Source organism: Rutilus rutilus (genome assembly GCF_951802725.1).
Source record: "Rutilus rutilus genome assembly, chromosome: 4".
Taxonomy (NCBI): Eukaryota; Metazoa; Chordata; class Actinopteri; order Cypriniformes; family Leuciscidae; genus Rutilus; species Rutilus rutilus.
In genome coordinates this window covers 29204352-29276440 of record NC_140212.1, presented here as the reverse complement: position 1 = coordinate 29276440, position 72089 = coordinate 29204352, and the positions used below count along the sequence as shown (strand labels likewise).

Sequence of the window (72089 nt, the reverse complement as noted above, 5' to 3'; positions counted from 1 at the left end):
GCAACAATTCGCTCTAAAAGTTTGGCAAGAAAGGGAAGATTGGAAATGGGACGAAAATTATTTAGGTTGTCAACGTTGGTGTGTTTTTTTTTTTTTGTACAGGGGTCAGAGCAGTTGTTTTAAATGTTGCTGGCACCACACCAGTGCACAGAGAATAATTTATAACACTCAGTACAGCAGGACATAAAATAGCAAGGCATGATTGGAACAGACAGGTTGGTACAGGATCAACTATGGAAGTGGCAGCTTTCATTTTTGAAACCTCATTACAAAGAGAATGAAAGTCCAATGTGGAAACATTTGAGAGAAGGGTACCGGAAAATTCAGAAGTGATTGAGGGAGGAAGAGATGAAGGCAGAGCAGAGATAATACATTTACGAATGTTATCAATCTTAGAGCTGAAAAAAATCAATAAACTTATTACAGAGGTGAGTTGAAGCTGGAACAGTTGAATAACTGTTACCTGTTACATTTGAGTAGTTTGTTAATAGAATTAAACAATTGTCTTGGGTTATTCTGATTGTTGTCAATTATCTGTGCAAAATAAGCAGACCTGGGGTGCGTTTCCCGAAAGCATCGTTGGCCAACTATGGTCGCAAGTTCCGTCGTTACCAATAGAGTTCAATGGACATTGCGATGCACTTGCGACCATAGTTGGCCAACGATGCTTTCGGGAAACGCACTCCTGGCCGATGCAATTTGAGTCTTATATTCAAGTAAGTGTTCCTTCCAGGCCTGGTGATAGACAGTCAAGCCAGACATACGCCACCTACGCTCCATTCTACTACACGACGCCTTCATAGCACGCAGATTCTCATTATACCAGGGAGAAGATCGACCGAAGAAAATAAGTCCAGGCCAGATGAGAGAACAGAATTTAACATGAGAACTTTGTCCTCCAACGCATCAGATGGAGAAAACCCACTTAACCCTCTGGGCTTCTTCGGGCAAAAATGCCAGAAAAAGTTAACGTTTTGAATTTTTACATTTTTTGGCTTAATCAGACGGGTATGAAACTTGGTGTCTTTTGTTATATTACCTATGTGAACACAGAAAAAAATCAAGGAGATGATTCAGATATGTTAAAGGGTCGTAAAAAAAAAAGTCACTCTTAGCTTCCTTCGGGCAAAAATGACCGACCATAGGAAATGAATGGGAAATAGGAAAACTCAGAGAAACTTTTGATCGTACAAACTACAGATCAGCCACTGAGCAGAAAAAAAGTGTACAGCAATGAAGGGGTGACACTCTAAATAAAAAAAATGATAAAAGGTGGAGAAATCATATCTATAAGCCTCTCTATGTATTTCTATAGGGAGCTATTGGCAGCCTACTGGCGTTACATGGCATTGCACTGCACTTCTCATTTAGCGCCACTAAATGGCGCTCTTCTCATGTCAAATATTTTTTTTCTCTTGATCTACACTCCATTCTAATGGAAAATGTTGTATTTATTGAAAACAAATTAATAAAATTATATAAAAAAATATATATTAATTATATATTAATTCTAATGGAAAAATAGCTAAAAAAAAATATAATTAATGCAAAGTATCATAAAAATCTTTAAAAATTCTAAATAAAGATAAAAAAATATTATTGAACAAAAATACATTTCATTGGAAAATTAAATTATAAGGCTTCGTCCCTTTTTGCCCGAAAGGAAGCAGAGAGTGTAGTATTAATGAGGAAGCCCAGAAGAACCAATAAAATCAGAGGGTTCAATCGATCTCCATTTGCGATAGTTAATAATGCGAGAAGAGGTAGTGTTTATGTCAGGCAGTTCCATATAAAAAAAATAAAAATAGACAGATGATCAGACAGCCCTAAGTCAGAGGTGTACAACTGGGACACAAATGAACCATTTAAAATCACCATGTCAAGAGTGTGGCCTTTATTATGTGTAGGACAGTCCACGAGCTGGTTCAAATTAAAGCACTCCAATAAAGATAAAAACTATTTTGTTGTTGTTGAATCTTTTATGTCCATATGGATGTTAAAGTCCCCCAAAATTAAAGTTCTCTCAAATTTGAGGCATAGCAAGGACAACATATCTGCAAATTCAGATAAAAAGTATTTATCTTAGGTGGCCTGTAGACTGTAGCTATGGCAGTGGAAGTGGGGGCAGATACACTCAAAACAAGGCATTCAAAGGAGTTAAACTGTGGAACATCCACAGGACTCATGTTGAGTTGGTGATTATATAGCACAATAATAATACCCCCACCTCTGCCAGAGGATCTTGGGAGATCAAATAAACCATATCCAGCAGGAGTAAGTTCATTAAAAAGAAAACCATTGGACTCTTTGTGCCAGGTTTCTGTTAAACACACAAGATCCAATTTTCGTTCTGTAATAATGTCAGATAATATCACAGCCTTGTTATTGACAGATCGTGCGTTGAAAAGCACAGAATTTAACAGACGAGGAGCGGATGAAACCAGAGAAACCACCTCGCGCTTAAGAACCGACAAGTTGTTGAAATTAAAAATAGATTATATAAAAAATGTGATGAAACAATAATCACAAAATGTACACATTTTCATGTTTTCTTGTCTACATTACATGTCAACTTTTCAACATTTTTTTTCAAACCAAAGATGAACTATATATTAGAAATAGTGCTGGTTGATGCTGACCTCTTGGCTGGCCGGGTTGGTGATGATGGTTGCTGTGTAAGGGCTGGTGGTGACTGGTGGCAGGCACAGGTGAGGCTGCCTGTGTTACACTGGGCCCTGGTAGCTGTGAATCCTCTCTGAAAAAACACAAAAACAAATAAGTTAGGACTTGCATTATCAATTTGGCCAAAACATATCGATTCATCACTACAAGAGATAATGTTATTCAAATTGTGAATTGAGGTGAATAAATATTACATTAGTTATCAAAAGGAGACCACCAAGAACAGCCTACATGCCTACAACGTTACTATTTGTAAGTGTACCCCAGTTTTACACAAGAAAATAACTTTTACATAAAGTAAACACTTTGCTAAAGGCGCAGTCAATTTGTCAAAGTTCAGATACACAAAGCAGCACAGCGCAGCTTATTTTAGCCAAGATGATCACAGTTAGCCTAGCCCAAAGTGCACCATGCGAACAATGTTTTTAAAAAATAAATACGCTTACCTGTCTTCAACTGGATCTCTTCTGTGATCATAATCCTCATCTTCATAAGAAGAAAATCCATCAGGCTCGGAAACTCACCTTTCATCCTTGTCGCTTCTCTCCAAAGCCGCCGCAAGTACGTTTTTCAATGTCAATGTCTCCGCCATTATCTCTCCTCGTCTTCTTCTTACTTTTCCTCTTCTTTATATATGTTTTTGCCATGTTTTTTCCGCTGACTTTTTTACTCTTTCTCGCTCCATGTCAGCTTGGTATTTTCCTCACTGTGAGGAGATGGGAGGGTACTTAGGGATTTCAACCGCATCTATTGGTTGGTTTCACACAAAATGCAGACAGGCAAGCTAGCCCACCAATCACGTGAACGGTCATCTTGTCTTCCCTCTTGCTCTCTATATGAGTCACGTACAATCTCGCGAGAATAAGGTCGTTGAAGCTGAGAATCTATCGATTACGGCAAAATCAGAACCATTTATGTGTGCTGCACAATTGCGGAGATATTAATAGAAACATTTAGTAAACATCTTGTTGACGCGCCTGCGCGTCATCCGACCTCAGGGTGTTAATAGTGTACTCTGTTGGGACTGAGTTAAAAGGAAGGATTGAAAAAAAAAACATAAGTTACATTCACATTTTTACCAACTCAAAGGCCTTGTGGTTAGAGTGTCCAACCTGAGATTGAGAGGTTGTGCCCTGCCGAGTCATAATAAAGACTGTTAAAAATGGTAACCAATGCCTCCCTGCTTGGCAGTCAGCAAGTGTTGTATTGGGGGCAACATATCCAGGAAGGTGTACATACAGTGGGTACGGAAAGTATTCAGACCCCCTTAAATTTTTCACTCTTTGTTATATTGCAGCCATGTGCTAAAATCATTTAAGTTTTTTTTTTTTCCTCATTATTGTACACACAGCACCCCATATTGACAGAAAAACACAGAATTGTTGACATTTTTGCACATTTATTAAAAAAGAAAAACTGAAATATCACATGGTCCTAAGTATTCAGACCCTTTGCTCAGTATTTAGTAGAAGCACCCTTTTGATCTAATACAGCCATGAGTCTTTTTGGGAAAGATGCAACAAGTTTTTCACACCTGGATTTGGGTATCCTCTGCCATTCCTCCTTGCAGATCCTCTCCAGTTCTGTCAGGTTGGATGGTAAACGTTGGTGGACAGCCATTTTCAGGTCTCTCCAGAGATGCTCAATTGGGTTTAAGTCAGGGCTCTGGCTGGGCCATTCAAGAACAGTCACGGAGTTGTTGTGAAGCCACTCCTTCGTTATTTTAGCTGTATTCTTAGGGTCATTGTCTTGTTGGAAGGTGAACCTTCGGCCCAGTCTGAGGTCCAGAGCACTCTGGAGAAGGTTTCCGTCCAGGATATCCCTGTACTTGGCCGCATTCATCTTTCCCTCGATTGCAACCAGTTGTCCTGTCCCTGCAGCTGAAAAACACCCCCACAGCATGATGCTGCCACCACCATGCTTCACTGTTGAGACTGTATTGGACAGGTGATGAGCAGTGCCTGGTTTTCTCCACACATACCGCTTAGAATTAAGGCCAAAAAGTTCTATCTTGGTCTCATCAGACCAGAGAATCTTATTTATCACCATCTTGGAGTCCTTCAGGTGTGCTTTCATGTGTCTTGCACTGAGGAGAGGCTTCCATCGGGCCACTCTGCCATAAAGCCCCAACTGGTTGATGGCTGCAGTGATGGTTGACTTACTACAACTTTCTCCCATCTCCCGACTGCATCTCTGGAGCTCAGGCACAGTGATCTTTGGGTTCTTCTTTACCTCTCTCACCAAGGCTCTTCTCCCCCGATAGCTCAGTTTGGCCGGACGGCCAGCTCTAGGAAGGGTTCTGGTCGTCCCAAATGTCTTCCATTTAAGGATTATGGAGGCCACTGTGCTCTTAGGAACCTTAACATTTTTGGGGCGCCTGACTCACCTGTACTTTTCTTTGTTTTTCTAACCCATTCTAGCAGCAAGCATCAAGTGCCATATATCATTTTAAACAGGAGAACCTAAAGTTTCCAGCTAGCTCATTTAAAGTCCCAGTTTTACATTTCTTTTGTCAGAGAATTTATGAAATTAACAGGATTTTAAGAAAAACGGCAGCAAAAAATGTGGTGTTTTCAGTGTGAACTCAAACAGAACTTCCTGAAGTTTTGTTTTTTTCTTTTAGAAAGTTAGACTTGGTTGTTTTAGACTTCCAGATGAAATTTTGTCTACATGTAACAATCCCTCAGCAAGTTATAGCCATTTATTATAATATTATTCTAGGCGTTTTTGAGTAAAAACAGGTGTATTACATTTACTGACAATGTAGATGTGTCCAAATAAGTTCAGGAAGTAAAGTAAATAGAAAAGTTGTTATATTACAACAGAACACTGAAGCAAACATTTTTCTTCAGAAAATTATATTATAATTTGAACATGAACAACAAATGCAAACAATATAACAAGTAGTGACAACTGTGCAATATAAATACTAACAATACAATATACAGAGTGTAAATGAACAAATGGTTCAAATAATCTTCACAAACTAAATACAAAAAGAAATAAACAGTGCAAATGAAGAAATGGTTCATTGAGGGTAATATACTGAGTGCTAATGAACAAATAGTGCAAATAATCTTCACAAACTAAATACAAATAGATAAATAAACAGTGCAAATGATTCAAACAATCTTCTGAATCGGAAGGTTCCACCAGGTCTAACGACTCGTTTAAAAAAATCAATTCTAACACATCCTCCGATTTGTATTGCTGTTTTTTTTTTTACATACTCATGCTCTTTCGTGTTTTATGCTCTTTCATGTTTTGCGCTCTTTCGTGTTGGTCAAAAACTTTGCATCTGTTAGTTTTCATGCGTAGTTTTCAATGCATTGCGTTTGTTAAAAATGTATAAAGAAACGTGATTGGTTGTTAAAATCACCAATCACTATGTTTGTTGGTTGAGTTGATGACCGTTTGGACGAATCTGGCATGGGGGTGGGACTAAGCATCAACAATCGTTCCTGTTTGGCTCAGAGAAAGAAACCACATGTGTTTCCTTGACGAATCACTGCTGCAGATTTTGATGACGCAATCACCGGCACTACGCAGCCTATGAATGACCAATAGAGACAACCGGGATAACACGGGAAAGCTGTGAATCTCATCTTTACAGTGCATTTTAAAGCATACAGATTGGATTAGCGACTCAAAAGTTATTAAACATTTTAGAACAATAGTTATTTTATGCCGCGGCCGGCCGTATCGGTCTTTAAGGGTTAAGTGCAGCAGAATTTTTTTTGTAACCTTGGCCAGATCTGTGCCTTGCCACAATTCTGTCTCTGAGCTCTTCAGGCAGTTCCTTTGACCTCATGATTCTCATTTGCTCTGACATGCACTGTGAGCTGTAAGGTCTTATATAGACAGGTGTGTGGCTTTCCTAATCAAGTCCAATCAGTATAATCAAACACAGCTGGACTCAAATGAAGGTGTAGAACCATCTCAAGGATGATCAGAAGAAATGGACAGCACCTGAGTTAAATATATGAGTGTCACAGCAAAGGGTCTGAATACTTAGGACATTGTGATATTTCAGTTTTTCTTTTTTAATAAATGTGCAAAAATGTCAACAATTCTGTGTTTTTCTGTCAATGTGGGGTGCTGTGTGTACAATAATGAGGAAAAAAATGAACTTAAATGATTTTAGCAAATGGCTGCAATATAACAAAGAGTGAAAAATGTAAGGGGGTCTGAATACTTTCCGTACCCACTGTATACATCACGGTCCAGAATCAGGAAATCGGCTCTCGGCTCACCGCAAGACTACTTACTTTTTTATTCACATTTGCAATTGCACTGTTCTGTGCAAGTGAAACCCAGTCTAAAACATTTGCATCTTCCACGGCACTCTGATTTGCAGCCACCAGAGGTGGGACAAAGTCATTGTTATGCAAGTCACAAGTAAGTCTCAAGTCTTTGCCCTCGAGTCCCGAGTCAAGTCGAGTCAAAGATGAGGCAAGTCCCGAGTCGAGTCAAAAGTCAAAGCCAACAAGTCTCAAGTCGAGTCCAAAGTCCTACCATTTTAGTTTCGAGTCATTTCAAGTCCTCTTACCACAGAAATAAAATGTATACAAATCATGTACGTCTGTAAGATTTGTATTTATTTAAACCTCTTTTTATACTTTGATTTATAATCAAATACAGTAAAAAACAGAAAATTTAATTTTCACAAAAAATGCTTGTATTTCAACAGCATATTGCACTAGAACAATGCACAGCATGCAGCTTCAGTCCTGTATTGTATTAACCTCATATTGCAAAACAGTTTAACTTTCAAATAGACATGGGTCGTTTTAGCCTAAACCTTTTTAAACATGTCATCAATAAAATCCTCACTCCTCAAAATTATCACTTCTGAAAAACTGGACCAACCTGATAATATAATTGGAATGCGTGTTGCAGTGCGTATGCGGTGCAAGACCAGCACGTGCAATAGTGCTTTCACATATGCTGCGTTTGCAGTGCGTGATCCGCGGCTGTACCACAAATACATACTCACTATTTGTATTTCAAATCCAGAATTATTAGCATCTTTTATTTAAAAAAAATAATTGTCAGCATTGCGATTCTCTTTGTACACACGTATACACTCTTTAATAGACGTATTCACGTTTAAATACAATTTAAACAACGTATTATTTAATGCATTACTCTTATATAATTATATATTAAGTTGCTCAAACAAGTGGTAAAATATTTAACCATGTACTTACATTAAAATCGCATAGCCTACATTTTAAATTAAAACTTAAAATTGACAAAAACAGCAGACTCATACTCTTTCTTTTGCATAATTTAAATCTTTATACAATAAATCTCGCATGTCACAAAGAACTTGTTTTTCCACCTCCACGAATGAGACGAGTGTTATGTTGCCTTGTTGAAATATGTATTTTCCCTTGATTTAGGCTACCCCGGTCTTACGTCTCAGCATTGCGATTCTCTTTGTACACATATACACTCTTTAATAGACGTATGCACGTTTAAACACAATTTAAACAACGTAGGCCTATTATTCAATGCATTACTTCTACTTATATTAAGTTCCTAAAGCAAGTGGTCAAATATTTAACCATGTAGGCTACTTATATAAAAAACAGCCGACTCTCATGCCTTTTATTTTATATTTAAATTAATACAAAAAATCTTGCATGTCACAAGGAACATGTTTTTCCACCTCCACGAATGAGACGAGATTTGTTCATTATGTCGCCTTGTTGAGGTAAATTGTAGTTTTCCTTGCTTTACCCTGGTCTTAAAGTGAAAATAGTATTTAATTAAATACATTTATGGTGAGATTACTACATTTTATTTAATTAATCGCGTTTATGGTGAAATTACTAAATTTTTAGGTCAATCTGTGTTCATGTTGACCACGAAACATGCGCTGTCACTTTAATTCAGCGCGTGCAGCACATGTGCAGCACAGCAGAAATAGACTCGGTGCGGAAACGATCGCGGCACTGCTGTATACGCACCGCACCTGGAACGGATCGACGGACTGCAACCGCGTGCAGTGTGAAAGCTCTAACCTGTTAACATGGGTACGGAAAAAAATACGCACCCGCTGGCGCATACGCACTGCAAACGGAGTATGTGTGAATGTGAAACGGGCGCAGTGTTGCCAGATTGGGACGGTGATTTCCAGCCCAAAAGCTCACCAAAACCCGCCCACTACAAGAAAAAACCGCCCAAAATTTTACTGCCGCCAAAATAATATGATATAAATTCATTACCATGTCATTCAAGGTTGATAAGCACAATTTTTATCTCCTTAAAACAAAATAACAATGATAAAAAAAAAAAAAATTCCAGGAAAACAGATCAAAACAGGGCAATAATAAAGGAGAATTAGCCAATATGACTAAAATGTCCAGATGGACACTGTCAAAACGGCAATCAAGAAATGAACCGATTACTTTAACCCTCGGAAGTAGCCTACACATTGCAGAACATAACGCAGAATTTAGCAGTCAAACTCATTCATCGTTGATTCAAACCTTTTTCAGCAGCTGTCAGGGTCGAGTATAGTGCAATCTGGACGGTGTAAACGTTGCCGATGTCTCTGGTAAGGTTAGGTTAGTGTGCACATGGCCATGGACATATTTCACGTCCCATATTTCATTTCATTTCAAGTCATTCAACTGTGCTCTCCTCAGAGTTATTCACCATCTATCTCCCACCAGGTGTACGTTTTTAGAGTTGCTCACTATCTTACTCTTTACTGTGTAGATAAAACTTACTGTTTAGTAGGCTAAATCACTTTGGCATTAGCGATCACTGAATATACAGCAATCGCATCTGCCTGCTGATCGCTGATTGGCTAAAACTGCGTGCTCGTCGGTGATGTCAACACTAACGCCAGCTGACTCTGCATGGGCGCGCGTGTGTGTACAGTAATGTCATGATGACTGATTTTATGGACTACATGCACACTTTAGTTTAGTTTTTTAATCAATTAGACTTTAAAATGTAGATGTTTGAAAACCGCCGAACTGACCCCAAACCAGCCCAAATTTTGTCCACCCGCCCAAACCCTTTTTTACCCGCACAATCAAATTCAAAACCGCCCAATTGGGCGGGAACCCGCCCAATCTGGCAACACTGAACGGGCGTTAGATGCTGTCGAATCAAAACAACGTGGGACTACAGTGATTGGATGTCGTGCAGGCAGCGCGCGCGCTCTCTGCATGCATACAGGTGGTGCACATTTTTTTCACAGATGCAGATAAACTGAGAGCGGCGCGGCCGTGTGGACATTTTCCCCCCCAGTTTTCATGGGAAGTAGCAAGTCTTCTCGAGTCAAAAGGCGCAAGTCCAAGTGAAGTCACGAGTCATTGATGTTAAAGTCCAAGTCGAGTTGCAAGTCTTTGTACATTTTGTCGAGTCGAGTCTGAAGTCATCAAATTCATGACTCGAGTCTGACTCGAGTCCAAGTCACATGACTCGAGTCCACACCTCTGGCAGCCACACTTGGCTAGTTGTTCACAACTTTGTGCAACTGGTGCATTTGCTGTCCAGAAGACCCCCCATTGTTCACCAAGCTTTTTCTACCCCAGTCTGGCTGACACTGGGTTGCTTGGCCCCATATGCAGCCTGCCTGATATGCAGCACGTTTAGTGTGTTGAAGCAGAGCTGCTCTTGTTGGAGGAATGGCTTCATATGGCCTCTGATTTCGGGCAAACATGTCAAGTCTAGCCTCATCTACACTAACAGCTGTGCTTGATCGATCATACAGCAGGATCACAAACTTCTCAAGGATCTCCAGGTCACTATCAGAACAGGAGGGTATTGACTTAGTTTGCTGAAGATGAGAGTGGCCTCAGGGAAAATGTCCCAGGTTTGCCAGGCAGTCTTTTTGCCTTTGTTGCGAAAGGCTGATACAGCATCACAATCCTTAAAGGCGTGAAAGAATAGAATGCCTTTGGTCTTAACCGGCCCAATAACATGGTACAGGTCATGAACACCAATCCACCGTAGGCTCACACCATGCCCAAAATTCAACCCACAGCTGCTGGAGACCAAGATCCTGGAGGGATGGGAAGATGCTCAATGCTATAACAAGAATATCAGTGTCATTGGCTTTGATCATTTGATGTTGGTACAGGTTGCACATATCTGCGAGACGGAAGGCGGAAGGACCATCAGAATTGAGACTGGTTTCAACAATATAGGTGACCAGTCCAGAAAGAGCCATAGGAAAGATGGCTGGTTGAACCGTTTCACTCTGTGACTCTTTCTCAGGCCTTCTGAGGTGGAGTTTCTCTCTGTTGTAAAGATGAATGAGACACAAATTATGGTATTTCAGCTCCTGTGCAATGGCATCAGCACCACTTAGTTGAGACAATAATTTAGCATCATTCAGTGTTTGTGCACATTCATGTAGTCTGTCATTCAGGTGCATTGTCATTACCTGACGTAGGTCAGATTCAGGAGATATGTTATCACAAAGAAAGCAAACCTGATCATCTAGACTTTTCTGTACCATGGTTCTGCGACGCTTTGTTTGGCCTTCATCTGTCTCACTACATTGAGCATCGGATTGTTGCTTCTGGGCACGAAGTAACTTTGTGTTGTTGAACCGAAGTCAACAATTGTAGTGATACTTCGCTTGGTTCCTTCTCAAAGTAGCTTCTATACCACCACCTTCATCCAGTCGTTCCAGGTCCAGAGTCATTGGCATTTTGTTCATCTTGTGAAAGAGTGGAATGTTGGTGGCAATCATTTTATAGCCATCATGTTGAGAAACCCGAACCTGGCCCGAACCCGCGGGTCCCGTCGGGTTTGTCGGGCCGGCCCGACCCGTTGAGAACTCTACCCAGCAGGATATCAAACTCCTCTGCTGTCATCCGCAGCAGCTTCCTGCATTTTATCAGAAAAAAAGGGTCCTACATAGAGTTCTATAATTAATTAACGAAAACAAGCTTTACAATTATCACACAGAAACAAAGCTCAAACATTTGCTTGATAAGCAGCACATTGCAAAATTATGTAATTTCCTCCAACTCTCTTTGCAGAACACACAATCCCTGCTCCCCACGTCTCGCCAACCATTTCCTACTCCATAATCTTTTTTTCTTTTTCTTCTTTTCGCTGCAAATCAGCGCACAGACTATTTGAATCACAAGCTTCTTGCGGGCTACCGTTTTTAATAACAATTGAATTTTATGTCTCACGCACGTGTGATCTTGTGTTATTTCCTTATCACTTCCTGTGTGTGTTTGTTTGTGTAACGTAGTTTGCGGACCAGACAGAAGTTGTCGCGATTCTTTCTTTTGTAAAGACGTGCAGTGTGACATGCAGTGTGAAACCCCCTGTCGCCAATCCATCGTGCAGTGTGCACACAGCAGTGACTGAATGTTACCCCAGACAGTCATACAGTGTGAAAAGAACAGTGACCCTACTACTTTGAAAATCGTGCAGTGTGAACTCGGCATAACTTGCAATTCAGGGCTCGACATTTTATTTGAAAGGGGAAAAGTGAAAGAGAATTGTACTTGCCCGACCGTACAAGAAGCTTAAAACTTTAGTGATAAAAAATAAATAGGAAAGCATAGAAACGCGAGAATGATTCTTATTTTATTAGCTACATTCGGTGTAAAGAGCGATTGATAATGGATAGTGTACTTCTGGTAACAATGTCGCACTGTTGACACTTTCTTTCGTGGAGAAATCGAAACAAATGAGCGTAACAGCACACACAAGAAACTCACAGAAGAAATATACTGAGGTATACATTCAAAATGTTTAGTTTTTATTTATTTATAACATGATATAGCAAGTTATTTAACATAAAACGACCAAGGAAACTTGTTTGCTGAATATCATCACGATTGCAAATGTTACTTTAATTTTATAGTTCAATAAACAAATAGCCTTTTTAATATTAAGTTACTTACATTTTGGACACATTATTAACTGTTTTAGTTCTATTTCATGGACAAAAATAGTTCCAAAGGGAAACAACACTCAGCACAGTGGTTTGTTACTGAATGATTGTGATTCAGCGTTTTGAACGAATCGTTTAAATGAATGACTCGATGACTCACTTTATTAAGATGGTCACTTGCCGCCACCTACTGGTGGTTTAGATTAATGTTTAAAAGTATCATTGCATTTTTTATTGTATATTCAAAAAATTATTTAAACATTAATCTCATAACATTAGGCTATGTATTGCAGTTGTAATTTTGCAGTGTAAATTATTTAATTTGATTGCTAACAGCCCCGTTTTATTATTATAACTGAATTCATTGATCAAATGTAAGAATTTGACATGAAAGATGATGCATACATTTAATAAGTAAAAAAATGTAATAAATAAAAATCGGCCTTTATAAAGATAAATAACACCCTGGGGTAAATATCACAAATATGCAGATTTAAGTAGCCTATGTAAAAGCTGATGAGAAAATTGCTTCAGAATAATTTATACCACCAAAAATCATCCCGGAATAAATTACTGTTATTTTACATTCAATATCTGTAGGCCTACATGAATACTGTTAGACCTGAAAATCTTAAAGCTGTGTTTATTTAATCTGTTTCATCTTTGTTCTATTAAATTTGTTTTTGGCCATTGCTTGTAATTAAGTTTATGTGTTCTTATTTTATTATTGAGTGTTTGCTTTTCTTTAACAACATTTGGACTTTATAGTTAGACTATAGTTAAGTATTTGGCTATAGTAGTTTTCCTGTCGTATCGAAAATGTCACTGGTAGGCAGAGCATATAATGCTATATATATAACATTATTTTAGTGATAGTGTAATGTAATATGGTATTATTGAAACTGATTCAACAGAGGTTTTATTTTTATTTTTATGTGTATATATTTTTGTACATTTCTGTGCACTTGTGATTTAAGCGTGTGAACAGGACTTTTATTTTGAGCTTTCGATATGACGTCATATTTCTGCGCCGTACTCCTGCATCTGTTGTGATTCGGCTGATCAGAGGTTTGTGTTTTTTAGCGTTTAAGGTGTTTAAATCGAAATCAACTGTTCAATCTATGTGTTTTACAAGCGACGTAAGTGAATTAATTATTATTAAATGTAACCTCTTACTGCTTTATCTAACATTTTTTTTGCTGTTAATAAAGCGCATCCACACATGAGTATTAGAAAAGGTGCGTCTCATTTTTTTTAGATTAGATTAGATTAGATTCAACTTTATTGTCATTACACAAGTACAGGTACAAGGCAACGAAATGATATTTCGCTCCTAATATCGTGAATCAGTTTATCATAAGCGCGAATTCAGTCACTGGCGAGTAATGATGAGAGAAATTGAGCTTTTCAAAACTGCGAGTCAACTTGAGTCAAATGTCCTTCCTAAAATTAACCATTTTTTTCATACTGTAACCATAACTATGAATTTTGGTGTAAGATCATACAAAAATAACCTGGTTTTGCTACTGCAGTTGCAATTAAACGATAAATAGTATACACGTATACTATAGTAACTACAAAATTAACAAAAAAATAATTTGTGGTTTTACTACACTATGTTTACTGACTCATTTATGCTGTGGGGAAAATAATTAAGCATGGTTTTGTAATTAAAAAAAAGGAATTATTTTCTTAATTAAAAAAAAACATAAAAAATGTTTCTATTGTCACTGTTCTAAAATCAAACACATTGTGATATTGTAAAAATCATTACACAAGTGTAAATTCTCTGATTGCTGGATCTCTCAAGACGATGGCACACTTTTGGGTTTTGAACGGTCACATCACAGCTTTATTCTTTTCTTGTGAATATATTTTATAGTTTATGTAAAACCTTTTCAATGAAAGAAACAAGTAATGTTTTGAAAGCAGGATTGTTACTGGGACCAGTTTATGTTGAATGTACAGAATTTGAACATCTGCTTGTGTTGGGCATGTTTACATTGTTTACATTGCTTGTGTTTACATTGCTTGTGTTGGGCATGTTTACACCTTACAGGTTGTAGGCATTGTTACTTTGCACTTCATGTTTATTTGTTTTGCTGGTCAAAAACAAGCAACATGTTAAATGTTGTGTTCATACATGTTTTTTAAAGGCCTAATAATCTCTGTAGATCTGTAGATGATTTGTACAATGCTTATTTACAAACATAAAATAGCAACTTTTCCAATTGAAATCCATTTTTAACTTTAAACTGCACAACTTCTATATTTTTTTTGTACTGTAGTAAATTGTTTTGAATCATTTTGTAGCGTGAGAAAATGTTATTACACATACTAGTTTATACTCTCTTTCAGATGCTGTAATAAAGTCTGTATCATAGAATAGTAACTTGTCATTCTGTTTTTTTTTTTGTAGATGTTTGTTGAATAGCCTAACTGTTCAAATGTAATACAAGGTACTTTAAAACCATGGTTCAACTTTTGTAATACAACCATTGAACCATAGTTAATTTGTGGTACATGAACCATGGGGCAAATTCCAACCGAAGGGCAGAGCACTTGTATGGGATCAATATCCCGTCTAAAGTATTGCAGCCACGGATCAAAAAATAATAAGCGTGAATAAAACATTTAAAAACACATGTAAAAATATATTGCACAAACTGAAAAAAAGAATGCAAAATGATCAGAATAGCAAACAACGTGGTCACGGATCAAAGTTTAAAGGTGCCATGTGTAAAAATTGAGGTAAAAATATCCAAAAAATGAGCTACACGCATCAAAAGAATGAGAAGAAATAAGGGCGATGATGTCAGTAAAAAAATGTCAAGTTATAGTGCTGCAGAGATATCAACCTAAATTAGCATTAGCATTACTAGCCACGGCCCGACAGGTGTCGTAATACCAGTTTCGGCCATGGGAGGCGGTATGCGGGCAACATAACCACCAGCCAAACATGCAATACACGAATAACTCGCACGGCTTGTGGGCGTACTTGAACCTGATGTCAATCGTGTGGAAAGTAGCCTACAGCCCCAGTACTACATTCAAATAAAATCTGATAAAAAAGGAACAGAACCAGAGTAAACATTGGCACTGCTTTCCATCGCTGGAGACAACTAATGGACATGAGAGGTTTGACTCCGAACTTGCTACATTTCTTTTGGATTGGTAAGTAAAGATGCTGTTAGTATTTCGTTATAAGTTTGTTTTATATGTTTGTGTAGATTTTCGGGAAGTTATAACATAGAAATGTATCGAAGGCTGTTCGATAAACGTATATAACGTTCATAAATACGGTATTGTAATATAGTACACATAGCACAATCTCTATTGCTCTTTTTTTCTTGCCAACTACGTGACCTATATTATGTATATTAAATGGCTTTCCTGAGGTAAATCTGACATAATTGTCTCCAGCTGTGTTATTGACCTCTTCACGCTGATAAAAAACACTGATTGGTCGATATTATGTATGAGGAATACATTTTGGTAAGTTGTAGCCTAACGTTACTGTATCTTGCAGTGTTCGTGTTTTTTTTACTATTATTAGCTAGTAGAGATGTTCGGTTTACGTGCGCTAGAGATCTGTCGTGTAACATTTACAAGCGCCAAAACGGTATTTATTGTTTGAATTGCGTGATAAAATTGACAGAATCTGAGAGCTGAGATTTTTTTTTATATCATAACTAACCTGCTCTGTCTAGTCTGTCGGTATCCGTGTCCTCTTTGCTTCGCGATTTTTCTGTGCGTGAGAAAATTGATGTGTGGGGTGAGAGCGTGTGAAAAGTGTTTGCGCGTGTCTCACGGTTAATGCGTGAGAGTTGGAAGCTCTGGTTACGTTGGCGCTAGCTTGGTCAACATCAGCGAATGCTGTCTGTCAAATTAATGTAATTCAAACTAACAATAAAAATGTAATATGAACAAAACGAATATGAACATATTCACTGGTAAAGGTGAAGGGGAGTAGCTTGAAGAAATTCATACTCTAGAGTAGACCAACTCACTTTCTGGAGGTATACTGCCCCCATCTGGTATGGAATGTGGAGTATGAATTTATTTATTTTTACACAAGGTACCTTTAATAAGCGTGAATCAAGAAATAACAAACATGAATAAAAACTTTAAACGCATTAAAAGTTATTTTGCACAAAACTTAAACCTATGATCATGCTTTCTTAAAAAGTATGTTTTCCTTGTTTTTATTACTCTGTACTTTGTGCTCTCTTGCATTTTCTGCTCATATTTTACTCTTTTGTACGCTTGTGCTGTTTTTCTCTTTTCTCTTCTTTCTATGTTCTGCGCTTTCACAAATGTTGCAGTTCGAGTTTCATGTAAATTAGGGCGGGCTTAAGCGTCACCATTGGTCCACTAGTTCTAGATTGACAGCTACTCCTCTAGCCAATCAATCGAAGAGGGGAGTCGACGTCACACCAATGCGACTCGTGGCTACTGATGCTTACTTATACAGGGGAAGACGACAGTTTAATTTAACTTTACAAAGACTTTCAAGCAGTAAAGCTATCTGAACTCTGGACATAAATAATTAAATTTATATTTTTTGAGATGCATGAGAATGTTAATGTGCACACTGGTAATTGGTGTTAAACAATATTACTTGGCTCATGATGTCAATATGCTAAGGCTGCTGTAAGTAAAACATCCTGCAGTTATGAAACGCTACAATTCTTTGCAAAAACTAAGTTAAAAACGGCCATTGTCTGAAGACTTTAGGACTTTGACCTGTCACCGCTACGCATTGCCTACCTTTTTTATTAACTACGCCAAATTTGACAAAAGATTATTGAAAATGATTGTGTTACAGAGAAGATATACAGAAACCAATTGTATTTAATATAGTGATTTATTACATACTTGTGTTTATTTACATTACTTTAGGATTAATGTTTTAAATATAGCATCAAATTTGAATACAGCAACATCTCCATCAGGGATAGGTAACGTTGTTTTTGGAGTGCCGCTGTCCTGCAGAGTTTAGCGTTAACTCCGATAAAAACCTCACCTGTCTGTAGTATTAATTTTCCTAAAGACGATGATTAGCTGGTTCAGGTGTGTTTGATTAGGGTTGGAGGAGCTAAACTCTGCACCCAGGACCGACATTGCCCATCCTTGTTATTGATTAAATATGAAAGTAAAACAGCCAGTAGGTGGTGGCAAGTTACTGTTTTTACGAGCGAGTTATTCGTTCAAACTTCTCGTTCAAATCGGCAATTCTCTGATGAAACACTGTTGTGTTGCTCGGAGAAGATCGACGCTCGCGGTGCCAGGTCCAGAGGTAAGTGCATTAGAGGTGAATGATGGATCATCAGACAGGCACAACTGTAACAGGTCGTCGTTAGGATGACGAATTTAACGATAACATATTGCCAGGTAGACGTATCTACCGGTAACAGGTTGAGTTGCAGGCACACATGCAGTTTAAAGGTGTCCTGCCACGGAAAGATTTTTGCCAGCTGAGTTGATGGTCGTCTTCCCCTGTATAAGTAAGCATCAGCAGCCACGAATCGCATTGGTGTGACATCGACTCCCCTTTTCAATTGATTGGCTAGAGGAGTAGCTGTCAATCTAGAACTAGTGGACCAATGGTGACGCTCAAGCCCGCCCTAATTTACATGAAACTCGAACTGCAACATTTGTGAAAGCGCAGAACATAGAAAGACGAGAGAAGAGAAAAACAGCACAAGCGTACAAAAGAGTAAAATATGAGCAGAAAATGCAAGAGAGCACAAAGTACAGAGTAATAAAAGTAAGGAAAACATACTTTTTAAGAAAGCATGATCATAGGTTTAAGTTTTGTGCAAAATAACTTTTAATGCGTTTAAAGTTTTTATTCATGTTTGTTATTTCTTGATTCACGCTTATTATATTTTGATCCGTGACCACGTTGTTTGCTATTCTGATCATTTTGCATAATTTTTTTCAGTTTGTGCAATATATTTTTACATGTGTTTTACATGTGTTTATTATTTTTTGATCCGTGGCTGCAATACTGTAGACGGGATATTGATCCCATACACTTGAAGTGGGGACCTTGTCATAATGAAGCCGTTTTGAACTCACTAAGCGAAGGGAGCAAAGAAAGACCACGTCATTTCCTCATTAGCTTCACATGTAATGTTACCACCTACCACGACAAAGCTAGGCAACGACGACAGGAATATCTTATTCCACCCTTGGACACATGACCATAAACGATTAAATTACTTAATTATGGTGCGTTCAAGTCCTCCTGGGAAGTTCGTACGTATGAGGTGGGAAGTCTTGTTTACGACGGTGCGTGCGTTCAAGTCACTTTCGTCAGAGTGAGATGGCAGAGTACTTTCTCTTAATTAATTACACAAAAATACAGTTAGGTTCTTAAACTCTTGTTCTAGAAAATGAACAAAAAAAATGTGCATCAGGTGTACTTTGTTTTTAATTAATTTATGAAGCCACTGCCAACTTTATCATTACATGTTGCATTATTATATTATAATGCCATCATATTCTGTGCAGGCAATTAGCTTACTTCGCTGTAAATAGAAAAGCCTGACAATATCACTGCTAAATACCTTTAAGTATTGTGGTATTCCACCATGTTTCTCAGTGACACGCCCACAACTCGTAAAGATCGGGGCTTAGAGAAAATCCCGAGCTCCCCACTGGTATTTACCACATTGTGGTGGCGTTCGACTCGTAAGTATGACCTATACGAGATGACTTGAACGCACCATTACTTACTTGAAGTGATATCGCATGTTCGCTTCGCTAACGGACTTGTGGAAGGGCCCTTCATGAATGGATTCTGTGGTTCACTTTCATTTGGAACTTGCCTACAAATGGTGTCCCCTTTCCAAAAGTGCCCTTCAAGGGTGCAACAACCTTGTTTGGAATTCAGCCATGGTATTTAAAGCCACGTAATTTCACTGTTTTACTACACTATTACTATAGTAGAACCATGGTGTCAAAAACACAAACCCACTGTAAATGTTTTCATGAGAGTATAATCTAGTATATAGGCTAATATACACATTTTTAAATACCAAATATAAATCATAACTATCAAATTTCTGTATATTTTGTATTCATTATTAAGTTGTAGCACTAGATTTGAGTTCTAATCAGGTGATTTAAGTCCATTGACTCTCATTCTGTCTGACTCTCTTACCAGTGAACTGAACTACTGAACTAGAGCTGATTGAGACACACAAGTTTTATTTTTGTTTCTTTTAATTATTCTCATCTTAAACAGGACAGATTGTCCAGACACAGAAAAAACTCCTGGTGAAGCGACTGAGATCCACGTGACACAATTATAAAGATGGCGTTTATTAAAGAGGAGAGTGAAGACATGAAGATTGAAGAAGCATTCAGTGTGAAACAAGAAGAAAATGAGGAACAAACAGGTTGGTTTCATTCTCAAAGCTCGCATTAGATGCTACAGATAATATTTATTGAAGAATGTCATATGAGTATCCTAATTTATTTTTGCATGGAGCGGGTCCCTCATATGGGCAGACATGTTGAGATCACATGATCCTAAAAGACAAATAACCTTCTAATGCTGCCTTCAAGAGCAACTGAGAAGATCCTACTTCCACGCTGCATTTTTGTGTGATGCAAATAATGATATTCATAGCCTCAAATTCAGAAAGTCAAAAACACTTGTTCCCATTGTCATTCCAAATCCGATTATTTGTGTATGTGATTGGAATCTGATCTAAATTATTAATTGTCCATACTGAGTATCGCAACTGTTCATATCCGAATTTGTGTCCGATTTGAGCAAAGATCTTTTACAGTGAAGGTTGGTAATTGTTTTCTTATCCAGCACCTATATCACTTGTGGGGTTCCACAAGGGTCCATTTTGGTTATATATGCTCCCCTTGGGAATGATTAAAAAAAAATGGTACTTCTTACCATCCATAAGTGGATGACACGCAGATCTATTTGCCTTTAAGACGTAATTGTAATGTTTCCTGTGCAACACTCTGTAGGTGTCTGGATGAAGTGAAAACTAGTGACTAGGTCCGGGACCTGCCAGACCCATGTTGCACCTCTAGCTAGTGCAAAATGCCGCTGCTAGAATGCTTATGAAGGCTAAGAAGACGGATTGTGTTACCCTACTTCTATCCTCATTAGGCTACAGGTGCATTACAGGATCCAATACAAGGTCTTGACATATGTTTTTAAGGCATTGCATGGAATGGCGCCAGAATATTTGGTTGAGCTTATTAAGCCATATCATTCAAATCTAATGGTGAGATCCTCAAATAAATTATTATTATTAACAATCCCAAGAGTGTGTCTTAAATTCAAGAGTGACCGCGCTTTTGCTGTCGCTGGCCCAAGTTTATGGAACAACCTTCGGAAAGGTTTCAAGGTTAGAACGTCCTTTACGCCTAGTTCTTTGAAGTACTCTTAAAGGGTTAGTTCACCCAAAGATGAAATTTACCCCATGATTTACTCACCCTCAAGTCATCCTAGGTGTATATGACATTCTTCAGGGGTGCCCAATCCTGCTCCTGCCGATCGACTGTCCTGCACAGTTCATCTCCAAACCTAATCAAACACACCTGCCTTTAATTTTCAAGTGATCCTCAACATAGACATAATAAATACATAGACGCCCTATTGGCCGCTGTATCGTACGTCAACGGCGCCGCCATATTGCGGAGGTCAACTTTCCCATACCTCTCATAACGGGAATTGAGAAAAATGCCTGCTTCGTGTGCTACTTGGGGCTGTACAAATCGCCACACAATTGAAAACAGGTCTTGGGGAATTACCTTTCATAAGCAAGACTGAACATTTGTTTCTAGTTGTATTTGATCATGATATAATTAGTAATAGTAACGTTAGTTGGCCACCGGAGTCAGTCAGACTTAAATAGCTAGCGATGCTGTGAGAGTTGAAACATGAGTTAAGTAAGGGTTAATGCCCGACGAGGTGTCCATTGTCAGGTATTAATGGACGACGGCGAGGCGTGAACCGTCCGACGCGCAGCGGAGTCCATTAATACCTGACAATGTACACCTCGAAGGGCATTAACCCGCTTATACCATGGTCACGCCAAATAACACATTTTTAAATCATTAGTTTATATTTTAATTCGTTTTACAATCGAAATCTAAAGTTTTTACAAACAATAACTTGGTTTCCCTGGTTACGCCTGGCGGTTTATTTAGCAACCGGAGATATTTATAGTCCGCTCAGCTCGTAGAACCCTTCAGTTTAGCTAACTTACGAGCCAGAATGTTAAAGTATTTTTTTTCATGTAAGTTAGGCTTGTCTAGCCATGGGTGTTACACTTTCGTTTTTTTTAACCTATAATTAAAACACACAGGTAGGCATAGTTATTTTTTTTTTATTACACATAAAACAATTAATCAATCAACAAACAAACAAAAAACAATTAGTTCTGCTCAAGCGATTTGCGCTTATAGATATAGGGAAATAAATTAATCAGGTCGAACAGAGGGGCATTTGCCTACATGCTAGCTTGAAATTATATTTAAATTCAACGTTTCCATTTATAGTGCAATTTGAAAAAGTCGGCAAGTCCGACATAGGGGCCTTTGAAGGAGGATTGGCACTTGATGCAGACAGTACGTTGCTCCAGTCTCGTCTCTCACGGACTGACGAGCCCAGTAAGCCCGCAGACTGCTCTCGCATCGATGGCCTGTCACCGACATTATTTGACGGCTCTCCAGTCCAGCATCAGAGAGTTGACCTACAGAGGTGCTTCGGAGGCTGTGGTTAGTGTAGACCTTCGAAAGACCCACCTGAAAGTTAAATTGATGATAATGATTATAATTATAATAAAAGTAGGTCTACTAGGCCTAATAATACATTTATATTGACATAAAGTGTAATTACCTCTTCGCTGATCTTTTTCATCATGTTCCCGAGGTAGTGGATACCCATCGGCTCCCGGCTGTACCACACTTCGGAAGCGGATGTCACGGTGCGCTTCGGATGGTGGTAGAAAGCCTTTGCGTCAGATGGACATTTGGACACATAGGACTTGAAACTTTTTACCGGACACAGCGGATCCCCGGGTCTGGCAAACATAAAACCTCTTTTGTTTTCCTTATCTGGGTCATTCGGATCTTTGTGGTTTTTGGTGTGCGGATTGTAAGCCAGGGTGACAAACTCAACCCCGTCCTCGTCTCTCCGGACTTTAAAAGATTGCATGCAGAGCTCCCGGTTGCCCTCCCTGCCACGCCGAGCCAAACACAGCTGGATGTCAAACCAGATTTTTCTGACCAGGCCAAGGGCCAAGGGGAGACAGTACAGCTGAATTGTTTATGATTTTAAGATCAGACTCAGAAATACGTGGATGGTGAATGCTGGTATCTTTGCCGCTTTTTCGGTAACGCTTAATTATTGCTTTAAACACAGCATTACAGGTCATGAATCTGGTGTCAGTTATAATATTGAATTCCGTTAAATGACGGTTGATACCGGCTCTCAGACTCCTTAGGCTTGAAACGCTGTACTCTCCTCCTGCCTTGGTTGACTGGACAGCTGCGTAAAACTCCCGCAGGGTGTCATTCAGAGCATCGGCGGTGTATTTTTCAAAGCTGGATTCCATTTCTTTTTGAACAATAAAGTCTCTGAGTGTAGTTACTGCCCATTTCGTATTTTTTTTTGTGTTGATCTCATCTTTTTCGTCTTCTATTTGATTCCCATGTTATCTCCTTGTGTCGTTTCTCCATTTTATTTACAATTTTTCTTTCTTCAGCAGCATCCCAGTCATCAAAGTTGTCAAATTCTCCAAAAAGGTTAAAAGAAATAACGAAGTCGCTCGTTGTATTAGTAGGCTATGTATAACGGCTAACTAGATGTTTGTTTTGATACAATAAATTGTAAACGGATACTTTGACAGCCTGTTGCTATGGTTACTCACAGCTGATGTAGCCAGCGCATTTATTTATTAATTTCGAATGGTAAACAGTCAGTTTCACCAGATCTCCTTTACTAGGTGTCCTCTATCACTTTTTAATGGACACCCTGCAGCCAATCAGAATCGAGTATTCACCCCGACCATGGTATAACATGATTTATATTATAGTTTTAGCTTACATTATATTTTATATTATAAAGTAAATTTCCTGAAATCTAAATATTCATCTATATTTTCTTGAAACCAACTTTTATGACAAGTACTCGTTTCGGGTAGGTAATAGTCACTATTTCATTTACTATTTTTAGTTTCAGAAGAGAAAGGCAGCGGAATTAAAAAATACTACTGTTATTGTGTCACGAAATGTAGTTTTAAGAGTTTTTCAGTCGACAATGTAGTTGTTTAAAGCTTAAATCTGGTTTATTTATAAAGATAGCACCTGTTTAAAATTCTGATTGTGAGATCCAGGCAATCACCGGGCGCTCAGCGCTCATGTACCCCACCTGGAACAGCCTTACCTCGGCTAGTGCTTCTAACGTTTGCCGCTGGCTCTGATGTCTCTAGTCTAGTGGTTAAACATGAGATATAATTCGTCTTGTGTATATCTAACGGGCGATCTTTGGTCTCATTAATCTATCATTTGTTCCCTGGCAAATCGTTTCAGCTGAGGGCAAAGTGAAGTTTCATAACTTTATATTAAGGCTATTTAACTTTAACGTTGTAGCCTGCTGTATGTTTGACTTTACTTTATTTCTTAACTTGCATCGCTTCTTATACCTTTTAGGCTACTTATACTGTTATAATGGCTATTATTGATCAATAAAACTGAATTCTAACAAAAATCTTTATTTTATATAACGTTAGCCTATGTAAGAATATTTTAAAATATATAAATTATTTTATATATACATTCTCTTCACTGTATGTAGGCCTACATAAAATAAAATGACACAAATCTCTTTTTGCTTTAATTTAGTTAAATGTCACATATTTTCATCAAGTTTTTTTTATAAATCCCGATTTGTGCGTGGAAAATTGTGTACGCACATTTCAATGCCTTTTTTGTGCATATTCAACGTTTACACATGAGGCTCCAGGTCTCAGCTCTTTTTGCAGCACCTGCAGCACTTCTGTGAACGGAGAAAAACTTAACAAAATTAACTATATAAAAGGAATAAAATAGGACTACATAAAATATCTCACTTCAATAATTAAACACATAAACAAAAGGAAAAAAAACTGCGACAAGTAGTATAAGCTACGCTTTTTTTGACACTCAAAAGAAATAAAGTAAACAAATGCAATGCTTTACTTAATTCATTCCAACTGATCGAGCAGACATTTTAGACATGAATGGCATATTTGAGATCAGTGTAAAATGAACCAGTTCTCCTGGGTTAAACTGTGGGTTAGAGCCTTGGACTGCCTGCAGTGTGTACTTCACTCCTGCCCGCTCCTACAATGTGTGTTTTACTCCTGCCTGCACCCATAAAGATTGGCAGAGCTTGTAGAGATAGTGAAGAATTTACACAAATATTAGGGCTAAGCTAAACTTTTAGGGGTGTGTTCCCAAAAGCATTGTTTGTGAACTATGCTCGCAAGTTCTGACTTTATCAAAGGTGGACGTTTCTTTTTTTTTCTGAGTTTAGATCATGCTCTTGGGTACAATAAGCAAGCTTACATTCAGTACATTATATCTATTTCATTCCATTAAAATACGTAGGCATTTCAATCTATATACTTTAGCATGTCAACAATCAGCTGCGTTTTTGAAGAATGCATGTGCATAAATGCATAAGGCAACCCCGTAATATGACATAGTAAGTGAATCCGCAATGAATCACACAAAATAAAACTAAACGTAGTTCTTAAATGCCATGTTCATTACAGCAGTATTAGAGAAAGATGCTGACTGAATAAAATGTGTATATATAGCCTACAGGAGTAAAGGTGACAGACCACACATGACGAATAACTTGGGCCTTTTTTATTCTTCTAATAAAACACTCAGCTTTTAGCTACAAAAACATTATATTCAAATGTGCACAATAACACATATAATTGACAAATAACTATAACAGTTTGTTTTGTAGCAATAACAACACAAACGGTGTGATTACACATTTATCTGTAATATCTTGTTTAATATGTGCAGGATGAAGTGATTTATCCTGGAAGGAAAAATTATTTCGACCTAGGAGAACGGAGCAGGAATGTCGCCTCAACGAGGTTCCAGAATTATGCCTGTTGTCAATGCTTTTACACGTTTGTTGCAACTTACAAAGTCCAATTCTTTCCTTTTCTTTTTTGTAATAACTTAGAAATTTGTCCAGATGTCAGAATTACTTTGTTTTGGTTTTGTATAGTAATAACCTGCTTTTTCTCAACTTAATTTGTTGACCCTTATTTAATCCTACGTTCTGTGGTATACTTTTTGCCTGCTTTTGCAAGATTTATGTTGGGTCCCAAGGGATCCGAATCCCAAATCGGTCTACTGTGTTTTTTTTATAAGGGGTTTGATAACTTGCAGTTTGAAAGCATGAGACGTGTCTTTAAAGGTGCTCGAAGCGATGTCACACGTTTTTTAGGCCGAAACATTTTTTGTCACATACAGCAAACATCTCCTCACTATCCGCTAGCTGCCTGTCCCCTGAACACACTGTAAAAAAACGCGGTCTCTGTAGACAGCCCAGGCTCCACAAACAGCAACAAAAACAAACTGGGCCAGCCTGGACCATGAAACATAACAAACAGTGTTCCAGCCAATAACCGACAAGAATGATTTGGGGGTGGGGGTTGGGGGTTGGGGGGTTAGTGCGCGTGCACATGAAGGGGGGTGTGGGGAGTGGAGGAGAGAGAAGCATTAAGAGGGAAGTTAGCTAGAGGAGAGATGTCCTAGACAACGAAAACGACTAACAGTAAAATTTTATATTGATATGGCCAACACACGACCAAAGAGAAGACGTTCCGATGAACAAATAGCAAAGAAGACGGAAAAGGAGAAGGACGGTGCGAAGGCTCGAATTTACATAGGAAAAGCCTTCGAAAGGTGAGTTCGTGACTGTTTCAGGAAGCACAGAAGGGAGGGGACGGGACGGGATGAGGAGGAGGGAGGGTTGAGCTAGCCTCCGTTTTGTTTGACAATACTTCGAACGTCAACAAGAAGTGACGTCACTCAACATCGCTTAGAGCACCTTTAAGGAAGAAAACCATTACCAATATTGACAAGAGGTTCTGAGATTACAGGTTACACCTCTTTCGGTAGCTTTGTGGGTATAAGATGTCCATTGCTTTGTGCCATTTAACTGAGGTTAACTTGTATTTGTCTTTTTCTGCCTTAGACCTGATAGTGCTGAAAGTTGAGAGTCAAGAACTGAATGATATGGAAGAAAACGATCTCCATGAGAAACATCATGAGTTCATGACTGGAGAAAAATCTTTTAATGACTCACAGACCGAAAAGACTTCCTCACAAAACAAAACTCAAAGAACAGGAACTAGAAACTTTAAAGTCCACATGAGAATTCACACTGAAGAGAGACGTTTCACCTGCCAACAGTGTGGGAAGAGTTTCTCACTGAAAGGAAATCTAAAAAAACACATGGAAATTCACACTGGAGAGAAGCCTTACACCTGCACTCAGTGTGGAAAGAGTTTTACACAGAAAAAAAACCTTGATGCCCACATGATAGTTCACACTGGACAGACCCCTTATACCTGCAAACTTTGTAAGAAAAGTTTCTCACTAAAAGGAAATCTTAAAACTCACATGAGAATTCACACTGGGGTGAGCCCTTTCACCTGCCAACAGTGTGGGAAGAGTTTCTCTCTAAAAGGAAATCTTAACACTCACATGAAAATTCACACTGGAGAGAAGCCTTACACCTGCACTCAGTGTGGAAAGAGGTTTACACAAAAAAAAAACCTTAATGCCCACATGAGAATTCACACTGGAGAGAGTCCTTACTCCTGCAAACTGTGTGGGAAGAGTTTCTCACTAAAAGGAAATCTTAAACCTCACATGAGAATTCACACTGGAGAAAAGCCGTTCATATGCCCTCAGTGTGGAAAAAGTTTTAGACAAAAAAACAACCTTAATGCCCACATGAGAAGTCACACTGGAGAGAGTCCTTACATTTGCAAACTGTGTGGGAAGAGCTTCTCACGTAAAGATTGTTTTAGGATTCACATGAGAATTCATACTGGAGAGAAGCCGTATGTGTGTTGTCAGTGTGGAAAGAGTTTCAGATGTAAAGATACCCTTAATCACCATATGAAGATTCACTCAAGAGAGGACCATATTATATGTCATCAGTGTGGAAGGAATTTCACAGACAGGAAACATCTTAAGAATCATGTAAAAACTCACACTGGAGAGAAGCCTTTCATGTGCCATCACTGTGGAAAGACTTGCATAAACAAATCAAACCTTGAGGTTCACATAAGAATTCACACCGGAGAGAAGCCTTTCACCTGCCCTCAGTGTGGAAGGAGTTTCACACGAAAAGGAAACCTTAACATTCACTTAAGAGTTCACACAGGAGAGAGGCCTTACAAGTGTCTTCAGTGTGAGAAGAGTTTCACATTTCACACAATCCTGAAACGTCATTTGCAAACTCATTCTGTAAAGAAAATGCAGCATTCCACAGTCTGATGAGGTTTAGAAAATGGAGCAATTTCAAAAATCACCTGCACATCACTTGCATATTCACTTTGGAGGAAGACCATTTGTGATCAGTGTAATGTTTGTAATGGCATTTTAACACATCAGACCATCTCCTTTTCTATATTCCTTTCTGAAATAACAATGTACCGGAAAGATTATAAATAAAAAGACATAAACTGATTGAAATAATGAACATTACACTGCATTATTTGATTCATCTTTATTGAATGAATGCATAGATAAACGTTTTCTAGGTGTTTCTAGATTTAGTCAAGTCAATTTCAATTGTCTGATATTTCCAGGGTTTAATAATTGTCAGTAAACTAATCCTAATAAATTTTTAAATTGTGATCAGTAAAAAACATAAATATATTATTCTAGTTATGCTTGGCTCTAAAATATTGATTTTTGTTGTTGTTCTTGTATTTCTAGTAGCCTGTATGTACATATACTTACTATTTCCTTTCAAATTAATTTGGAATTATTTATAAAATAATTAATTCATTCTCCAAACCACATGTCTTATGTAGAGTTGCGGGAATGCTGGAGCCTTTCCCAGTATCTCTGGCTGTAGGCAGGAAAATTACCTTAGGCCTTGTCCACATGTTTTGGCCTCCCGTCCACACTGAGCAGTGTTTTTGTCAAAGAAGACAGAACTTTTTGAAAATGCTTTCCCAAGTGCATAAATTTGACAACGCCATTTTCGCGTTGTAATGTGGACTGTAAAAATGGAGGTATTTGAAACCGGATGATCCATGTTATAACAACGCCATTATAACCATAGATATCTACGGGTACTTGGCCTGATATTTACTTTCATAGTGTTGCCAAAGATAAATATTCCATTGTAGAATCGTCATATTACATTCCTGCAAAGATGACAGAAAATGCTGTCCTGTGGAAAGATGACAATTGCATTTTAGACCATACGATTTTGAGTGTGACCGGGACAAACAAATTTACGAGTTTGTTTGCCCATTTCTGCGGTACAAATGGATTCCTGAGCTGGAGAGGACCATTTTGAAATGGGTGGAATCAGTGGATTAGCAGCGGTAGAATGTAGAGATGAAGTCTGTGTAGAATATGGACGTGTTAGTAAGGTTAGTTTAAACGACAACAATATGCTTAAAACGGAAAAGTTTTTCCTTTGAGTCAGACGGATCTGCTAAAACGACTAAAAACGCTGTATTCTGCTGCCAGGCTATTAGATGACGATGTAACACTATAGTCTGAACACGTAATACGCATGTGCATGATGTCGTCGTCTTCAGAGATTCACATTTTTGTTGTTTACATGGAGACCGTTTTCAAAAACTCGCACTTTGAAAGTGAAAGTGAAAGTGAAAGTGACACGTGATGGCCAAGTATGGTAACCCATACTTGGAATTTGACCTCTGCATTTAACCCATCCAAGTTAATGCACACACATTAGGAGCAGAGTAGTGAGTAGTTAACACACACACACTGCAAACGTGGATACACACCCAGAGCAGCGGGCAGCCTTTGTGTGGCGCCCGGGGAGCGATTAGGGGTTAGGTGCCTTGCTCAAGGGCACCTCAGTCATTTCCCACCGGTTCTGGAATCGAACCAGCAACCTTGGGTTACCAGTCCAACTCCCTAACCACTAGGCCATGACTGCCCCTTTGAAACCCGTTTTCAAAAGTTTGTGTTTTCAGGCACACAAAACGCCGTTGTCGTGTAAATGAACGACCAAATGCATAAAAAGTCTTGTTTTTATTTGAAAACGGTGTTGTGTAAACGTACCCTCAAGCTTTGACTTAAGTGTCAAAAAATTATTTATAAAAAGTAGGACTTGTCTAAGAGTAAGAGACTTTTATAAAGAAGCTAAAAGCAACTTTCAGCAAAGTCTAAGAATGATTCTTTGTCACGGCTGGTAGATCCACTGTCTCATTCTTGTCTTGTGTGTTTGTGTGTGTGTTAATTGTCTCGTTTTGCTGATTGTTTCATGTGGGCGTTACTGCTGATTATCTGTGATCAGTGGCAGCTGTATGTCATCTCACCAGCCTATTTAATGCCTCAGTCCCTGCGTCACGCTCTCCTGCTGTTGTGTTCCTGATCGTAGGCTTCTTCCTGAGAGAGAAACTGCCTACAGCACTGGAGATATTATTGCATTGATCTGTCTTTACCATTGAGTATTTGTTATCTAATAAATACATCTTTGAACTTGCATTTGCTTCCGTCCAGTTTATCGTTACAGAACGATCTGACCAACCATGGAAGCAGCAAGCGCGACAACGTTTAAGCAGTTCGTTGACCATAGCAACGCCAGGATGGATCAGCAGCAGGAGAGTATATCTAACACCGGACGCGCTGTCCAAGCGCTCGTGACGCAGGTGTCCGGGCTCACCCAACAGATCCAACTACTTAACGTCCCCAATGTGCCGCCCACACCGCCCGTTCCCCCTGTCATGCCTGAGATGGGACATCGTCCAGAACCACGCCTACCTGTTCCTGAGAGTTATGCTGGTGAGCCTAATTTTTGTAGAGCGTTTCTCACCAAGTGTTCTATGCATTTTTCGCTACAGCCAAAGACGTTCGAGACTGAGGAATTGAAGGTGGCATTCGTTCTCACATTATTGAAGGGAAGAGCGGCCCTGTGGGGGATGGCGGTGTGGGAGAACCAAGACCAATGCTATACCTCGTTCCACGCACTAGCCGCCGAGATGAAGAGAGTGTTCGACCGCGCAGTACCATTGCAAGAAAGCGGCCAGAAGACTTGCCGACCTTGAACAGGGAAGCTCCTCGGTGGCTGACTATTCAATCGAGTTTCGCACTCTGGCGGCTGAGTGCAAGTGGAACGAGGAGGCACAGTGGGATATGTTCCTGCATGGGCTGGCCGACCGTGTTCAGAGAGAGGTGTATATGCTGGACCTGCCTCCTCATCTCAACGAGCTTATCGATCTGGCACTGCGGGTGGACGCTCATATCAACCAGTTGGACCAACACGTTCACTCCGTTCGTACCTATCGGGTGGGATCTCCGCCGGGAATTCCTCACCATCTACCCTCCTTCCGGTAAGACTGAGATGGGCCAACAACAAGACACACACCTGTCAAGCACTTCCATTCATCCCGCCTTTCATGTTTCTAAAATAAAACCCGTGTTTCATTCTCATCTTAATCCGCCTGCCCCGGCCCCCCCCCCACCGCGACTCGTAGATGGGGAACCTACATATTCGGTACATCGTATTCTGGACTCGAGACGGAGGGGACGTGGATTCAAGTATTTGGTGGACTGGGAAGGTTACGGTCCGGAGGAGAGAAGTTGGGTGCCTGCTAGAGACATCCTGCATCACTCCCTTATCGATGATTACAATCGACAGGTAGGTTTGTCGGGGAACGCCAGGAGGCGTTCCTAGGGGGGAGGGTACTGTCACGGCTGGTAGATCCGCTGTCTCATTCTTGTCTTGTGTGTTTGTGTGTGTGTTAATTGTCTCGTTTTGCTGATTGTTTCATGTGGGCGTTACCGCTGATTATCTGTGATCAGTGGCAGCTGTATGTCATCTCACCAGCCTATTTAATGCCCTGTCTTTCGTCTCATGTTTGTCAGATCGTTGTTTGAGTATCCTGTCTTCGTGCCTGTTCCTGTTCCCTCGTGTTTCCTGTGTACTGGACTCTGGATTACTTCACCTCTGATCTCACCGTGGCTTCACCATCACCTTCACGCTGCACTGGGGATTGCCTGTCTCAGTCCCTGCGTCACGCTCTCCTGCTGTTGTGTTCCTGATCGTCGGCTTCTTCCTGAGAGAGACTGCCTACAGCGCTGGAGATATTATTGCATCGATCTGTCTTTACTATTGAGTATTTGTTATCTAATAAATGCATCTTTGCACTTGCATTTGCTTCCGTCCAGTTTATCGTTACATTCTTGAGTGCTGACTGAAGTGGCACTTAATTGTTGCAAACTAAGGACAATGATGTCAACCCAAAATGGCCACCATCAACCTTTGATTCAGCCAATAGTGAGCCTGCAAGGATGAGGTCACAGCAGCATGAACATCATGTAATGTAATTATAATAAAAATCATTTAAGACACAAACTTTAATATTTAAATTTATTTTAAAAAATTGCTTTGCATTGGGCAAAATTATCATGAATTAGTATCGATGCTGTGGAATCCTTTTCATTGATATATGCCTTCTCATTTGCAGTTGGAGTGATAATGCAAACATGAGTTCCGTCAACGGCTCAAACAACTCCATGGAAGCTTGCAATCATCGCCGCATGGTTTGAAGATTAGTTGGTCAATGAACTGCCATACAGTAGTGGCCAAAAGTGTTGACCAGCCTAGGAAAACTGACATCCTCACCCTTATCCAAATACTATTAAAAATTGATGCTGTTGTCAATGTATTCTTCTTCCTGGAGCTTTTTTCTTTTTCTAAAACATGTAGCTGTAGTTTGCTCTCTTTTTGATAAATAATTTTGTCAGATAAATAAATACCCTCACTAAGTGTTTTGTTTTTTCTTCATATTTTCAAACATTTTTTAAAAATAAAAACATTTCCTCATATTTTGAAGGTTTAAGCAAACTTGTAAGGTCATACTTTTTTCTTTTTTTTACGTAACAAAACAAAAACCTTCGCACATCACTTTTGGCCACACTGCTGTATGTTTGGTGTGGTCAGTGCCACAATAGTGCTGTTTAGGACGCTGCTTACTGTGGACTGATGGGTCCAAGTCATCACTGGTGCACTGCTGCATTTTTCCAGCTGCCAAAAAATTTCATTATTTCTTTCATTTCTGCAGTCAAAGCATTGATTTGTAAAGTGGGAAAAGTTATTACATTTCTTACAAGGTCAGTTTCAAAAAGAATACTTTTACGATCAAGCTTGTATCGTTTTATCAACTCCCAGTCATGATTGAATGAATGAATGAGGCATTTGTATAGCGTTTTCATATGTACTACTGTACACTTCAAGTGCTTTACAATCATATCAGAGAAGCTCTCCTCAACCACCACTAGTGTGTAGCATCTACTTGGATGATGCGACAGCAGCCACAGTACAACGGTGCCAGTGCGCTCACTACACACCAGCTATAGGTGGAGAGGAGAGAGAGTTATCGAGCCAATTCAGTGGATGGGGATTATTAGGAGGGATTGGCAAGGGCCAATGGAGGGAACTTGGCCAGGACAGCGGGGTAACACCCCTACTCTTTACCAAAAGTGCCATGGGATTTTTACTGACCACAGAGAGTCATCATATCATAATATACATAACATAATATACATATAAATAACTCTCTACATTATATATTTTTTGGAAAGTATGTGGTCTCCTCGTCTCTGCTGCCATCTTGTTACTCCTAACTCGGTTAGGATACCTCTCCAGCACTCTTAAATAATTTAGGAGCTGAGGCCTTGTCTTAACACTTAGGAACCGTTATGAATCACACATATTCTTAAGTTTAGAAATAAGAGTAAATAATCATTTTTAGAATTTTGACACAATTAAGACAAAAATTTTACTCTGAGCGGATTTATATATACGGCCCATGGTCTTCAATTAAATGTGTCCAAATGCGAGCTCATGTCCATTCGTCTCTGTGACTTCAAACTTTTTTCTATCCTGTTAAGGATATAATTAAATATTTATCTGTATACCATCCGCCATTTTTGTCCAACAAAGCAGTCAGGAGAGTTAGTAGATTAACATTGGAGGATTTGAACTTGAAAAACGGAGTGTACTGACATCTTTCCGCGGTTAAAACAACATTCCTTCTTATGTTCATTCATGTTTATTTGATGCTATAAATGAACTAGAAGGAAGAGATGATCGGTTCACAAGCAGCTTTAACTGATGCTCTACAGCGATCTGTCAGACACATTAAAGAGCCACAAAACGGTATTTATTGTTTAAATTTCTTTAAAAAATGACCAAATTTGAAAGGTGAGACTTTGTTTCACATCATAAGTAACCTGGTCTGTCCTGTCTGTCAATGCATTGTCAGTGTCCTCTCTGCTCCGCGATGTATTTTTCACTGCGTGAGAACATGGTGTGGTGTGAGAGCGGCGTGGCTTGTCGGACATAGCAACAGTAACTAAAGGGGGCAGGTCTTTGCAAACGGTCAATTACGAGAAACATAGAAAAATGCATGGATGTACATAGACAAGTTAAAAAAAAGGCCAAAATAATTCTAAATAATTGGTTACAAAGAGACCTTTAGATTTTTGGCAGAGTTTTACGGTCCAAAGCAGAGTTTTTGTCGAGGGTCATCTATCCAGTAATTGCATTAGCCCCTTTGTCTTCTTTGGTGTCTAAATGAATTAATTGATCTTTGTACAGTTTTATTTGGAAGAACAAAACTCACTTTATTAAGAAACTTTAGTTAAATCATACAACATGTGGTTTAAACATAAATCATTTTGAACAGATGGCTTCTTTAATATATTAGAAGAACCTTTTATTTAATTTCTTCTTCATCCCAAAATTGCATTTTAATTATTATTATTTATTTGGCTGATATCTATCCTTCCTAAGTTTTGAGTGATAAGTTCCTAAGTGTTATTTAAATTTTGAACGTGCACTATGTAGATTCTGTAACTCTACAGAGAATACAGAGCACATTTTCTTAACTTGCAAATTCTCTTGTGCCTTTTGGGATAGAGTGCAGTTTTGGTTAGATCAGAAAAATGAGGCTATTATACTGAATTTGTCCTTTATAGATATTAAATATGGGAACTATGAAGAAGAAGGTCACTTAGGTTTTTTGATTGATAACATTTTTTTTATTTATTGGAAAAGCATTTCATCCACCACCCTTTCTTACCCTCCCCTCCCTCTTTGTAGACGTTTGAGAGTTTGATGGATGTAGTTGATAAATATATTTTATTGTAATATTTCATGACTACCCCTGTGATATTGTATTGATATATATATGGCTCTTTTTGTCTAGGTTGTTATTTACTCTTTTGATCTTTTGAGCCTGTGATACCATTCAAAAGTTTTAGATCGGAAAGATTGTTTAATGTTTTTGAAATAAGTCTCTTCTGCTCACCAAGGCGGCATTTATTTGATCCAAAATACAGCAAAAACAGTAATATTGTGACATATCTTAACAATTAAAAAAGCTGTTTTCTATTTGAATATATTTAAAAATGTAATTTATTCCTGTGATCAAAGCTGAATTTTCAGCATCATTACTCTTGTCTTCAGTGTCACATAATTCTTCAGAAATCATTCTAATATACTAATTTAAAGCTCGATAAACGTTTATTATTATCAATGTTGAAAACTGTTGTGTACATTTGTGTCTAAGCCCCTGTTATATTGTGAAGTAAGTTGAATGCCATCTTGTTGGAATAAGGATCAGTGAACACTGCATTAAGGGACCCTCCTCTTTCTATGCGCTTTTGTGATTGTAGCATGTGAACAGGACTTTTATTTTGGTCTAGTAATATGACGTCATAATGCTGCGCCGCGATCCTGCGTCTGAGATTCGGCTGAAGAAATAAAAGGTTTGTGGTTTTTAAACATTTAAATTGTTTCAATTGATGTAAATAGTTAAGTCAATTTTTCTAGTTTTTTCAAGTGATGTAAAATGAATTGATTATTTTTAATGTAAAATTGTAATGCTTCATTTAACAATAATGAACGTTATTTTTGTGAATGAAGCGCAGTAACAGAGAGGGTGTGTCTAATTTCGCTCCCTATAGTAAGATGAGTACATCGTAAACACGAATTCAGTCACTGGCATAGTGACCCTGTCCCCCTCAGCACACTTCACGTGCTTTTGTGAACAGGTTAGAGCTGGGCTTCCCAATCACAGTCCTCACAACTGTGTGACTTAGTGGACTTAAAAGGGTATTTCGATATCTTAAAAGAGATTCTCATTCAAAGCAGGTGTGTTTGTAGTCTATGGTTTGCACGCTGATGTAACTGTCGCGTCTCACGCACTTTACAAGTACTATGATGATAGGGACAGGGTACAACGGGGCTAAAGGCACACCTTAGGAAAATTAGTTCTTCACTCCCATAGTGTATGATTGCAGATTTTTTTTATGTTTTTTTTTATTGAACATTGATGCTGATTTTGTTTGAAAATAAATCATAAAAGTGGTTTGTTTTGTTTAACACTCTGACAGCTCATACATTATTTGCATATAATTTCAATAAACTATATCAAATCTAATAATTTGGATCTGTAATGTTTGGATAGGTAATAATAAACATCAGAACACTACATTTTATTTCTAATGTAGGCCTATGTGAAAATGTATTAGTTAGGCTAATCGACAACCACAGAACAGCTATCGTAATTACAGATACAAAGTCGAAAGTGATACATTTTCTATTTTTTTTTTTTTTAGTAAAATGAAAACAATGTATTCATCCTTGGATATTAGATTACAATAACTTACAAAAACATAGTCAATATGCATTTCAATGCATAGGTAAAACCTGTATGGGCACGTATGAAACGCATATGCTCCAAACTGTTATGGCCATTCAAGGTAGAAATACTCAAAACTCTTTTGTCTCTTGTAATTTTAATAAAATAACAATGATAGAATGAAATATTTAGGAAAAGTCAGGGTCCTATAGTTACATGGGTTTTATTTCAACAAAGTTATTACATTGCAAAATTTTAGAACAGTCAAAATGACTGCCTTGGTAGTTCTAGTATTAAAGGGGTGGTTGATTATGAGTTCACTTTTCTAACTTGGTGTGTAATGTTGCTGTTTGAGTATAAACAACATCTGCAAAGTTCAGAGCAAAGGGAGATATTTGCTTTTAAAGAAATCGCTTTTTAAAGACTACAACAAATGGCTGGTAGGGACTACACTAGCTTCCTCCTGGGTTAGTGACATCACGAACCCTAGAATTTACATAAACCCCGCCCCTGAACACGATTTATAGATTATCAAGACAGAATATGCTAATCAATGACTAGAAGATAACTACATATAAGCTACATAAATTCATCAACTAACCATTCAGAAATGTCCTGTTGCATTCTACATGTTGTCACTTCTTCTTGAGTCTCTCTATCATTGACTCCGTTGACATAATCTGACTCCAGTTTGAACAAGTTTTTGTTTTTGAAATTTTCAGTGCATGTCTGTGTGAGGTAAAATGACACAAGCTGTTGTAGCTGGGTGTGCTGGGTGCTGCAGCTCATTTGCATTTAAAGGAACAGACACAAAATGGTGTGTTTTTGCTCACCTTCAAAAAGTGACAACTTTAACATGCTATATAAAAATATCTGTGGGGTATTTTGAGCTAAAACTTCACATACACACTCTGGGGACATCAAAGACTTATTTTACACCTTGTGAAAAGGGCATTATACCACCCCTTTAAAGGGGTCATATAATGGTACATGCACTTTTACAAGTTGATTGTACTGAAATGTGTGTTGGCAGTGCCTGTACACAACCATTATATAATGATAAAAATCCATCCAGTGTTTTTTTTTTTAAATCTTCTTATATGTTTTCCCCCATCTCAAATCAAGCCGTTCGACCTAGTGACGTCACAAAATCGACGCCCCTCCCACGATTGTTGATTGACAGCAGCGTTTCAACACAGACCCGCAATCATATGACCAATGACCGATGTGGTCATTGTTGATAAGCTGGAGCACTGTCTATGAGCAGAATGGCGTCTAAGCGATTGTGGTGTTCTGTTCTTGGGTGCAATAAGGAACACAGCAGTCATTTTGATGTTCCTAAATCCGAACCGCTGAAGACGCAGTGGCTGAGTTTGTTTTCGAAGGGAATATTCCCCACGATCAACGTCAATGCTTTCATGTTTGTGCGAATCATTTCACGCACCAGACTGCTTTACAAACGAGGGTCAGTATAAAGCTGGTTTTGCTAAGAAGCTGCTCCTGAAAAAAGGATCGGTACCAACTATTCGTGTTCCTGCTGCACCTCCAGAAGAAGAAGTGAGTGTAACGTTTTATTAACCTTTATATTAATATTTATATTAATCTTTGCAAATCGCTAGCACGCTTCACGATGAATGCGGCTGTTTACACTCAGGGTACATTACGGCATGTTTTCTATGTACGACGTTCTCAATATAATTCATAATCCCACGTTTATAATGAACAACGCGTTATGGTTATTGTGTTATTGTGTTACAAAGGGTGTCTGCACAGAACAGAGGGGCGGGGCGAGCAAAGCTCATTATCATTTAAAGACACATGCACTTAAATGGCGTGCTGAAAACAGAGCTGTTTTTGACCAGGTAAAATTAGTGTTTTCTTACAATACTAATGAGAATTTTTAATTAAAGTATATTACAAACTTTTAATTTAGACCCTAAAGAATCATATTAACTTGTACAAAAATGGCATTATATGACCCCTTTAATAATCTTAAATGTATGAGATGGCGAGGGGGGCATTTTACCCCACACACGGGCAAAAGGCATAAATTATTGATACAGATACTTTAGCTAAAGTAATATTTTTAATAATGTCTAAGTTACAGTTTTCTCGATTGCTTAAACACTATAACCAGGCTTTTGAACTAAAATTTCAAAACCATAATGCCATTTATCAAGAAGCACACCCATTTCCCTAAACTATAAACACTATTCCCTGTTTTAACACGAGTCATATTTGTTGAACTGTCACTGCAAAACTCTACACACAAATCCCTTAATTTCTCATTGCCTACACCATGTTGTTATGTATAAAGCACTAGCATTCAATATTATCAAGTCAGCACAGCTTCAGCTCAGTTAACACACAATTACCCAAGTGGAAACACTAAGAGTCAAAATTGAACACACATCAATCAGAACCTTCAATAGATATATAAAAGGGCCCAAATCAGTTTATTGAGTTTTGGAACAATGGATCCAGAAAGACATGAAGGAAGAGATCGAGGAGGGATAAGGAGGAGGACGAAGGGCAAGGGCAAGGGCAAGAAGACAAGCAGTCTCAGATGAAATTCAAGCCACTCTAGTTGCCCATGTCTTTATCAATGGTATGACTACGAGGGAGGCTGGGCTACGAGTAAGGCCAAATTTAAGTCGCTTTACCGTCGCCTCGAGAACCTTCAGGGAGGTGTGGTGGCAAACAAAATTCTATCACTGAATAAAAGACAAACATTTCCAATAGTCTTTGATGAGGTTTATTTTCTTGCAAGAAAAGGCCAGCAGTCGTACAGTCACACAGAGTGGCACAGAGTGTGACAGTGAAGGGAGGGCATCCTTTCTCCTTTATAGTCTTGACTCCCAGAATGTTATCTTTCTAGGCAAATTATGGTATTTCAACCATATGTGGAACATTCTTAGACGTGTTCTTCATATTGTCTCCTTGAGTGGAGGCCCTCCTGTCACGCCCCAACACTCTTTACCATTCCAATACAATTCCATATTAGAATAAGGTTTGTGTGTGCTCTTTTACTGTCATATGATGGTCACACACATCTTACTGTAAGTAAATATAAAACATTTTTTAGAGGAGAGAATAAAAAAAAGAAAAAGTAAAACAGGGAAAAAAAAATTGTTTTGTTTTGTTGTGTGTGTGTTGTACTGTGTAGTACATGAATGAATAAAAATGTGCCAATGTATCCATTGGTTGTGTCTTTTGTGTTCATCATGTGAAAAGGTTTGTGAGGGGGGGAACCACAAGCAACATAACTTACCAGTTTTGGAAATGTTGTTTTTTGCACCAGTGTGTTAGACTATGTTGTAGCGTGTGTGATTTTGAGGGCTTGTGTGTCCTGTCTGAGGGCAAAGTTTGGTTTTTCAGCAAGAGTGAATAGTTTTGAGTGTAGAGCTTCATTTTGACCTGAAAATAGGATGTTTGGGGAATTGGGTGAGACGTTATGGATTTGTGTTTACAGTTTTGAGAATACGAGGCATAGTTTCAAGAAATGTGTTTAAGCAATCGAGAAAAACTGTAATACTTATTCAAAACAATCACTTCAGCAAAGTTTGTTCTAATTTCTGTTTATTTTGATAAATAAAAGAATTGTGTTCATTTTTAAAATGCGAAAAAAATTTTTTTTTAAAGTAAGGATTCTGAAAGCATTGAAATAGATCCCATAATAATTTAATTTACAGTAGTCAATGTTTGAAGTGGATCAAAACCTTTCACCAAGGTTATAGCCTAGGCCTACATGAATTTTGAACAATACCCATTCTTGTCTTAGGACAACTTTTTTGATCCACTTCTTAACCAAATGTTGACTACTGTAGCTTTACAGTAGTAACAATAAATTATATTTTATTAATTATGATTAATATCATATTTTTAAATATGATGTTTTCATTATAAATATGGGTATTATCTATAAGGTGGACAGTAGGTGCATCAAAAAACACAATTCTTGAATTTTGATATGGCTGGGTGCTAAAAGTGTTCCAATATATGTAGAAACAACACATGCAAAATATTTTTCCAGTACATGATGATTTAGGGGTGCCACCGCACATCTGTTTTTGTTGGATAAAGTGGTTAACAGTGCTCAATGGTCGCCATGGAGATCTGAGGTAAACAATACTACAGCTCAAGAAAACTGAGGTGATCTTTCTGTTTGAGGTGATCTTTCTGTGTTGGGTATGTATTATTACATATTACTATCATCTGTAGTTGTGTCTTTGTATACTTATTTATCATAAGTTATTTAAGTCATATTTATAGGTATTTAGGTATATTATTTGGTGCTCATTACATCTAGCTAACGTTAGCTAGCAACAGTTTGCTAACCACAGTTAGCTATCTATGTTAGCTAAGCTATTAAGCTTAACATCAACAGTATTCTAGAGTGGACAGTGTCATATTCAGAGTATAGATGTCTCATGTTTATTGAGAGTAGCATTGTAGTTGTTACAGTAAATTAACATTTTAAATACAAGTATATTTGCAAGCACAGCTGGCTACTCTGGTAGTGATGTAACGGTAAGTTAGGATGAAGTTAGACTATATACAGCTAAAATTTGAGGCTTATGCAAGAATGGTTTATCATAATTGAGTGATATTAAGTATGGTAAGATATGATTTTAAACACTATCCTTGAGCTTGTATCCTTTTCATTCTCAGGAACTGCACAACACAACCCACCCCAGGATCCAGCTCTCCTAAGATGCTGCCCTCACCAACTGGTCCCTGCCAGACTAGCAGTCGCAGCCTGGTCTTTGGTCTGGGCCCCAGCATCACCAGTGAGGATGGCATTATCACCGGTGCCAAACTGCCAACTGGTCGTCAGATCTTACGCTGCTTGCTTGCCAAGAAACCTGGTGCAAATGGAGTGTTGTCGCAGTTCGAGGCAGCCAAGGTTGTCCTGGAGCAGGTGCGGCCATTTTACAAGAAAGCCAACATCCCAATGGTGAGCGACAAGCGTGCGTGCCACAAGATGGTAGACTTAGTCAATGCTAACAACAAGCTGCGGAAAAAGCCAAGTGCTCCAGTGAGACTACAGCGAAACAATTCGAGAAAATGGAGTGCAGACTTTGCCACATTTCCGCTGTGGCCTCCAAATGTTGAAAAGCGGATTGATAACCCAGAAGACCTAGCTTTCTTGGCCAGCATGAAGACTGACAGAGTGGCCACATTTGGTGTATTGGACAAAAAGCTGCAGCTCAAGGTGAAGCGGCAAGAGGAGCGTCAAGCTGCCGCAGCAGCCAGGCAGTCCCGCTGTGAAAAGGAGCTGAATGAGATGACGGCAATGTCCAGCTTGGAGTCGGAGAGTGATGAGGAGTCAGAGGAGGATACTAACACAGTCTATCCACCATCTGAGGGCGAACCATCCCACAAGCATAACTCCAGAAGACTGGAACAAACGTCTTCATTCCACATGACATCCTTAGCCGATCAAGTGTCGTGTCACTGGTTACAAGGTTGAAGATGTCACCAATGCAAGAGGCTGCCTTCACGCGTGGCCTTGTTGCAGAGTCAGGCGGTGAATGTACACATCTCTCTGCATCTTACGCAACAGCTGACCGAGCAAGATGCCAAGTGCTGGAGACAATCAGTGAGGAACAGCACGAGCAGTAGACACCACCTCCATTGTGCACCCTACACTGGGACAGCAAGTTAACACCGATACTCAGCAATGTGCGCCAGTTGGAGGAGCGTCTTACAGTGGTGGTTGGAGATGCAGAGCGGCTGAAACTGCTTGGTGTCCCGGCGTATAAGAAGCAGACCAATGAGGCATGTGGAGTGATCATTACCCGGTTGACATGCAAGTTGCTGCAGGACTGGTGCTGCGCTGACCAGGTTGTCAACATGGCATTTGACACCACTGCTTCAAACACCGGCCATCTCACAGCAGCCTGCATTGCCATACAGCTCTCACTGGGCCGACCACTGCTTTGGGTGCCGGCACCATATTGGTGAGATCCTCCTGAACCAGGTTTTCACAGACCTGAAAGTGGAGTCATCACGCTCGCCAGAGATTACCTTGTTCACACGTCTGAGAGAGAAATGGAACCTGTTACCACAAGAATCCAGCAGCCAATGGTCCCTCTACATTCCTGGCAACACCGAGCAACCACTCCTGGGCAATTTACGTGCTGAACTTGTCAGGTGCGCAAAAGAAGTCACTGACCACAAACGAGGTGACTACCATGAGTTTGTGCAGCTGTGTCTTGTGTTTCTGGATGCAGATAGTGAAGAGCAGACTGCAGTGACCTTCCAACGACCGGGAGCGTTCCACAAGTCACGATGGATGGCCAAGCTGCTCTATCCTCTCAAGCTGGCTTTGATGGAGCAGCACATCGCGTTGCTTCCCCAGGGCACAATCACCACACGGCAGCAGGTGCCGAATATTCGGGCATTTGCCATTTTCATTACACACATCTATCCAAAGTGGTGGTTGACCTGCGAGAAAGCTGTAGATGCTGCCTGGAATGACCTGACACTCTACCACCACCTGCAGGCATACAAGGCTGTAGATGAGGGCATTGCAGCATCAGCGATCAAGGCGCTGGAGAAGCATCGCTGGTACCTGACAGGTGAGATGCTACCCCTGGCTCTCTTCAGCAGCAAGGTGCCCAATGATGACAAGCGTGCACTTGCCAGAGCGATCTTGGAGCACAAGCCCGCTGATCTCCCCATGCACATCCCTGAGCAGCGCTTTGGCAAGCCAAAGTTCCCCATCCTCTTGCCAACCACCAGCTTGGCTGACCTCGCCAATAAGGATTGCTGGTTTGGGATGGACCAGCTGCACATTGATCCAGAATTTATGTCTCTCGATGTGAAGGAATGGGCGACCAATGCTGCGTTCAAAAAAAGTAAGTCAATGTACGTGCAATGAACGTGGTCAATAACTCTGCCGAGCGTGGCGTCAAGCTCACATCCGACTTTGTCGCAGTGGCAAGGAAGGAGCAGCACCTGCAGAATGTGCTGCAGGCAGTTAAACATGACCGCAACCAACAGCCAAACCTTCGCCACTGCAAACGCAAGCGAATCCCTGAATAGGACGGTTATTCTTGGGTGGCGGGTGGGGAGACATATCTGGGGGGGGACGCACTGGCTAGGTTCAGAGTTCAGGTTCCATTTCCTCTCTCTCTCCCTGGTGACGTTGCTCAGTGGAGCAGACTCTGGCATAGACTGAGCAATTAAGTTTGAAGTTTAGTTAGTGTCATCTCTTACCATTAGGCCCTGTTAGTTGCCAGTGAGTTAGCCACTAGAGAGGGTTTGTTCTTTTAAAGGAACACTCCACCCATTTGCATTAAGCTTTGCATTGTTAGAAACCCAGTCATACTATTGAATGGTCATGCAACACTCTCTCATTTTCCCCTGAGATGGGAGAAATCCGTATTTACCTCTTACACTTCCTCCCACAATGACGCAAAAATCGTCATTTTGCATCATTGTCGGAGGAAGTGTAAGGGGGGGGGGGTTTCTCTTGAGACTACAAGCACTAGTTCCCACCCTTTCAAACCCCCGCCCATAGGGGGTTGGACCTAATGTGCTAACAGACCTATCACAGATCAGTGCCAGTACGTTTGATTTCACCGGCAGAAACCTGCATGTCCGGCCGTCGAGATCGTCCAAAATGTCCGGGATTCGGCTTTGCTTTCTACGGTCGCCATTCATTGTTTACATGCACACCTTTTGTTTCAATCTAACTGAATTCATTCCGATTGGTGAATCTGAATGTAGTGTTTACATGAACGCTAAACAAGTGATCGGTTGATGTGCGTTTTACCATTGCTAAGAAAATACCCGCTCCTCCGTGAGAGATAGCCCACAAGACTGGTGCGTCTCACAGGCGGTCATTAGTAATCACGCCATCGGCTTTTGCGTTCTACAGTCGCCATTCATCATGTTTACTGTGGCGAGCAGGACGAGGCTAGGGCCGCGGGAGAAAGACGCGAGGCCGGTGGCGTGATCGGTTGATGTGCGTTTTACCCGCTCCTCCGTGAGAGATACGAGACCAGTGCCTCACAGGTGTCGGTCATCAGTAATCACGCCACCGGCCTCACGTCGTTCTCCCGCGGCCCTAGTCTCGTCCTGCTCGCCACAGTAAACATGATGAATGGCGACTGTAGAACGCAAAAGCCGAATCCCGGACATTTTGTGCGATGCGATCTCAAAAACCCAGGCAGACTCACGGAGACTAGTAACTTAGCTTAGCTTTATTGTTTACAACTGCTCTCTAACCGGTAAGCGTGGCTTGGGAGTGGCCTCGTAGAGCAGCGAAGCAAGTGCATTCTGGGAGTTGTTGTCTTTCATCCACATGAGCCAAAAATACATTTTCTGGCTTTTCTCAGTCTAGAAAGCTCCAAATTCTAAAATAATTTCACATTTCTTCTACATAAATAACCCAATTTAAATACACATTCATCTTTCCAGAGGTGGAGTATCCCTTTAAGTGTGTCAGTAGCGCCCCTTGTGTTTAACAATAAAGTCAATTAAACTTTATATGTGTGTCCGACATCCATTACTGCTGCACAAAGTTCAGGGTAAGGCAACGTGAACATGTCCCATTGACCTCCATTCATTTTGTCTATTGGACAAATGAATGGACAATCTTGAAAGTTGAATTCTGAGAAATACCCAAGTTGCCCAAAGGGCAAACAAACAACTTTTACTTTGATAACCCTATAGAACATGTTACTGTATAAAAGTTCACTGTACTCAACATTTCCAGGTCAACCTTTTGGCAATTAGACTAAAAATTGCACATTTTTAGAAATTTCGCCAAAGTTCATGTGTTAGGTGGCACCCCTAAATCTCAATAGAATTCCTCAAAACTTTGCAAAAGTCATTTTTATGTTAATTGGAACAAAATGCAATGCCAGCCAAATTGATATTTTGAAATTAAAATTTCCCTTTCAAATTTGATGCACCCTGGACACCCAACTTAATATATGATACTTGCCATCTCAATCTAACCATGTCATGGAAAAGTCGGTCAGCTGTTTATTATCATGTTGTGCCTTTTGCCCCAACAGCAGATGCGCCTTTTACCCCAAATACCATACTTTTACATATTCTTCTGTTATTGAAAAAACTTTGCTTTAATTACCTTGAACAAAATTGAAAAACCTTTATCTCAAAATATAGTAAATCATTTGATCGAATCTCATTTGCAACATAAACCTTCAACATTTTTATTTATTTTTTTAAACATCAAATATTAGATAAAATTAGCGCAGAATCAACTTTGCGCTGCTGCCTGCCCTGTGATGATCATGTCAAGGATCATCAAAAGCGGTTGTTAAGAAAAGTGCTGAGGTGGTTTAAAAGAGACGGTCAAATGCGTCTTTTACCCCTTGTAGCCTACAGATTAAATGAGATATAAGAACTACGGGGCTGTTGAATGCTTGAATCTGAGTGGTTGACAAACGTTCTAAGGTGTTCAATTATTTTCAGGGAAACGCACGGCTAAAGTAGTTCCAGGTAGGTTTTGAACGCATTACAGTTACATATCACTTTGCCAGAATTTCTGTTATTTCAAAGGTCCTTACAGACTACAACAACAATAGAGAAAAATAAAATGGCGGTTGAGCAGTAAGTTCAAGATAGGCTTTTCATGATGTCATAAAAAAAAAAAAGTTTGACACTGTGTCCTTAAAGGGAAACTATATGTTGACTGAGAGTGAGATATTTGAGTTGTGAATTTCTACATGTTTAAATTGAAACAGTTTACAATACTGAGTTACAATTCGGAAAGCAGAAAGTAAATAGACTCAAATAGTTACAGTAATCCAACATACACCAATATTCACTTTTTGCAGTGTAGAAGTAGTGAATGGAATGTTACTTTGTATTTATTGTTTAAACATGAATTCACCTATGGAAGATTGAATTTTAGAGCAACGCAATACAGTGTTCAATACATGCATTCAAAGTCCTGTCACACTTCACCTGCAGAAGCGCGGGTCAGTTGCACACTGCATATGAGTCTTATGTGAAAACACAATCAGTGCATGCGGCTTCCGCACCACATACTATGTACTGCAGTTTGTATTGTATCTGTTTGCAGTACGTATGTGGTGTGAAAGCAGAATTTATTCGATTTAATTTATTGAATATAAGTGGCCAACACATGTTGCTTAAAATGGTGTAAATGCAACGAGAACAAAACATATAATGGCATCTTTTATTCGCATATTTAAAATATTTTCAGTGTAATAGATATACAGTACAGGTCAAAAGTTTGGAAACATTACTATTTTTAATGTTTTTGAAAGAAGTTTCTTCTGCTCATCAAGCCTGCATTTATTTGATCAAAAATACAGATTTTTTTTTTAATATTGTGATATATTATTACAATTTAAAATAATTGGTTTTCAATTTATTATACTTTAAATTATAATTTATTTCTGTGATGCAAAGCTGAATTTTCAGGATCATTACTCCAGTCTATCACATTCTAATATGATGATTCATTATCAAAGTTGGAAACAGTTCTGCTGCTTAATATTTTTTTCATATCCTGTGATACTTTTTTAGGATACTTTGATGAATAAAAAGTAAAGTAAAAAAAAAAAAAGCAGCAAAAAAAAAAAAAAAAAAAATCTTTTGTAACAACAATATACACCACTGGTCAGTAATTTGGGGTCATTCATTTTTTTTCTTTTTTTTGTTGAAATAAATCAATACTTTTATTCAGCAAGGATGTGTTAAATTGATAAAAAGTGATAGTAAAGAAGATTTATATTATTAGAAAATATTTTTTTTTATTTTGAATAAATGCAGTTCTTTTTAACCTTTTATTCATCAAATATATTAGGCAGCAGAACTGTTTCCAACACTCATAATAAATCAGAATATTAGAATGATTTCTAAAGGATCATGTGATAGACTGGATGTCACATGTGACACTGAAGACTGGAGTAATGATGCTGAAAATTCAGCTTTGCATCACAGGAATAAATTATTTTTTAAAGTATATTCAAATAGAAAACTATTATTTTAAGTTGTAATAATATTTCACAATATTACGGGGGTTTTTTTCTGTATTTTTGATCAAATAAATGCAGGTTTGATGAGCAGAAGAAACTTCTTTCAAAAACATTAATAATAGTAATGTTTCCAAACTTTTGACCTGTACTGTATAAGTGTAATCGATCTAATATAATCTACAAATAATTGCAAAAATAGGAACTGTTTGTACAATGTTCTTTTATTAATTTGTAGTGCCAGTGTTTTTTGGTTAATCAGGTCAATTAAGACAATTAAAGGTGCAATAGGTACTGCAGTCCAAATTCAAAATATCAGAGATCGTTGTTTCCCCTGGCCCCTCCTCCTCAGACTCGACGCTCACGTGGGTTGCCAGTTTGAAGACACACAACAGGAGCGAACGCAATTGATGATGAAAACTGAGACTTACACTGCAAAAAAAAATGCTTTTCTTACTTAGTATATTTGTCTTGTTTCCAGTCCAAATATCTAAAAATTCCTAAATCAAGATGCATTTACTAGATGAGTAAAATGACATAGATATTATGTCCTGTTTTATGGGGGAATGAATCAAAATTAAGTGAGTTGATGCTTAATAAAAGCTAAATTATCTGCCAATGGGGTTAGAAAAATAATCTTAATTCATACAGAAACAAAATTATTTTTCTTGTTTTTCTTTTCTTGTTTTAAGCAAAAACTCACTACATTTTTATTCATTTCCCCAGAAAACAAGACTTATTATCTTATGTCATTTGACTCATCTACTAAATGGATCTTGATATAAGAAATGTTTGATATTTGGACTGAAAACGACAAAAATCCTAAGTAAGAAAATGATTTTTTGCAGTATACAGACTGTAAGTTAATGAGTTGATTTATCCGCATTTTAATATGCTCTTGTTCATAGAGATTTTTAGATGGATACCAAGGCTTTTTAGGTTGCGTGAAATCTGCAAGTTTTGACTCAGTTTGTTTGCTCGTTTCCAAGGCTGCAATACGCTGTAGCTGTGTCCCAATGTGAAGGCCGCAGAGTTCGAAGGATGCAGCCTATGCGTCCTTCGAAGGACGCACAACGGCCATGTCCCAAATGGCGCACTTCATGTGGACTTTCAGTCTCGTGGACTTAAATTGCGCGCGCTCGCCGAGTTTACGAGTCCATAGGCCAGCCTATTCAACATTCTAACGCTCTGAAGTGTGCTCAGCAGCGACCCCTTTGTACCCTTGAAGTGGTCTCCCGCGAAGCCCGCATAGATGCAGGCTCCACACACTTTAACTACCCAGGAATCCTTGCGAAAGGCCAATCAGACGACGGATGGGAGGAGATTTCGCTCACTGATAATTGTTAACATGGCTGAGAAGAAAATATTACGGTTTTTATGACCTAGATGTACATTTTACCAGTTGTTACCTACAGTTTATACAAACATTATGGTTTATCTCTCAAACATAATAATAGTGTGTTGAATAATACGATCACATTATGATTCATTAAATAAATAGAACCGAATGTCAGGGCTTTACTGAGTCATATGTAAACATAGTATGAATATTGAAACCTGTAAATTCATCTGAAACTCATGCACATTTTTTTATGTGTCAAAATTGTAATCTTAGTTCAAATGGAACATTATGTATTATTATGTACAACTGTATACATCATTTAAATAAGCATGATGTATCTATTGTCTAATGCCCAGGTGGCATGCACAATATCAAAATATAGAACTGTAAAATTAGGCTGTGTAGTTGACATGGAGATAAGACGTCGGAGCGCAAAAATGTGATTTCTCCTGTCCAACAACAACCAGACCGTTATTTCCGGCTTGCCGATCGAGTCTGTCCCAAAAATACCTCTCAATGCGCCCTTGTGGACTCGCGCCAAGGGCCCTATAGGTCTGCACTACATGACGTCACCAAAGTGTGGACTCTGAGGAAGTCCACAAGTCCGGAGTGTGCCATTTGGGACAGGGCCAACGTAGTCTTCGTAGGATTTCCTAATTCCACTACCAGGTGTTCCCGATTACCGCTCCTGTCGCCAAGCAACAGTGCGAGAGGACAGCTGCCATCCTGATAATTCATTTGATATAATTGAGTATACAGCTATGGAGCCAGAATTGGCTATTGTCATTTTTATGTTTTACATTTTACTGGAGGACATGGTGAGGATGTTTCAGTCCCGGCGCTGCCGGCCAGTGCCGGGTCATGTATTTTCGGCTTAGCCAAGACCATGGCCAGATAAATTAAGATGGTTTGCTGCGTCCCAATAAAGAGGCTGCGTCCTGAATTGGCGGATTACACTTTAAACTGTTCAAGTATTGGGTGTTAACTTACATAAATAATGTCATGATATATGAAAAGAATAGAAAACTTACATAGGCATATATATATATATATATATCATATCTTATATCTTACCTTGATACGATTTTGTAGGCTAGTGTATTCTTTTTATTATGTACACAAATGGACCATGGTGAACCTACAGGTTTTCAACTCTGTTTGAATATAAAACCGAATATTGAATATTGAATATTACTCCCGCTCGTCATCGGCAGCTGTCACAGTTGCCAGGTGACAAGAATAATTCCTCTGTAGGCTAGACCGGACCGAACGCTTCAGATGCGCCCTTTCATATGGGACGCAGCTGTAATTTTTCCCCAATGCGGTATTAGTAGTTATTAAAATGACTTTTTTCAGAAGTATACTCTTTCTGAAAAAAATCTCAGTGACATGGCAGCCGTCGATTGAGTTAGCCCTGCAAACCTGTTGGTAGACAACTTAGTGGATAGAGGAAATATGCACTCAAACACTCCCAGATGATGTCCCACCAGCGGAGAGGCCTTACCAGGGTCTCTATTATGAAGCCCATCCCAGTCCAGCACCAACAGGGTCTCCCTGCTCAGCTCAATAAAAGTCTACATCATTTTTTCTTATTTTATGTACTGTAAATTTAAATGTTTATGTTGATTTCGATATGTGTAACGTATGTTGTAAATAGTTGGAAAAAGTACTTTTACGTTAGCCTGACTACGTCAGACTTCCTACTTCCGCTCAATTTCATTTCATTTCATTCTGTATTCAGTCTGAGAAAGCGTAATAGCTTTCCGTTTTCCCCCGGCCTGAAAACAGCTGGCCAATCAACGAACAGAGGGCGGGCTGAGAGCCGTGACGTAGACGCTGATTGTACCGTGGATGCGTAGATTTACTTCACATAATCTGCAAAAGTCGTTCACAGCCATGTTCACTCCGGTATTTTGCTCGATGGTTTTGTTTTCGCATCATACATGTGTTTACAGTGGAAGTTAGACGCGGCTGAGCATGCGCATAACACACGCCATAACCAAACGTTATGTGATTGGCTTACGGGTAACCAATGATTTTAAACCTCCGACAAGCGCCCCCCCCCCCCCCCCCCGCGAGAAAGAAAACGCTTTTCAATTATGCCATGCCAGACTCTGTCTACGAAGCAAAGCAAAGTAGCAGAGTTTGGTATTACCAGGCTACTTTTACGTAGCCAATAGAACAAATGATTTTCATTTACCAATTTTATAAAAAAAAAGGTATAGAAGAATTTGTTTCATGTAGAAATTATGACTGTCATTACAAAAATAAACAATGTCCAGAACAATTCATTCTCTTTTATTTACACATTTAAAGTTGCATAAAAATAAATAATGTACAGAATTGTTCTTTCCTTTTAAAAAATAAGTGGAAAAAGTTAAACAAGAATATATAGAAAAAATATATATTTTTCAATCATTCTCTCAAGAGAAAACAGCCTGTCCATCCTCTCCCTACTCTCCTGTGCTCTCCTCACCTCTGCCTCTCTCTGTAGTTGCATGTCTTCTCTGATCAAGTCTAAAAACTCGTCCTCTCTGTCTCGCCGCCTTTGTGCTGGTGCTGCTGCTGGTGGTGCTGGTGGTGGTAGTGCTGCTGTTGCTCCTGCCTCCTCCTCACCGTGGGCACCCACTGCTGAACTCGGCCCTGGTGTGTCCTCTGGGATTGAAGCAATGAGGACAGGGGGGTTGGTGCAATGCCTCTGTCCCAACACCTCATCCATGAGGACAAACCAGGGCCAAGTTTCAGCAGTGGGTTTCCCACTCACACCCTCTCCTGTCCCAGGACACTTGCAATCCTAAGGCAGAGCAAATTAACCATGGCTTGTTAACAACAACAGCACAATAGATTTCAGCAAAGACGTGTGTATTAACTTTCTTATTTTTTTATATATTTTTTGCCTGTATGGAAGTTACCCACCCCAGCAGACCCATTTTCTCTAAAAAAGAAGAATTGCTCTAAAAAAGCAGAAAAGGGTACTTATGAAATATATTAACACAGGGGTGCAATCTTAACATTAGTGCATTGTTAACACCGCAAAATATGACACATCAGGACATGCATACAAAATACTTAAGAAATCATATTTCTGGATTCTCAAATTTGGTTAAAACCTTTGTAGACATAGCTTGCATGACAGCACTACAAAAACACATAAAAGTGAAACCGTATTGCCTTATCTACTGCTTTTACTGCAATATGGCCTTCGAAAGATGCAGAATTGAATAGGGACAGCCTTCATCGCGCCGCAGTGACGCAATCGGCCTTCAAATGCGACCTTCCAAGGGTGCAGCCTTTGAATTGGGACATCCTTTGTCGCACCGCTGTGACACAATTGGCCTTCAAATACGGCCAATCAGCCTTCAAATACGGCCTTCGGAGGATGCAGCCTTTGCATTGGGACACAGCTAGTGTTTCCTGCCAACTGGCATCCCAGGGTGTCTAAATACTATTGGGTGAACTGCCAGTGGGCGGGATCACACAGACCAAAACAAAACCCGACTGACAATATGGAACATGTGAAATAATAAGTAAAATACCTGGCTGTAGAAGTGTTTTTTAGAGAAACGAGTATCTGAACTTAGCATGTTTCCTAAATATCTGCAAACATATTATGGTATTTTTATGCTTTAGTAGAGTAAAAAAGTTACAACCAGTACCTTTAACTATCACTCTAACTGACTCTTTCCAGTGCTCTGACTACTGAACTAGGAAGCTGTTTGAGGCCGTTTACACCTGTTACTGAGATGCGTTTTGGTCGATGGGATCACAAGTGGATAACGCTAAATACAGGTGTATATGGGGTCTGAGCTTGTCCACTTTCTACCACCTCCAGAGGAAGTCAACTTAGTGGGTTCGCGGACAAGTGCCCATGCTTTCGTAGTGTAAACAGTCATGTGGTCGAATGCGTTTGAACAGCCGCAAAAAAATCACCTACTCTTCGCCTACTGACCTAATACGTAAACATTATGGTAAAAGCGCTAGCCAGACGGGATTTAAACTTTTGTTGACTGAAGACCCAAGTTTGGTTTGAAGACAAAAACCGTACAAAGCACAATGTTCTCTCCGCATTCCTGATTTCTAATACACACTCACAGCATTCGGCGTGGTTTTGTGACTGTCAGAGTAGAAACGAAAGCTGCTGCTCTCCGTATGTTTTTTCCGTCCGGAGACCGTCGTCTCTGGGCGCTTTCACATGTAAATTGCGTGAGCTTATTTCGTCCATGAGATCGAAATACTTGAAAAAAACATACATTTACCCGTCCATAGACCCTCCCCTTGAAGAAAAAAACAAAAGTAGTTCAAAGTGGACAATAGAGATGGGATTAAACCACCTGGGGCCTCTTGTATAAAACTTTCCGTAGTTTTCATCCTAAAAGTGTGCGTACGCACAAAAGCCAGAACCTGTGCAAAATTCCCTTTATAAAACCCAGTCAGCGGAAGATTGTGCGGACATGCAACTCCACCCCGTCCAACTACTGCGTCATCGTACCAATTCAAACCGGCCAACGTCCACTACAAATAGCCTATTTCTATTTAAATTCATATGAAAATGTTGTCCCTTCTGAATAATGATTTCATGAAATTTCAGTGCTTAACTCCATTAATGAGAGTGACATATTTAATCTAAATGTGTATATCAATCAAATCTAAAACAGTTTAAATCATTCTGTTTACTTTGCTCACTTCAGCGAAAAAGTGCGTGCGCACGGTCTAGAGTGTCCGTACGGCGTGCACATATTTACAGCTAGTTTATTTATTTATTTATTTATAAATCCCGATATGTGCATGGAAAATTGCGTACGCACATTTCAATGGCTTTTTTGTGCGTACCCAACGTTTATACATCAGGCCCCTGGTGTAAATGGGAATGCGTCTCCCTCGCCGTGTGATCCTATCGTCCAAAACGTATCTTAATACCAGGTGTAAACAGGGCCTGAGATGCACTCAGAGATTTTGTTTGGATTTATTTTTCTCTATGTTAATTATTCTCATCTTATACAGGACAAAACACAAAAAAACTCCTGGTGAAGCGACTGAGGTCCACGTGACACTATTATAAAGATGGCATTTATTAAAGTGGAGAATGAAGACATGAAGATTGAAGAAACATTCAGTGTGAAACAAGAAGATACTGAGGAACAAATAAATATGACGATTATTAAAGAGGAGAATGAAGACATGAAGACTGAAGAAATATTCAGAGTAAAACAAGAAAAAACTGAGGAGCAAAGAGGTTGGTTTCATTCTCAAAGCTGAACTCAGTCATTTTATCCTGTTTAAAATGTCCAGCTCTACATAAATGAATGATATTTTTGAAGAATGTCATATGAGTGTCCCAATTAAAGTGGTTTTATTTGATTTGGAGCAGGTCGCCTCATGTGGACAGATATGTTAAGAACACATGACCAGATTATTAAACTGCCTTGACGTGCATCTATGTAGCGACTTTGTCATGTTCTAATTTAAATCTAATTTATTTGCTATTTATTTGCTTTGTTGGCTGCTGCAGAACAAGGAACAAAACAAGGAAGATCACATTGGATAAGAAATGCAATCTTTTTGGCCAATGAGGTGTGTCGATTGATTTTGCCTCCAGGAGTTATAGGCCCTATAACTCCTGGAGGCTTAATTTCGGGTGCTGCTTTAAGAGTATCTTGTAGGACATCTGTGTGGTGGCAGGCTAGTCCTCTTTGCAAACTTTTGTCAGAATTTTCTATTTGAATATGGATTTTACTCCTGGTTATCAGGTTTTATCTGTGTGAACAGTGGTTGTTCATATATGTTGGTCTGTGCTGTGGCACGGGTTAGTTAAATAGCAGTCCCTTTTTGCATGGCATGGTTCAATACCATTCCCAGAGAGTTTGAAACTTTTTCAAATTGTGAGGAATTACACAGAAAGCAAGTAAAGAGCACTCCTTTTATTATCACTGAAGCTGTTGGTCAGTTCAGTATGATACTAGAAGAACACTGGCATATTTAATAAGAGTAGAATATTACAATTTCCCAATAAAAATTAGGTTGCTGTTTAAAGTTAATTTTATCTGCATCTCAACTCAAGCTCAGTGCTTTAGTGTCAAATGTGTATTTCCAAGAAAATAAACATGTAATAATATTAGCACCTATGCAAAACAATAGTAATTTTATGATTAAATTGCTTTTATGATTAACAAATCAGGTGCTGACACCACCATCTGTAGAACTTAGTTGCACTGCTTTCAAATGTTAGTCTAGAGCCCTGGCCTCCTAGCCTGACTACGTCAGACTTCGTACTTCCGCTCAATTTAATTTCGCTTCTGTACTCAGTCTGAGACCGCGTTATAGCTTTCCGTTTTCCTCCGGCCTGAAAACAGCCGGCCAATCAACGAACAGAGGGCGGGCTGAGAGCCGTGACGTAGACGCTGATTGTACTGTGGATGCGTAGATTTACTTCACATAATCTGCAAAAGTCGTTCACAGCCATGTTCACTCCGGTATTTCGCTCGATGGTTTTGTTTTCGCATCATACATGTGTTTACAGTGGAAGTTAGATGCGGCTGAGCATGCGCATAACACACGCCATAACCAAACGTTATGTGATTGGCTTACGGGTAACCAATGATTTTAAGCTTCAGACAAGCGCCCCAAGGCGGTAAATAAAACGTTTTTCTATTACGGAACTCCAGACTCTCTCTACGAAGCAAAGCGAAGTAGTAGAGTCTGGTATTACCAGGCTACTGGCCTCCATGAACAGGGTTGGAAAACACTGGTTTAAGTGTTAGAGCGAGCCCATCTCTGGCTCAGCACTAGTCAAAGTGCAAAATAGATCTGAATTTAGTAATTGATAACATCATGCACTGAATGTTCTCATCATAGTGGTGTGATTTTACACTCCAGGGAGCAGCCTAGAGTGATCACACCAGTGTGATCCTACATGTCAAAGGGTAATGAGAAAGACGTACAGTCTCTGTGCTACAATGGGGGTTAAACATCAAATTACCGCGAGAGCGATTGAAAACCATACAGAGCGTCTGCTTTCTAATCTTTCTCGCTGTATTTGGATGTCATTCACTGATCGGTCTGTGCAGCGCCGGTTTAAGTCGAACAAGCCTAAAGTTTCCACCCTCAGCGAGTTGTACACTACTAGTACAATTTCTTCAATTTTTTTTGTATGAGATTGTCCCGCTTTGTTGCCACTGGAGCATGAGCTCTTCTTTAAAGAGGGCCGGGAGCAGCAGCTTATTTGCATTTGAAGGGACACACACAGAAACGGCTCACCCCCCAAAAATGGCAATTTCAACATGCTATAAAAAATTATCTGTGGAGTATTTTGAGCTAAAACTTCACATACACACTCTGGGGACATCAGAGACTTATTTCACATCTTGTAAAAAGTAGCATAATAGGTTCCCTTTAATGTCTCATACCCTGTTGGAATAAAAATGCAGAAACGTGGTGGCTGTTAATGTCTCATTCCCCACCTTGTAAGCACAAACCTCGCAAGAATCGGAAATGGGTTAGTTTCCCATAGACTGGAGTGAGACCATAGACATCTCTCGAGCTGTCGCAACCTTTTTTGGCACTCGTTAATGTGGCGTGACCTATGCCTGTAGTGCCTTAGCCAAGTGAAGCGGCAGTGTAGAGCACACATGAACCGAACATCTCTTCCACTTTACCAGTTTATTTTAAAGCACGAAATAAACATGAATGAACATCAGAAGGTATGTTACAGGACAACTTGTAGTTTCCAAAATTTTAAAAGTGTTAAAAAATGGGGCCAGATTAAACTGGGTGAGGTTGGTGTTTAACAATAATTTATTACAGTATACATGTAACAGTAATACATGTAATAATGGTCTGTTCTATTTGCAGCGCGTTTCTGTATTAAGTTGAGTTGTGAACTTTTGCAGTGCGTTTCTGTACTTGGTTGTGTTGTGAACTTTTGCAGCGCGTTTCTGTGTTTGGTTGTGTTGTGAGTATTTGGAGCACACGTGTGTTGTGAAACTGATGAAGATGTTTTCTAAATTTGCGGGTGTTTTTCTATTTGCATGTGTTTTCTTCAGTTGCTCTAATGCACATAAAACTATTATAATATATAGAGCAGGGTAAAACATGTGGGGCCTGTCATAAATCTGTGGCCCTGGATTGTTTATATTCTGTTAACTATACTGAAAATAAATGAGAGAACACTATATTTTAGACCTAAATGGCAGATTCGAGATTGGTCTATAATTAACCAGTTATCCTGGGTCAAGCAGCTTTTTTAAATAAGGGGTGTAGTAACTACCAGCAGGATATTGGGAGGTGTCATAAAGAAAGCAAAGAGTTATGAATATTGAAAAAAGGTTCTGAGATTACAGGTCAGACCTCTTTCAGTAGCTTAGTGGGTATAGGTCCTAACATACCTGTTGTTTGTTTTGATGCTTTAAATGTTTGGATGTCTGTTTGTGCCACAAAACTGGGGTTAACTTGTATTTGTGTCTTTATGCCTTAGACCTGATGGCACTGAAAGTGGAGAGTCAAGAACTAAATGAAATGGAAGAGAAAGATCAGTATGGAAAACGTGATGGTTTCATAACTGGAGAAAAATCTGCTTGTTCACAGACTGAAAATACTTCCTCACAAAAAAGAGCTCATAAGACTGGAACTAGAAGTTATTTCACCTGCCAACAGTGTGGAAAGAGTTTCACTCTAAAAGGACACCTTAAAGTCCACATGAGACTTCACACTGGAGAGAAGCCATTCAGATGTGATCAGTGTGGAAAGTGTTTCCCAGGCATGAATTGCCTCAATAGGCACGTAAAAATTCACACTGGAGAGAAGCCTTTCACCTGCCAACAGTGTGGAAAGAGTTTCATCCTAAAAGGACATCTTAAAGTCCACATGAAAATTCACACTGGAGAGAAGCCTTACACCTGCCAACAGTGTGGAAAGAGTTTTATTGAAAAAGGACATCTTAAAGGCCACATGAGAATTCACACTGGAGAGAAGCCTTTTATCTGCAAATTGTGTGGAAAGAGCTTCACTGAAAAAGGACATCTTAAAGTCCACATGAGAATTCACACTGGAGAGAAGCCTTACACATGCCAACAATGTGGAAAGAGTTTCACTCAAAAAGGAAGTCTTACAGCCCACATGAGAATTCACAATGGAGAAAAGCCTTTCACCTGCAAACTGTGTGGAAGGAGCGTCTCAACAGAACTAAACCTTAAGTATCACATGAACATTCACACCGGAGAGAAGCCGTTCACATGTGATCAGTGTGGAAAGGGTTTTAAATGTAAATGAACCCTTAATTACCACTTAAGAATTCACTCAAGAGAAAACTGTTTTGTATGTCATCAGTGTGGAAAGAGTTTCTCAGACATGAACTGCCTTAACAGGCATGTAAAAATTCACTCTGGAGTGAAGTCTTTCACCTGCCAACAGTGTGGTAATAGTTTCACTGAAAAAAGACGCCTTAAAGTCCACATGAGAATTCACACTGGAGAGAAGCCTTACACCTGCTCTCAGTGCGGCATGAAATTCATATATAAACTAACTCTAGATTCCCACATGAGAGTTCACACTGGAGAGAGCCCTTACACCTGCAAACTGTGTGGGAAGAGCTTCTCACGAAGAGGAAATCTCAATTATCACATGAGAACTCACACGGGAGAAAAGCCATTCACATGTGGTCAGTGTGGAAAGAGTTTCACCCGTAATCTAACCTTTAATTGCCACTTGAGAATTCACTCAAGAGAGAACTGTTTTATATGTCATCAGTGTGGAAAAAGTTTCCCAGACATTAACTGCCTTAATAGGCACATAAAAATGCACTCTGGAGAGAAATATTTTACCTGCCAACAGTGTGGAAAGTGTTTCAGTCTAAAAGGACACCTTGAAGTCCACATGAGACTTCACACTGGAAAGAAGCCTCACACCTGCAAACTGTGTGGAAAGAGCTTCTCACGAAAAGGAAATCTTAAATCTCACACAAGAAGTCACACTGGAGAGAAGCCTTTCTCATGTGATCAGTGTGGAAAGAGTTTCACACGTAAACTAACCCTTAATTGCCACTTGAGGATTCACTCAAGAGAGGAATATGTCAACAATGTAGAAAAAGTTTCAGTCTAAAAGGACGCATTAAAGTTCATATGAAAATTCATCCTGAAGAGAAGCCTTTGACATGTCTTTATCAGATAAATAGATAATCATCTAAAAAGGTGACTCCCACAACACTGCACTCTGACATGTTCATCGCAATTCGTTATTTGTCCATGTCCACTTATATAAGCATCCTTCATCTCTATACTTTGCCTTGATGCTCTTTCTTTTCCTTTGGCATGTACGTATGAATGCCTGTGGACACGCCTGACAGTTTTCTTTCCTATTGTTTCAAATATTGAGCAGTTGCATTAGACGTCCTCTAATTTCCGTTGTATAGCAGCCTCACTTCATATATTGATTTATTTTAATACCACTATGAAGAATCTATGGTGTAATTTGACTTTTTAAATGGCAACCTGAACCTGAGCTGTGTCCTTTTATCTTTCATAATTTTATATTTATTCATTCATATATATATATATATATATATATATATATATATATATATATATATATATATATATATATTATTTTCCTTGATCTTACAATGTTTTGCTGTTGTTGTCTAATCTTATGTTTGTGTGGTCTTCACAAGTTAGAGATAAGAACAGCATTTTTTGTTAAATGAACACTCCTCAGTTTATTTGATTCCACACTTAAGTGTTAAAATTAACACTGAATCAGTGTTAAAGATAATGAGATAATTAAGTGATTAATTGAATGATGATTGACCAATTAGTGATGACACCTAATGTTAATAAGCAGAATCTCTGAAGGACAGTCACCATTTTATGTCACCATTATGGTGATCACTGTTCACTTTAGTTGGGCTGCTGTAACCAAGTTATTGCAGCAAGACAAACCAAGAGCAATTGTGATCAGATTTTATTGGTTATGTTTTGACATAATCATCATGACCTGAATCACTAAACTCATTTAGAGCCTAATATCTGAGTTGGATTTACTTTATCAATTACAGCAGCTCTGTGACTCTACAACATAAGATCTGGAATTTTCAATTAAATTATAAGAGGGATTTTTAAAAGTTATTCCGATCATAAAGGTTTGAACTACTCTATCGTTTAGACACACAGACATCAAGAATCAACATATGAATCTCAGCAATGGTGACCATCAAAAAGCTTTCTGCAGTGCATTGTGGGTGCACCAATTAAAATTCATCCATGCCTCCCAGCATGCATTGCGGCATGAATAAATTATGCAGCTGAGCTGTCTTAGAATTTTCTTTTATTCTTAATATTTTCTTTTCTTTTTGCTGTTTTATTTGACTTTTTAATAGCTTTTTTAGATGTTCAGAGTTGATCTGTTTATCTGAATATGCTGTTTGTCACCGTTGTTGAGATTCATACACTGATTATGGATGTCCTTGTATGTCTGAAAAAAAAAGTAGTTCAAACATTTTATTGTGAAGAATCTTATGCTGTAACATCGCAGGGCTGCTGTAATAAATAATGTAAAATCACCACATCACCCATATAATCAGAGGCTGCGTTTACACTTGGCATTAACATGCAACCTGTATCCGGATGTTGTCCACATACACATTGAAAAGACAAGTGTAAATGCACTCCTGATCGGAATGTTATCCGATCAGCGTGTCCAGGTTCGGAGGTAGTCGAGGACGCATTGTGATCAGATCTCAGTGTAATGTAAACGCAATCCAGCCATCATGTCTGCATTCACAGGTGGACGTCACACAAAACCCCGCCCACTTTCATTATTCCCCCTCCTCTCTCCAGGAATTGCTGCACGTAGCTATGTGGTTATGCGATACAGTCAAGTGCAAAGTACATTGCAAATATATTGTGTACATAAGCAAATGTTTGCTTTCACACCCTAAAGTTGCAGAACCATTCATTTTCTGTAAAGAACGCGCATTTATCCCACCACAGCTGGCAACGTTCTCGGATACACTTCTCTGTACCGTTTCCATTACGGCATCTGTCCACAATATTAGTACTTGCAGTCTCTTCATCCTCCTCATTTTGCAAGATTTGTAAAATGCACCCCGACCCAAAACTGTTTTTAAAGGAAAACCCACCACTTGAGGGCGACTTTGCACCGGAGCCATCCTTTTTTTTTTTTTTTGGGGGGGAATGCAAAATCCGATCTGCTATCTAGATATAGAAGCCACTTGATCTGGACAGGTGTATACGCACCGTGTGCTGATTGGCTTATGATCTGATCTGCTTGATCAGATCACGGTGATCGCATGTTAATGCCAAGTGTAAACACAGCCAGAGATTGGCCTTATCCAGATAAAGAGTTGACAAATCCACATAAATCCAACTAGGTTTAGATCAGGTTCAGCTGTCTCACAAAGCCCAGAATAAATCCTGCTCTGGAGCAGGTTAGCTGTGTAGAGTAAGTTACCATGGCGATGAACATCGCTAAAAACCAATTCACCTTGTTGAGCTCAAATTAATCTCGAACTTACCTGGGTAGAAACTGAAACCAGCTTTTTGCAACAGGCCACAGGTCACTATATGGTGATTGTTACTATGAAAACACAACTCCTGAAAATATTTTTCTCTGTGCTTTCTTTGCCATTACAAATGTTTGTTAAACACATTTAAAGCAGCTATAGAAAAAGTAATGTTAAAGAGTCAAGGGCCCAACTAAATCGAACACTGATCACCATAATAGTGACCTAAAATTATGAGTCTTTCCTTCAGTGATTCTGCTTGTTAACATCAGGTGTCATCACTAATGGTCAATCATCACTCGATTAATCACTTAATTATCTCATTAATTGTCAACACGGCGTCAGTATTAATTTTAACCCTCTTGAGTGTGAACTCTGGCCCTGTCCACACAAACATGGGTATTTTCAAAACCGCAGCTTTTCTATGCGGTTTGGCCGTTCGTCCATGCGCAAACGCAGTCTCTGGTCACTGAAACCAAACTTTTTTGAAAACTCATGCCAGGGTGAAGATTTTTCACGCAGGAATTTTACAGACTCCTTCAGCCACAGCTGGTTCTTTGAAGGCAACTGCTGCACTGGGAAGAATTGGTTCATTGGTGGCAACTGGTTCATTGATGGCAACTGATGCACTGGGGACAACAGGTTCACAGGTGACAACTGATTCATTGATTGCAGCTGTCTCAACAGTGGCTGTTTCTGTAGATGGAACTTGGCTTTTTTTGCATAATGCTAAATGTTTTATAATCTGGACTTTCCTTATAACTGTGTTTAAGCAGTAACAACAGTGAAAATGTGCCTGTTCTCTACACTGCAAGTTGCACTTGACAAAGAATTCTGAAAATGTAAACAAAATATATTTGAATTTTAATGTAAATAAAGGGATAACAACACTTTACTGAAAGTCACTGAGGAGTCACTGAGAACCAATGACCAAGTGTCTGTGGGTTTTACCTGATCTCTGATCAGTTTTATACATTTGTAGACGTTTTAATTAGACATTAGTATAATTAAAATGAATAATGGTAGTTAATAGTCTCTTATTGGCCTGTTTAGCTGAGCCATTCATAGAACAAACAAAACAAATCCTGACAATTGATAAAAGAACATATAGGGGCCAGTGACAAATAAGGTTTTCAACTGATAAAAAATTCAAATAGGTTATAACTGTACATCAAAGTAGTTATTATCTTTATGGGGATGTTTTTTACTTATTACTAAAATCTCAATTTTAAACAATGTATTTTAAGCGGTTTAACTGAGAATCATGTGACGACACCAGTCAAAATGTCATATGGGATAACGTTAATGCATTTTCTAAATATTATGATATTAAAACTTTTAAAATCAATAATACTTAATGAATATATAAAGTGATGCAGTAAACAATATTTAGAGCTCAGAAATTTTTGTTTTGCACAACTTATATTTAAACGTGACCCTAGTTGTTCAAGTTCTTTACCCACATTTTAACACTGCAATGTGATTTAAAATGCAAAATGTCTGAAAATGTTTTACAGGACTTGGTATCATGTTATTATTGTTTCCTCAACTCCATGAAGTGAAATTATGCATTTCAATGGAAAAAAAACAGCGTTATCCTGCCTGACTTAAATTGTTACTCGGTATGACACCATATCAGTTAACACATGAATTGTAATTTTTACAACACTTACACATAATAATGTTCATAAATAATTCATGTTTATGTTATGCAATGTTTTTCCAAGGAAATTAATTAGGCTCCACTGTAAAGAAATACAGATGTGGTTTTCAGTGTGTAAACTGTTACACACAAACTCAGTGTGGTTTCTTCACAGATTTTTTTTTTAGATTATGTCTCTCACAGTGGACATGCACCTACGATGACAATTTCAGACCCCTCCATGATTTCCAAGTGGGAGAACTTGCAAAATAGCAGGGTGTTCAAATACTTATTTTCCTCACTGTATTAACATGGCATTTATATGGGCAAATAAATGTTCTCAAATAAAAGAACAGTCATTAAATGTTCTAAAATAAAGAATAATTATTAAGGATTATTTAATTTATATGACCGTTATGTAGGCAGGTAAACCTTTTGAAATAAAGAACAATCATTTTGGAATAATTACATGGTCTTTATTAAATGCAAATAAATATTCCTTAAAGGGATACTTCACCGATTAGCGTTAAACTTTGTATCAGTAGAAACCCGGTAGTATTTTCGAATGACCGTGCTTCCCTCCCTCATGTCCCCCTGAGATGAGAGATTTCTGTATTGTGTGTCTGAAAAAAAAAAAAACCTCAGATGATGCAAAAATCGTCCTTTTGCGTAATCTGAGGCTTTTTTGTCCAGAGGCTAGAGACCACAGCCAGTAGTAGGAGCTCTTTCCGCATGTTTTCAACCCGCCCATAGGGGGTGGGATCTCACGATAAAACGGCGTCTTTTCAGTTTCGAGTCAACTAGTAGCCTAGTTGTATAATTTCTTCCGATACTGCCCTCTGTAACCGGTAGGCGTGGCCTCGTAGGGCAGCGAAGCAAATGCATTCTGGGAGTTGTCGTCTTTCATCCACATGAGCCAAAAATACATTTTCTGGCTTTTCTCAGTCTAGAAGGCACCAACTTCTAAAATAATTTCACATTTCTACTACATAAATGACCCAATTTACATTTCCAGCGGTGAAATATCCCTTTAATAGAAAGAAACAAAGGACATTTACAAATAAATAGTTATTTACAGCGAAGGCTTTTCTTCATTTCTTCTTTCCTGCAGCCACTCTTCCACAGTCTTTCCCTCTGCTGTGGCACAGAAGAAGAAGCTGCCCACCCTGGTGTGCCCAAACTCTTTTTTTCTGGGCTGCCCACATCGACTGCATGTGTAATCGTACATGTTGCTGTGGAGGGTGCAGCCCTTGCTTCTGAGCTAAAAACTCTTCTGCCTTCCTCCACAAAGTTGTTTTTCTCAAGGATGTTCCTGTCGGTGGAGGACAGAAGGCAGCTGGCAGTGGAGCAGAGAGGGATTCCGATGGTGGAGCAGAGATAGCGGGTGCTGATGCGGGGGGGGGGAGGATGTCACTTTTACGACAGGGTTTACGACAAAGGGGAAAGGTGAAAGTGCTGATCCAGGTGCAGCGGGCACTGACGTCTTCTGTTTGGCTACAAGAAGCAGAGTGTGAGACACCATGCTGATCTGAGGTAAGGGCACACTCAGAGCCAGCACATCTGCTTCCAGCTTCTTCCTGTAGTTGTTGTACCTGTTTAAAATGGCACAATTAATAGGATGAACAGAATATGAGAACTGTAAAATTCCTTTTACAGCTGGCTTTAAAAAGAAACTACTTATCAGACAGAAAGCGTCCGCTGATTGACCTCAAACAGCTGAATCCTTGCCCGTCTCCTCAGTGCTGGACAGTTTCCCACCAGCCTCTGTATGGCCTGGTAGTCTTGTAGAATGGCTGCCCAGCGGTTCAATGAAACGCCCCACTTCACCTTCCCTGCTGGATGAATGAACCTCCCCCTAAAGGCCCTATCAGCTGAATGGGACTGTGAGGGAACTAGAAGAAAGAATGTTAGGAGATTTAAAGATTTTTTTTTTTTTTTTACAACACAACATAATCCAAATATACATAAGGGTAAAAAGGCACATTATTAAGTACACTGATCTAAACCCAAGTGACTTGAACAGCCACACACCTTTGTGCCATTCCTGAAACAGTTCCTGTTCAACATACCTGTCGTTTCAAATATACCGGTAAAAATTCTCCTTACGATAAGAATTAGTCTGTCCGCGATAATAACGATAACGCCTAGTTGATGATGTATTTCTGTTTGGGACCCATTTGCAGCTAGCCTGGTAATACCAAACTCTGCTACTTCGCTTTGCTTCGTAGACAGAGTCTGGCATGGCATAATTTAAAAGAGTTTTCTTTCTCGCGGGGAGGCGCTTGTCTGAAGTTTAAAATCATTGGTTCCCGTAAGCCAATCACATAACGTTTGGTTATGGCGTGTGTTATGCGGATGCTCAGCCGCATCTAACTTCCACTGTAAACACATGTATGATGCGAAAACAAAACCATCGAGCGAAATACCGGAGTGAACATGGCTGTGAACGACTTTTGCAGATTATGTGAAGTAAATCTACGCATCCACGGTACAATCAGTGTCTATGTCACGGCTCTCAGCCCGCCCTCTGTTCGTTGATTGGCCGGCTGTTTTCAGGCCGGAGGAAAATGGAAAGCTATTACGCTGTCTCAGACTGAGTACAGAAGCGAAATAAAATTGAGCGGAAGTAAGAAGTCTGACGTAGTCAGGCTAATTCGCAGCTTGTGTGCAATGCAAAACCAAATATGTCGAAAGGCGGACGTGAAATTGTGTGCTGAGGCGGAGTTTGAGAGTTTTCACTCTCCGTGAAGTGCACTATTTCAGTTAATCTCAGTGGATGCACAGTGTATTTGATTTTGACGCACAGTAAACACTAATGTGAGGTGCCGTTGCTTTGCTGAGAGCGGTTAGTGTTTCTCACATACACAAAAAGCCAACAATTAATTTATACATGGTTACCAAGTTTTTGTTCTATTTACTTAAGGTTTATCATTAAATAATGATTGATTATTTGCACTCTCTTGTAATTTTGTAACCTATCTGAAGACATGGTAGGAAATGTTACTTTTGCTGTGTGCACTATTTTTTGCCACTGTTTGCACCATGAGAATATGAATAAATACAGAATCTGTTTTTACATTTCAAATTTGTAATTGATTTGAATTACTATTTTGTGTAATTAAGAGAGCAACTAGGGCTGCCCGGTTTAAGGGAAAACAAATGGAATTGTGATTTTCTGGTTAAACTTTTTTTGGGGGGAAAATGCAGGCGCTTATATTAGAAAGGAACACTTCAGTACACTAAAGAAAAATATATGGATTATCATATGTATTGTCTCCATCATGTTTAGTCGTATTGAGTTTTGTTTTCATTCAGCACGTCTGTTTCTTTGTCTTTGTTTTCCCACCACTGATCAGTCACCATGGACACCTACACAATCACCACAACTGTTCGTCATTGTCTCATCATTACTGTGCATTTAAGTTCCTCTTGAGTTCTCATTCATTGTCCGATATTATTAGTGTTACATGTTTACCTGTCTCGCATGTTGGCTGTATATTTTGATCTAGTGACAGTAAATAAACCCTGTTATGTACATCATCTTCGTCTTTCGTGGATTTGAGCGTTACATGTATACTTCCGATGTTGTACATTTTTACCCAAAATAGGGTGGTGTGAGCATTATTAAAGCACTATAAACACATGCAATGTATGTTTCATTCATACTGGAAGCCGGAGGGTGCCCTCACGCAGAAAGTCAAAATATACCTCACATAAGTAATGTGACATGACTTTCCAGGAAATCCCTAATATGTACATGTATACTGGCATCCTCGCTTCTATGAGATATCGCTGTAGCTGAATAAAAAAAAAGAGATAGAAACACTTTGACTTATAAATATATGTATGAAGACAATAAACACATGACTGTGACAATATATGTGCGCCAAGCAGGACGAGGCAGAGAGCTGTGGGAACGAGCGGGCCCCGGTGGCTCTACATTTGAGCAGATATCCACAAACATGGTATTTGACAGTAAAAACTGGTCTAAACATTCTAATATTCATCATGTTAGTGTAAACACTCATATTACTTTTATATCATGTTGTATTTTATATCAGAGTAGGGCTGGGTAAAAAATATAGATTTCTCGATTTTTACGAACCAATATCGATTCTTAAATCCCAAGAATCGATTAGTCATCCTGTTTTCAGTTGATGAATGAATGGAACATTGTAGTGCGCATTCCATCCAATAAATCGCAATAATCTTTGTGCTTTGTTACTATTGATATGAAACGAAGTCTCAGATTTTAAATTACGTCCATTTTCTTACGAAATTCAAAAACATAAATACCGTTTTAGTGCTGTGGCGTGAGATCGCTCTGGCGCTGCTCAGCTCAAGAGAAGCAGCAGCGAGGAGCGCACATGATCTTCTCTTCCGCCTTAATAATACCAGTTACAGCGCAAAATAAACATCTGAAAGTGTGTTAAAAGATAGAGTACAACTTATCGAAATCCCTATCATGTCACATGGAATCGCATAATCAGTGTTTCAACCGTGGAAAGACGTCAGTAAAACAGCTTGTAAACATTGTCATGTAACGTCACATTTACCTCAGAAAAACCATATCCAGTGACCATAAATTCGTTAGTAAATTAGAAAAATTAACTCTAGAGAGGAGCATTTTGCTAAATATATGCACCATATTACATATTCATTATAATTTTTTATGTTCTTCAATATTTAATGCATGTTTGAATAAATCTGGCAAGTTTTTATGACAGCCACCATTTAAATGTTTATATTTCATATAACTTTATTATTATAAAAATAAATGTGTAATTTAAGTAAATTTTTACCTTCAATATTATAGTAGGCTAATGAAGCCTAGTAAGCTACAACTGACTCCCATAGTTTACAGCATTAGTTAAGAGATTTAGAAACAATTGTTTTCCTTGAGAAAATTTGCCATGTATTGTACCTGATATCCAAAATAATCAATATTGAATCGAATCGAATCAGAATTGAAATCGAATCGAATTGCAAGCTTGTGAATCGAAATCGAATCGAATCGTGAAATTTGTCTCAATACCCAGCCCTATTATAGAGCATAAAAACATCCTTGTGTTATACATTTATATTTGTTTAGCAATGAAAGTTTGCTTACCTAACTTTATTTCATATGTCAACATGTTTCCATTGATATTTACACATTTTAGTCTGGCAATAGTTTAACTAGTAAACTGTGTTCAAGTTTATTTAACAAGAACACGTTACCAAATGTAAGTGAGAATAAGTTACCTCCACTGGATCAATAGCATTCTTCTTCTTCTGAGGTAAATTCAAGGCTTATTCCTCACAGCACATCTTCTTCCAAACTTGAATGATGAAGCTTGATGCTTTGTTTATCGAGGTAATGGGAGGCATCGCATGGCTAATGTGAACGATTACCGTATGAATAGACTGCGCTGCGCGTGGGTGTGTCCACATTAAAACATTGCACCTCTTGTTGGTTTCATATTGATTACATAAACAGAGAATATTTGATGTCTATATGACTTCTTTTAAATTCAAGCTTTCTAAAGACATATCTCTCATGTCTCATTAGCAAATATCCACTGAGTTTCAGTTCATTTTTGTGACGTGTTTCAGAAAGAAGTTCATAGAGACTGAGAAGGCATAATGTGCAGACTGTTTGTTTTCTTTATTTTACAAAAGCACAAAGTTTTGTTATTGTGAGTGTATGCAAATAAAAATAGACCCTTTACAGATTTGAATGATTTATAACTTGTTTCTGTCTGACAAAGTTCTTTCACCGTTATCAGGAAAAAATTGATCGCTGACCCCTAAGGGTAAAAACACTTTCCACACAAAGAACACACATAGGGTCTCACATCTGCATGACTTTTCAGGTGTATCTGTAAGTCTGATGTCAAAATATTTTTTATTACACTAATCAAAATGAAATTATCTCCCTCCAGTGAATGTGTAATATGAAACTGCTCTATTTTGTAAACCTCTTGCTACTCTGAGGGACACATCAATTTCTTTCCAGAATGAGTTTGCAAATGTTGTTTTAGGTCTCTTTGATGTGTGAAAAACTTCTCACACTGAAGACATGCGAAAGGCTTCCCTCCAGTGTGAGTTTTCATGTGGACATTAAGGGTTGGTCTGTGTGTAAAACTCTTTCCACATTGAGGGCACGTGTAAGGCTTTTCTCCAGTGTGAGTTCTCATGTGGCTTTTAAGGCTTCCTTTTCGATAGAAACTTTTTCCACACTCTTGACAGGTGTAGTGGCTCTCTCCAGTGTGAATTCTCATGTGGACTGTAAGGTTTCCTTTTCGGCTGAAACGTATTCCACACAGTTTGCAGGTGTAAGGCTTCTCTCCAGTGTGAGTTCGCATGTGTGCATTAAGGGTTGGCTTATGTGAAAAACTCTTTCCACATTGATGGCAGGTGTAAGGCTTCTCTCCAGTGTGAATTCTCATGTGGCTCCTAAGACTTCCTTTTCGAATGAAACGGTTTCCACACTCTTGGCAGGCAAAAGGCTTCTCTCCAGTGTGAATTCTCATGTGGACTTTAAGGCTTCCTTTTTCTGTGAAACTTATTCCACACTGTTGGCAGGTGTTAGGCTTCTCTCCAGTTTGAGTTCTCATGTGAACTTCAAGATTTCCTTGTTGATCAAAACTCTTTCCATACTGAAAGCAGGTGAAATTACTTCTAATTGGCATCTTTTCTGTCTGTGAGCAACTAATAGATTTTTTTTCAGTTTTACAATCATGATGTTCATCATAATGATCTTTCGTTTCCATCCCATTCAGTTCTTGACTCTCCTCTTTTAGCCCCATCCAGTCTAAAGTGAACAGAGACAAATACAAGTTAGCCTCAGTTTAATGTCACAAAGCAACAGACATCAAAACATTTAGGGAGTTTTTTCACTGGGCTGCGATTGTTCCTGCCGCCCCCTGCAGTGTTGGTCTGGTTTCACACTCAACTTGATTCTATCGAACCCTGGTGCATTTGCGTTCATCTTACGTCCTCACAAACATGCACACCGCATGATAGAAAACAGAATGTGGGTCAAAATATAGTTTTTTTATTAACTTGGAGCTATTATGTGCAGCTGAGTCAACAATAATTGGGTTTCTTGTACGCGTGTCGCATAAGGTGGCTTTCTGCTGCTTGCAAACAGACTCTTTTGAGGAAACAGTGGATTGCCATTAATTTGTTGCCCTGATTGCACTCGCTATGAGCAAATATACTGCAGCTTATGTGATATGTTATAAACTCTATGTCTCTAAGTCACAACAGATGTTTTCTGTTCAGTAGTAGACATTTGGGTTTAATATTACTCAAAATGATTGTTTTGTTCAGGCTACTTCTGTATTATTTTTCCTAATTAAATGTGTGACGTTGTAATAGCATACATATCATAATGTTATAAACTATGTCTCTAATTTAAAATGAATTGAACAGGTATCTACACTAATATTATTTAATTCTCCACCATGTCTCATCATCAGGCTTTCCATGATCAATGTCTGCATCATTTCAGTCGTCCATGATGGACTTAACCTAGGATGAACAGCTGCCACTCCTAGCCGCACAGCTGGAGCGTGTATTTCCAGTGTATTTACATGAACTTCTGAGGTAATATCTTTAGTTTGAACCATTTGAGAGATGGCCAAAATCTGAATTTAAAATGGACTGAATAAAGCTCTCTACGAACTTGATGTGCGATGCGGCGCTGACTGACATGTATGCGCATTAATATCACTATCACACGCACATGCTCAGAGAAATATTGTAAGTTACTGCATAATACATTTTTAACTAGCAGAATACAGCATCACAATACACACTTTTAGCTATGTCTTTTAACTATTATAGTATTTTGAAGGGAAAAAACAAACTTAAACTATTGGCTTTACATCAAGTCAGCTGTCACTTTAGCGCAAGGCCCTGTGCGGTCACACACTTGGTACTGCCAGTAGCATACAGTAGCTAGGCGGGTGTGGTTTCAGCAACCAGGCTCCTAAGCTCCACCCACTTCCCACCTCTTTGCCCATTTTCTGTTATCCGGGAGTGACGTACGGTAATGCGGCTACTTGTAGTTTCAAAAATGCTCTTCAGAAACCTACGGGTGACATCACGGATGCTACGTCCATATTTCTCTACAGTCTATGGGTCAACACAAGTCAAGTCACCTTCATTTATAAAGCACTTTTAACAATATGGACTGTTTCAAAGCAGCTTTACAGTGATAATAGGAAATTAAAGTAACAGAGATTGTTTTGGCTTTACAGCAGCTCTAGAATAAAGTTATTGCCCAGCTAAAGTTAGTTTTGATCGATCCACTTTCGTTGCAAAGATCATTAGTTATTAACTTAACGTGACACCGTTCTAACAGAAAACCCTTAAGGCGCTCCGGCCTGCTCATCCGCACAACAACAGTGCTTGGTGGCTCGAGAAGGCAAACCTTGAAATAGGTTTCAAGGTGCAAGCCTTAAAAAAAAAAAAAAAAAAAAGACACAGAGGTTATTTTTATAGTGCATCTTACAGACACTGGTAATTCTGTTTCACTTTTCCCTGCAACGCAACCTCAAATATAAAAGTCTTGGTCACTTGGAAGATAAAATTCACAACCTTTTAAAACCAGTGTCATGATCTTTGTAATATTGTGAAAAAACAGAGATTTTAGACAAGAGATGGGTTATGTCCTGCTCATTTACAAGGACAGAGCAAAATATATGGCAACATTTTTCTTTGAGGGGATATATAATTAAACTTGGCTTAATGCCAAATTATCATGCAATTTCTACACTGCTTTCAATATGTGGGGTATTGAAATCGCTTTTTACCTTTGTTGTCAAATTTGTAATCATGTGTATAGGGGGAGTGGCGATACTGACAGTAAATTTTACAAAATAAGATATTTATTAATGACGCTCACGATCTGTTGCGCACCAAATCATTCTGTCAGTCATCTCTCCCTACTCTCAGTGAAAACTGATGTGCTGTATTGTAACCAGCTCCGTAGAATGCATTACTTATTTTCCACACCTTTCCAAATTCTGTATTCGGCTTCGGGCACATCCCTATTATTGAGGCACACAGACACACATTTGTGCGACAGTAGGTGGCGCTATAATAAGGCTATATGTG

At 38.9% G+C, this 72089-nt stretch overlaps 3 protein-coding genes across 7 annotated transcripts in view; 2 read left to right on the top strand and 1 right to left on the bottom strand.

Annotated features, from left to right (window-relative positions):
- Positions 1-13568: 13568 nt before the first annotated feature.
- LOC311288873 (uncharacterized protein) lies at positions 13569-28344 on the top strand. Of its 2 annotated transcripts, none has more exons than XM_084406503.1 (3): positions 13569-13636; positions 19824-19977; positions 26823-28344. In XM_084406503.1, exons 2-3 carry the CDS (start codon positions 19893-19895, stop codon positions 28133-28135), a joined length of 1398 nt encoding a protein of 465 aa, XP_084262629.1. In that variant the 5' UTR covers positions 13569-13636; positions 19824-19892; the 3' UTR covers positions 28136-28344. The 2 variants fall into 2 exon arrangements, with proteins under 2 accessions (XP_084262629.1, XP_084262630.1); XM_084406504.1 differs by having other exon boundaries at positions 13602-13707; positions 26823-28324.
- Positions 28345-35580: 7236 nt separating this feature from the next.
- Positions 35581-59211, top strand: LOC311289467 (uncharacterized protein). 2 transcript variants are annotated; one of them, XM_084407503.1, is made up of 4 exons: positions 37643-38058; positions 41173-43364; positions 53830-54061; positions 57299-59211. In XM_084407503.1, exons 3-4 carry the CDS (start codon positions 53890-53892, stop codon positions 58090-58092), a joined length of 966 nt encoding a protein of 321 aa, XP_084263629.1. In that variant the 5' UTR covers positions 37643-38058; positions 41173-43364; positions 53830-53889; the 3' UTR covers positions 58093-59211. The 2 variants fall into 2 exon arrangements, with proteins under 2 accessions (XP_084263630.1, XP_084263629.1); XM_084407504.1 differs by lacking the exons at positions 37643-38058; positions 41173-43364 and adding an exon at positions 35581-35626.
- A 9398-nt stretch (positions 59212-68609) lies between these two features.
- LOC311289188 (uncharacterized protein) overlaps positions 68610-72089 on the bottom strand; it is a 10311-nt gene continuing 6831 nt past the window's right edge. For all 3 annotated transcript variants that reach the window (XM_084406989.1, XM_084406990.1, XM_084406991.1), the window contains one exon: positions 68610-69777. In XM_084406989.1, the coding sequence (XP_084263115.1) occupies positions 68948-69777 (830 nt within the window). In that variant the 3' untranslated portion in view covers positions 68610-68947. The remainder of the gene's footprint in view (positions 69778-72089) is intronic.

Bases quoted from the DNA above. Each gene is read 5' to 3' on its own strand.
- LOC311288873 (XM_084406503.1), top strand. From the start codon at position 19,893: ATGGCGTTTATTAAAGAGGAGAGTGAAGACATGAAGATTGAAGAAGCA. The intron at 19,978-26,822 runs GTTGGTTTCATT...TTTCTGCCTTAG, and splicing joins AGAAAATGAGGAACAAACAG to ACCTGATAGTGCTGAAAGTT.
- LOC311289467 (XM_084407504.1), top strand. From the start codon at position 53,890: ATGGCATTTATTAAAGTGGAGAATGAAGACATGAAGATTGAAGAAACA. The intron at 54,062-57,298 runs GTTGGTTTCATT...TTTATGCCTTAG, and splicing joins AAAAACTGAGGAGCAAAGAG to ACCTGATGGCACTGAAAGTG.